The sequence below is a fragment of the Rhinopithecus roxellana genome, chromosome 12 (genome assembly GCF_007565055.1).
Source record: "Rhinopithecus roxellana isolate Shanxi Qingling chromosome 12, ASM756505v1, whole genome shotgun sequence".
Lineage (NCBI taxonomy): Eukaryota > Metazoa > Chordata > Mammalia > Primates > Cercopithecidae > Rhinopithecus > Rhinopithecus roxellana.
The window spans coordinates 83,888,309-83,959,277 of record NC_044560.1 but is presented as its reverse complement, the minus strand read 5'-3'; the positions used below and the strand labels follow the sequence as shown (position 1 = coordinate 83,959,277).

The following is a 70,969-nucleotide window of genomic DNA, read 5'->3' as shown; positions in this document are numbered from 1 at the left end:
GCCTCCCAAAGTGCTGGGATTACAGGCATGAGCCACCGTGCCCAGCCACCTTATGCATTTTAAATGATTTCATTCTCCCAGGGCCCTAAGAGACAGATACTATTATTCTCACTTTAAGGTTCAAAAACTGAGGCATAAAAAAATTAAATAACTTGCATAACTTGGTAAATGGCGGGCCTGACTGTACTCTGACTGGCGCACTTCAGGGCCTGTGCTTTTAGTTACTGTGCTGGGTAGGATCTCATCGTTGTCACAGTAATAATGATATGCTAATGAACATTTGTCGAACTCATATTCCATACCATGTTTTGCTCTGTGGGCTGCAGATTGTTACCTTGGGTTTAACCAGGTTCTAATCAGGTTGGCAAGGACACTGTCCACCTGGGAGACCAGCCTCAGAGCCCACAGTCCAATAGAGACGCTACTCCAGGTCTTGCTGTGTCTGAACTGCCCGTAGGGAAGTGGCCTGGCTACCTCCCCAAATTGCTGATGTCATGACCTTTGGCAGGGGCAGCCAGAGCCTCGTGCTGCCTTTGGCTGAGAGCCGAGCCAGAGGGGCTGAGCCAGAGTGGAGTAAGCAGCTGCATGGGTGGGCCCCTGGGGCCTCCAGACACCCTGGCTCAATGCCTGGACACTGTTCAAGGCTGCTGCAGCCAGAGCTGGGGACCAAGCACCAGGACCCGTGAGTTCCAGGCCCAACTTCATGGCTGATGTGCTGCGGGACCTTGGGCAAATCCCTACCCCTTCATTGGCCTCAGTTTCCTGGAAGGCAGTTGAATAAAATTGCTCCTGTCCGTGACCTTCCTCCCTCATATCATCTATGACAGGCTGGACATTTGGGATACCACAAAGTAGTCCCTCCTGCATAGAATCCAGGCCCCAGGTTATTTAGGATCTCTCCTTGGTACCAAGCCCTGCTGGGCACTGGGGCCACAGAGAGGAGCTGAGCTGATCCCTGCCTTGAAGTAGCTCCCAGCTGGTTGTCAGGGGATGATAGGGGGCGGGTGGAGCGAGACAGACAGGAAAACCAGCCATCAACCCAGTGTGATAAGTACTGCACTGCATAGAGAGAAGGAAATGCTGCATTGCATACAGAGAAGGAAGTACTGCACTGCGTAGCCAGAAGGATGCCCAAGGAGCTGCAGGGTTCCATGGAGAGAGCAACTGCCTGCCTGTACTGTCCTGGATGGCTTCCCTATAGGAAGGACATGGAGCTACTGCATCTTCCAGGTAGAGAAGGGGATATACATTCCTATTGAGGGAACAACCTGCACAATGGTCTGGAGACAGAAAAGACCAGGTGCATTGAGGAAAGGGTGAGCTCCACGTTGCAGATGGTGGGGAGAGTGTGTGAGTGCAAGGAGATGGGGCTACAGGGCATTTGGGAGGCAGCAGGGTCTGGATTGAGTACCAAGTTCCTGAGCCACAGCTCAAGGCTCCAAGGCTACAAGGAGCAGAGCCCACACACAGGCTTCACAGGCACGGGGGAGGGCCTTGAGCCTCTGGAGTCCCAGCTTGGTAACACTGTTCCTCCTGCTGCTTGCATTTCCCCGTGTCTCATACTTCCTCCCTTTCCTGGAGGCCAAAGGCCACCCTGTGCCTTCCTGTTCAGGGCCCTCTGCCCCCTTCCAACCTCAGCTAAAGTTCTTCACAGGGTAGCCCATGCATTCCAAATGCCTCATACTTGTGGGTCTCATCGTCTACCTTCTGGGTTTCTCCAGCAGCCTAGCGAGGCAGTCGAGACTGAAAGAACTTATAGGTGATACAGAAACAGGGAGCACCTATGGGCCAGGCCCCATGTTGGCCTCTGGAGCACAGGCCAGACAAAATTCTCGCTGGGAGCCCTCAGTCTAGCTGGGAAGACAGATGCTAAAGATGTGATCACACCAATAAGCTAACCTCCCTGCACAGACAGGGAAGGTATCCCTGAGTTGCAGTTTGAACATGAGGTTCTAGAGGACCGGCTTCCTGAAGCAGCACAGAAAGAGTGTTACCAAGTATGAGATGACTTGTTTCAGGTCATCTGGCCAGTAAGGGAGGTCTGGGGCCAAAACTCTGATCTGTCTGACTCAAGGCCCACTAATTTGCAGTTCCCTCCCACTGGTATTTTTCTCCTATTATTCAAATGTCAACAGCAAAGAATTTTCATATCTTTAATATTGCTGGATCCTCTGTGAGATAGGGCCCACTCTCCCTAGTCAGAGGCATACAGACCTGGGAAGTCTAAGTGATTCATCCGTGGTCACAACAAGGTCAGAACTAGGATGAGAACACACATCTCTGGGCTCTAGGATAACCTGGTGAGATCATGGAGGAAAATTGTTGCTGTCTTTCCCAGCTTTGCCCTGAGCCAGGCTACCCCTGAATGACAGACACACGTTCCCAGTTATTTCCCAGGGACTTTCCTGGAAAAAAACTTCCTGGAGGAATACCATAGTGGCCTGAGAGATATGTTCGACTTGGGAGCAACCCTGTTCTGATCCCGAGGGTGCCCAGGGTCCCCAGAACTCACAGCAGACATTCAGAGCAAATTATGGTATTTCTGCACTTGAGATTGCAAACAGAACTGCTTTTGGATGAAATGGAGCATGAGCCCCATTCCAGGCAAGCAGTGCAGGCCCCTCTAATCTCTCTAAGGGATGTGGGTGCCACCATCACAGACCTGTAAGCTATGGGAAGCTCCAAGCCCTTGAACACTGCATTCTGAAGCCCTGAAGTGGGAGGGGGTATCTTTGGGCCCTAAGAGGGTCTTGATCCCATTCAAGAGCTTTTGTGGTACTGGGAGGGCCTCTAGGCCCTTAGGGAAAAGACTTGGGTTCTGGTGACGAGTTTTTAGAGGACCTGGGAGGGGGTTCTAACAATAACAGATCACTTGTCAGCAAGCTGGGAGCAGTTGAAGTGTTTGAATATATTTAGGGTCATATATTTGCCATGTCTATAGTTTCTTCAGTCCCTTTCACTCCCAGAGCACCCACACTTTGATTATCTTATACATTCCACTTTGACCCTCAGAGCTGCCTTTTATGGAGCTAAAAACAATTCAAGAGATGGAAGATAGAAATGAAAATTGCAGGACGGGCATGGTGGCTCACGCTTGTAATCTCAGCACTTTGAGAGGCCAGGGCGGGAGGATTGCTTGAGCCCAAGAGATCAAGACCAGCCTGGGCAGCATAGTGGGACCTTATCTCTACAAAAAAGTAAAAAATCAGCCAGGTGTGGTGCCATATATCTGTAGTCCTAGCTACTTGAGAGGCTGAGGTGGGAGGATTGCTTGAGCCCTGAAAGTCAAGGTTGCAATGAGCCGAGATTGTGCCACTGCACTCCAGCCTGGGTGACAGAGCAAGACCCTGTCTCAAAAAAATAAAAAAGAAGAAGGCCGTCTGCGGTGGTTCACACCTGTAATCCCAGCACTTTGGGGGGCCAAGGTGGGTGGATCACTTGAGGTCAGGAGTTCGAGACCAGCCTGGCCAACATGGTGAAACGCCATCTCTACTAAAAATACAAAAATTAGCCAGGTGTGGGGGTACATGCCTGTAATCCCAGCTACTTGGGAGGCTGAGGCAGGAGAATCGCTTGAACTTGGGACACAGAGGTTGCAGTGAGCCAAGATCGCGCCACTGCTCTCCAGCCCGGGTGACAGAGCAAGACCCTGTTCCAAAAAAAAAAAAAGAAGGAAAAGGAGGAAGAAATGAAGAGTAGAAGGAAGAAGGAAGGAAGGGAAGAAGAAGAAAGAGGAGGAAGAGAGAAGAAAAGGAAAAGAAGAAATGAGTGGTGCCTAAGGCCCCACAGAGAGATACACATCTGAAATCAGATCCAGCCCTTTCCTGCTTACCCTAGACCTGACCCTTTCCTGTCGCCTCCATCTGCCATTGCACCATCCGCCAACCTGCAGGTCCCAACCTCCTGCTGAGCTGGAAAACTTAGATACCAAAGAACTAACGCCCACTCCCCACTGGACATCTCCTTTCTGAAAAAGCCCTGGCCAGGAAGGCCTGGGGGCTTTAATCTTGGCTCTGTCTCCTTCCCAGAGTTGCAGTGAGTTTCAGTGAGATCAAGGATCTTAAAAGTGCTCCAGAACCTGAAAAATGTTGAAAGAACACGAGGAAGGGGAAACTACCACTCTATTGTTTTATATAGAGATGAGTGATTTGGAGCCAGGCCTTCCAAGGGGTCACAGTTTGGAGGGAGGCAGACATACAGACCCCAAGTCCTAATGTGACATGGATAATGCAATAGCCAAAGGATGTGCAAGGCATTGTGAGGGCACAGACAGCTCCTAGGGGAGTCAGGGAAAGCCTTGAGAAGAGCACACGTTGGAGATGGGTCCTGAGGACATGTGAAAGTTTACCAGGTAGACGAAAGAGAATATGTGTATTTCAAGGGAGGGAACAGCTTGTACAAAGTCATGGAGGCTGGAAAGGGAATGGTGTCCAGTGAGAGTGTCCAGTCAGTGATGGACAAAATCAGTTTTGGCAAGGTGGGCCAGGGCGGAGCAGAGCATGGCCTTGAAATACTTGCAAAGAAGATTTAGAGTTCTTTTCGGTAAATAATGGTAATTATTCTTATAAAAAAAAAAAAAAGAAAAAAGAAGTCTCACTCTGTTGCCCAGGCTGGAGTGCAGTCGGCTCACTGCAATCTCTGCCTCCCAGGTTCAAGCGATTCTCCTGCCTCAGCCTCCTGAGTAGCTGGGATTACATGCGGGTGCTACCACGCCCAGCTAATTTTTGTATTTTTAGTAGAAACGGGGTTTCACCATGTTGGTCAGGCTGGTCTTGAACTCCTGACCTTGTGATCCACCCGCCTCAGCCTCCCAAAGTGCTGAGATTATAGGCATGAGCCACCGCACCCGGCCAATAATGGGAATTCTGAAGCAGGGAAGTGGTCCTTGTGCTAGAAATTATTACTTCCTTTTTTTTTTTTTTTTTTTTTTTTTTTTGAGACAGAGTCTCGCTCTGTCGCCCAGGCTGTAGTGCAGTGGCCAGATCTCAGCTCACTGCAAGCTCTGCCTCCCGGGTTTACGCCATTCTCCTATCTCAGCCTCCCGAGTAGCTGGGACTACAGGTGCCCGCCACCTCGCCCAGCTAGTTTTTTGTATTTTTTAGTAGAGACGGGGTGTCACTGTGTTAGCCAGGATAGTCTCAATCTCCTGACCTCGTGATCCGCCCGTCTCGGCCTCCCAAAGTGCTGGGATTACAGGCTTGAGCCACCGCGCCCGGCCTCCTATTTCCATTTTTTACAGATTTCAAAACAGAGACTCAGAAGGAGCAGCAAATTGCCCAAGGCCTCTCTACTAGGCAGGGAAACAGAACCAATAGGCTCTATATGTATCACGCTAGGCTAGCAAGTCCCAAGATCTGCAGAGTGAGTCTGCAAGCTGGAGACCCAGGAGAGTGGTTTAGTTCCAGTCCAAGTCCAAAGTTATCTGGGTATCCCATGGTGCAGCCGGACTGACACCATCAAATTGTGAAATGGCTAAAACTAACCATTACAGCTAAAAAGTGGCATAGCTGGGGCTCAAACCCCATTCTATCTGACTAGAAAACCCTTTGCCGCAGAAGCCACTGGGCAGAGACCCAGGCTTCTTCTGTCCTAGCCTGGACTCCAGGGTTGTGCCAGCTAGAGAGAAGCAGCCAGTCACCAGCCAGGTTAGGCTATGGGCCTGTCAGATAACCCAGCAGGGCTTGAGGAAGGAGCTAACCAGTGGCCTCTGTTTTAGGTGGAACTCCACAAAAGGCTTTATACCTTCTTGGGAGGACAGGTGAGGGCAAGGAGGTTGGGGCTTCAAAGGAGCTGCCCTGCAGAAACTCTTTTCACTTTTCCTGTTCAAAACACCTTAGTGCTCATCACCCCATTTCACCTCAGCAACTCTGAGAGTGGGGCGGGGGAAAATACCCATTGGACAGATGGAGAAACCAAGATGCAGAGAGGTGAAAGTGAAGTGACTTGCCCAAGGTCACAGCTGAGAAGCAGAATCACAGGGCCCAGGACCCTGGAAACTCACATTCCTCCTGTTCTACAGAGAAAGAAGGAGAGACCTAAAGAGGAATGTCCCAGCCAGGCACAGTGGCTCATGCCTATTAATCCCAGCACTTTGGGAGGCTGAGGTGAGGTGGGCAGATGACTTGAGTCCAGGAGTTCAAGACCAGCCTGGGCAATAGGGCAAAACTCCATCTCTACAAAAACAAAAATTGCTGGACGTGGTGGCGCATGCGTGTGGTCCCAGCTACTCGGGAAGCACAGGTTGGAGGATTGCTTGAGCCCGGGAGATGGAGGCTATAGTGAGCTATGATCATGCCACTGTACTCCAGCCTGGATGACAGAGCAAGACCTTGTCTCAAACAAACAACAACCACGAAAAAAGAAATGTCCCCATTCTGCTGATGAGGAAGTGGAAACACAGAAGGTTGGGTCTCCTTCAAGCCGCTCAGTGAAAAGTGATCAAGCCCTCAATTGTCCCGGGTGTTTTCTTCATTCCTCCGCAGAACTTGGCCTTTCTACTGTCCAACAGCCCAGAGTTTACAAAATACTTGGCATGGCCACAGTATCTTGGGTTCAAGGTTATGCCACTGCCAAACCAGATACAACTTCACTCAAATCCAGTACCAAGGTCCAAAGAGGGGAAAGGACATCCCATGTCACCAGCAAATCAGGAGCTAACTCCAAAGGCTGTTTTCCTGGCCCATCCCTTTCAGTAGTGGAATAGAGACTTGGCTGGTGGGACCAGCCTCCAGATGACCCTAGTAATTGCTTGCGGGGAGGGAGGTTCTGAGGCCTAGAAATGGCAAGTGGTCTGAGGTTTCACGTTAAAACCTGTTTCTGCTCTAGCCCAGCAGTCGGTGAACACCAGGTACTTTCTGATGGTGATTGAGGTTTCTGCAGGGCTGCATTATCTGCTCCACATCCCACCATGAGAACACACCAGGAGTGGGGGCTTTCCACCCAGATCCCCAAGAAGTTGCTCCATCATTCTGTCTCACCACAACCATTTCCTTCTCTAAAAACTCCCTTCCCTGCAAGCCCTGAGACCAGCCAGGCTCTCACCACAGAGTACATGCAGACTTGCTTCTTCAGCTGTGGCCACACCAGGCTCAGGAATGTCCCAGGAGGCCCTCCTATCTCTGCTGCTGCCACAAGCTGAGGGCGTGTCGGGGACTGGCCTCAGTAAAGGTTGGGCCTGGAGCTACCGCCTCTCTGAGAGTAAGAGTAATGCTCCCAACCCCTGCAAAGCAGTTTACATCCAACAGCTCACTTAATCCTCACAGCTGTCTTGTGGGGATGGAAATAGTCATTATCAATGGCCATTTTACAGAAAAGGAAACTGAAGACAGGGAAGTAACTTAGGGTGACACAGCTTTTCAGCCTGACTCTGAGCTGTCTGCTTCTCTTAAGGGGCTGCTCGGTGGACTCAAAAACACTATTGAGTATCAGGTTTTGGTTTTTGTTCTGCTATCAGAAAATTTTTTGAAGATGTCTGGGAAATAGGTAAGACTTTTTTTTTTTTTTTTTTTTTTTGAGACGGAGTCTCGCTCTGTCGCCCAGGCTGGAGTGCAGTGGCCGGATCTCAGCTCACTGCAAGCTCCACCTCCGGGGTTTATGCCATTCTCCTGCCTCAGCCTCCCGAGTAGCTGGGACTACAGGCGCCCGCCACCTCGCCCGGCTAGTTTTTTTGTATTTTTTTAGTAGAGACGGGGTTTCACCGGGTTAGCCAGGATGGTCTCGATCTCCTGACCTCGTGATCCACCCGTCTCGGCCTCCCAAAGTGCTGGGATTACAGGCTTGAGCCACCGCGCCCGGCCAGGTAAGACTTCTAATGATGCTAAAGCAGGAAGAGTCCCCCAGGATGGGGAAACTGAGGCAGCGGGGAGGAGACATGTCTTAGCTAAAGTTGCACAGCAGGTGAACTGGCTGGTGCTGGACCCAGCGGCAGGAAGTACCCGCTAAGCTTGGACCTGGATTCATAGGCCGGCCAGCCAGGCTGCCGCCCTTTATCCCTAAGGCCTCTGTTTCTCTGCTGTGTAGGCCAGGCCCTCCTGGAGGTCACGCCTCAGTCATCAGTGATGGGGTGACAGACTGTGGGAGCCGGAGTGCAGCTGCAGTAGGAAACCAGCTTGGTTGCATCAGTACTCGGGTTCCAGCCCTGCCTAGTTAGGCAAGGGCACCCCCCCACCTTTGCTACAAGTTTCCCACCACTCCAGCCCCACCCTGCCCCCTCCCTTCACCCCTGACCCAAGATGGCTCTGCCCCTAGCGATGCTCTCACTATGAGGGGCAGAGCCTCTCATCCCAGCCTGTGCCAGGCAGGAGCCCTGATCCCACACGTGGCAGGACCCACCTTGGGAGGTGGAGGATTCTCTCTCTGGGAGAAAGGATTCTGCTGGTGGATGACACCTGCTATTACTGACTCATTCATGCATTCAGTCTCTTCTAAGTTTATTCATTCCATCAACATTTTTTTTTTTTTTTTTTTTTTTTTTTTGAGGCTGAGTTGTTGTCTGTCGCTAAGCTGGAGTGCAGTGGCACAATCCTGGCTTACTGCAACCTCTGACTCCCTGGTTCAAGTGATTCTCCTGCCTCATCCTCCCAAGTAGCTAGGATTACAGGCATATGCCACCACGTCCAGCTAATTTTTGTATTTTTACTAGAGCCAGGGTTTCACCATGTTGGCCAGGATGGTCTCGATCTGACCTCGTGATTCGCCCACCTCGGCCTCCCATCAACACGTTCCTTTTGTTTTTTGAGATGGAGTCTGGGAGGTGAAGGATTCTATCCCTAGGAGAAAGAGGATTCTGCTGGGGGATGATATCTGCTCTTACTGACTCATTCATGCATTCAATCTCTTCTAAGTTTATTCATTCCATCAACATATTCTTTTTGTTTGTTTGTTTTTTGAGATGGAGTCTGGCTCTCTTGCCCAGGTTAGAGTGCAGTAGCATTATCTCGGCTCACTGCAGCCTCCGCCTCGAGGGTTCAAGCGATTCTCCTGCCTCAGCCTCCCAAGTAGCTGGAATTACAGACACGCACCACCACGCCCAGCTAATATTTTTTTCTTTTTTCTTTTTTTTTTTTTTTTTGTATTTTTAGTAGAGACAGGGTTTTGCTATGTTGTATAGGCTGGTCTCAAATGCCTGACCTCAGGTGATCCACCCACTTCAGCCTCCTAAAGGGCTGGGATTACAGGCACGAGTCACAACACCCGGCCTCCATCGCAAATTCTTATCCAGCCCCTTCTAACCTGACAGCCACACTGGGTCATGCCTTCTGCTGGACCCTGGGGACACAGAAATGAATAAGGTGGACATGGTCCTGCCCTGGAGGAGTTTAGAGGGTAGAGGGGCACTGTGTCATGTGTCTGATGCTATAACACAAAGATAGACATGGGACAGCAGCAAGACAGACAGGGAGTGTGATGTATGGGAGCAGCAAGGCAGGGAAAGATACAAAGGGAGACAGCATCTGCCTTGGAGGAAGAAGGGAGCAGTCGTTGGCCAGATGAAGAGTTAATAGTAACAACCCCAATACAAACTCTGCAGGCATTTACTATGTGCCAGAAGCTTTATTCTCATTAATTTTTTTCTTTCTCTTTTTCTTTTTCTTTTTTTTTTTTTTTTTGAGATGAACTCTCACTCTATCACCCAGGCTGGAGTGCAGTGGCACGACCTCCACTCAGTGCATCCTCCGCCTCCCAAGTTCAAGTGATTCTCTTGCCTCAGCCTCCTGAGTAGCTGAGATTACAGGCATGCGCCCCCATGCCCAGCTAATTTTTGTATTTTTAGTAGAGACAGGGTTTCACCGTGTTGGCCAGGCTGGTCTCGAACTCCTGACCTCGGCTGATCCTCTCACCTCAGCCTCCCAAAGTGCTGGGATTACAGACATGAGCCACCTCACCTGGCCCTCATTTATTTCCATCTTTACAACAAACCTGGGAAGCAGATATTATCAGCCCCCTTTTACAGATGAGGAAATTGAGGCTCCAAGAGGTTAAATGAATTTCCAAAGTGGTATTACTCAAAAGCACAAAAGCCAGAATTTGAACCAGGTTTGTCTATCTCCAAATTCAGTGCTAAATTTAGACCTAGAGTTAAGTTAAAAAATACAGGATGGTAACTGCAAAGGACTGGAGGCTATATCCAAAAGATTAACAATGGTAGTCTCTGGGGGGATGAGTTTACATTGTTATGCATTGATGTACATTTGAATTATGAGACAAGAGATGTCCATATATGCTGGAATTCACAATGATTCCTATGGTACATTAGTTTCATTTTCTCTGATTCTTTTCTTTACCCCAGAAATGGAAATTGCTTAAGTGGGTTTTTTTTTTTTTCTTGAATACAAAAATATAGGATCCTTTTTTTGAAAGTCAGATGTCAATTTTAGGATGACCATTACTAGTGAGATTTTTTTCCCCGTTGTGTTTTCCTAACTTACTATATCAAGCATGTCTTTCATAATTTGAAAGTAATGTTATTTTTAAGAAATGAATTGCACACATCAAGGACTGGAGTGACCCAGCCGACGCAAGTGCCTGCAGTTCCTGAGAAGAAGGCTTGGGGGTTTTGGGTGACCTCAGACCAGAGTGAGTCACCCGGGTGAAGTGGCTGCCAAAACACCAGGCAAGCAAGTAGAAACACGGTCCCAGATTTGAGAAGGAAACCTCCCCTTCTCCTCAGGGCTGATCAAGCTTCATTTGAGGCTCAGACATAGAGGAGAGCTACCCTAAAGCTGAAGAGAGACCTAAGCACAGCTGAGGGACCTTGGAGAACAGGCCTTTAGGGGAAGGTCTTTACAGTGCATACGCAGTTGGCATGCCTGTATGAACAGGCTTGACCAGGGGGTTTACCCTGCCCAGATACATAGTGAGCTACCTATTACTGGAAGTACACAAGGAAAGACCAGAAGACTACCTTATATTAAAGGGCAGCTGTGTGGGTGATAGACTGCATAAGCAGACAACCCAAAGATTAAGACAGACAGCATTTGTAGGACATGAGGGGGAAAAGATAGATAACCAACTTAACATCTCAGAGGGAATATGCTAGAACTGTCAATAGTAAGCAATAGTGGTGACAGAATCATTTGTTGAGTACCAATTGGGTACTAGGCATATTACATAGATAGCAGTGGTTTTCAAACTTGAACTACACCAGAATTTCCTGGAGGGTGTGTTGTAACACAGATTGCTGGGCCCCATGCCCAGGATTTCTGATTTAGTATGTCAGAAGTGCGGCTACTTCACAGGTGATGTTAATGCAGCTGGTCTGGAGACTACACTTTGATATACATGATCTTATTTATTTGTCACAGCCACCTTATAATGGAGGTTCTGTTATCCCTGTTTTCCAGGTCAAAAAAAAAAAAAAATCATCTGAGGCTTCTCAGAGTTAAAATTACTATTTGTAGCTAGTAAGTGGCAGAACCAAGATCTTTGAATCCAGATTTTTTTTTTAAGCAGGCTTAATTCATTTTATTTTTTCTTGTGTAAAACCTCTGTTGACCAGGGGCAGTGATTCACACCTGTAATCTTAGCACTTTGGGAGGCCGAGGCATACGGATCACTTGAGCCCAGGAATTCCAGACCAGCCTGGACAACATGGCAAACCCTGTCTCTACAAAAAACACACAAAAAATTAGCTGGGGACGGTGGTGCATGCCTGTAGTCCCAGCTACTAGGGTTGGGGAGTGGCTGAGGCAGGAGGATTGTTTGAGCCCTGGAGGTCGTGCCACTGCACTCCAGCCCGGGCAACCCTGTCTCAAAAAACAAAACAAAACTCTATCTTGTATACATAGCTGGAACCTGGGTCCTCCGCACAGAGACTCTGGTCTGGATCTTGATGAGATGGTCAGTGAACTCCTGATAGGGAGACTTGATAGGGAGACTTGATGAATATGGTGTCTCTCCAGAGGTTGGGGGTCAGATAGCTATAATTCTTGGAGACGGCATCAAAGGTGGCCTTGGCGAAGTTGCCAGGTGGCAGTGCAGCTTTGGGTTATGCTATGCCCATGATTTCTCAGCTTTTTTTTTTTTTTGAGATGGAGTCTCTGTTGCCCAGGCTGTAGTGCAGTGGCGCCATCTTGGCTCACGGCAACTTCTGCCCCCCGGGTAGCTGGGACTACAGGCGCATGCCACCACACCCAGCTAATTTGTTGTATTTTTAGTAGAGACAGGGTTTCACTATGTCGGCCAGGCTGGTCTCAAACTCCTGACCTTGTGATCCGCCCGCCTCGGCCTCCCAAAGTGCTGGGATTACAGGCATGAGCCACCGTGTCCAGTCGATTTCTCAGCTCTTAACAGCTCCAGGGTGCTCATGTTGTGGGCTCTCTGCTGGGGCAGTACTTTTTCTTTCTGTTACGATGGAATACACCTGGCTGAGGTGTAGCACTGGTCAATACTAGCCATCAGCAGCATCTTGGGCACAGGGACCAAGGTGACGCCATTGCCTCAGTGGAGCAGGGATAAGGCACACCAGCACAGAGCCACAGCAGCCTGTCACCTTGCAAGGGATGGTGTGGGGGCTAACTGATCTTATTCCCCCAGTGGCTTCTCTGCACAGGGACAATGGAGAGCCTGACCAGGGTCATGGCCTCTCGGATGGCAGTGGCTACCTCCTCAGAGCACTTAACACCCAGACCAATGTGGCCACTGTAGTCCCCATTGGCAACACACACCTTGAGCCTGGTATGCTGGTCAGCCGCAGGTCTGTTTTTGCACAGGCGTGGTCTTCAAAACCTCATCCTTGAAAGATGCCCCCAGGAAAATGTCAATGATCTCAGACTCCTCGATGGGCAGGGAGAAGAGCTAGATCTCCTCCAGGGACTTGATCTTCATGTCCTTGTCCAGGTAGCCCAACTTGGTGACAGACATCCATTCCTTGTCTTCACCCTTGCCTCTGCAAGCTCCATGGCCCAGACCCTGACCCCAGCTACTACCCCAAGGCCCCAACACCACTGCCAAAGCCTCCATGGAAACCACTATGACCTCCCATTCCTGGGCCCCCAGGGCGTCTGAGTCCACTCTGTGTACCAGTCATCTGCCATTTGGTGTTTTCTCAGGGAAGAAGTTGAACCCAGATCTTTCTGACTCTGAAGTTCATGTTTAACTAAAACAGTTCCTGGCCGGGCGCGGTGGCTCAAGCCTGTAATCCCAGCACTTTGGGAGGCCGAGATGGGCGGATCACGAGGTCAGGAGATTGAGACCATCCTGGCTAACACGGTGAAACCCCGTCTCTACTAAAAATACAAAAAAACTAGCCGGGTGAGGTGGCGGGCGCCTGTAGTCCCAGCTACTCCGGAGGCTGAGGCAGGAGAATGGCGTAAACTCGCGGGCAGAGCTTGCAGTGAGCTGAGATCTGGCCACTGCACTCCAGCCCAGGCGACAGAGCAAGACTCCGTCTCACAAAAAAAAAAAACAAAAAAAAAACAAAACAGTTCCTTTTCTCAATTAATAAATAGAAATAAAGATTCTAGGCAGGGCACAGTGGCTCATGCCTGTAATCCCAGCACTTTGGGAGGCCAAGCTGGGCGGATCACCTGAGGTCAGGAGTTCAAGACAAGCCCGTCCAACATCGTAAAACCCTGTCTCTGCTAAAAATACAAAAAATTAGCCAGGCGTGTACCTGTAGTCCCAGCTACTCGGGAGGCTGAGGCAGGAGAATCACTTCAACCTGGGAGGTGGAGGTTGCAGTGAGCTGAGATCACGCCACTGCGCTCCAGCCTGGGCGACACAGTAAGGCTCTGTCTCCAGAAAAAAAAAAAAAAGATTTGAATTGTTTAATAACAATAACACATGCAAGTTATTTCTTCAAGATATAAGAACAAATTTTGATCCCTGGAAGAGGTTGGAGCAGGAGTGACCAGTATCGGGGGAAAGAGAAACAGCAATGCCCTGAGTGTTGGGGAGCTTAGTGATTCAGCTCCTACCCCCGTATGTTGGGAGAGCTTTGGGTTATGCTATGCCCATGATTGCTCAGCTCTTACAGCTCCAGGGTACTCAGGTTGTGGGCTCTCTGCTGGGGCAGTACTTTTTCTTTCTGTTACGATGCAATTCACCAAACATGTATTGAGCATCTTGCTCAACAAAGCAAAATATGATATCCTGCGGTAGGCTGAGTAATGACCACCTAAAGATATCAGGTCCTAATCCCCAGAACCTGTGAAGGTTACCTTGGATGGTAAAGAGATTTTGCAGATATGACTACATTAAGGATCTTAAAATGGAGAGATCATCCTGGATGATTATCCTAGTGGGCCTGATGTAATCACAAGGGTCCTTATAAGAGAGAAGATAATGTATGAAGATAGAACAAAGAGAGATTTAAAGATGCTGTGTTGCAGGCTTTGAAGATGGAAGAGGGGACCACCAGCCAAGGAGTGCAGCCCAAGAAGCTGAAAAAGTTATGAAAACCAATTCTCCCCTAGAGCCTCCAAAAGGAATGCAGCCCTGCTGACACCTTGATTTTAGCCTCCATAAGAACCATTTTGGACTTCTGACTTGCAGAACTGTAAGACAATAAAATCGTCTTGTTTTAAGCCACAAATTTGTGGTAATTTGTGAAACTGATACAGATGTAATTGCCAAAATATTATAGAAAACTGGCTCCGGTTTTCACATAGTGTGCAGTGAATAAACACATACAAATCCACATTCACCTTCACTCTGCCTCTGGCCTGGTGTATTTGGAGGAGCAGGTGCACAGTGGTGCATATGTGGCTTCTTGTCTTGAAAAGTGAGAGCACCTGTAGCCACCTAGACCCACACAAACCACTCTGGTCTTATTTTCACAAGTAAGCATGTTTGATTTGTTCCTTCAGTAAACATTTACTGAGTACCTGCTTTGTGTCCAGCATGGTGCTAGGTGTGGCTACAGTGAGATGAGCCAAATAAGTTATCATGGGACTTTGGGTCTGTGGAGAGATGTGTGTGTAGAAATTCAGTACTCTTTCATATTTATAATTATAATGAGGGTGTCTCTGAACAGGGTTCAGTTTTAAAGTCAGCAGTCAGGTAGAAAAGACATACCCAAAACTACATTTAAAGCTCTTAGGGCTGGGGGCAGTGATGCACACCTGTAATCCCAGCATTTTGAGAGGCCGAGGTGGGCAGATCACCTGGAGTCAGGAGTTCAAGACCAGCGTGGTCAACACAGTGAAACCCTGTCTCTATTAAAAATACAAAAATTAGCTGGGCATGGTGATGGGCGCTTGTAATCCCAGCTACTCGGGAGGCTGAGGCAGGAGAATTCCTTGAACCTGGGAAGCGGAGGTTGCAGTGAGCCAAGATCATGCCATTGCACTCCTGCCTGGGCAACAGAGCGAGACTGTCTCAAAAAATAAAATAAAATAAAGACCTTAAATTACCTGTACTGCACAATAATTCTTTTGTGTGCTCAATGAGAATTGGTTTTCATAACTTTTCCAGCTTCTTGGGCTGCATTCCTGGGCTAGTTGTCCCCTCTTCCATCTTCAAATTCTTTTGTATGCTAAAATAAGTAACTAAAGGAAAGGCTGTCTTGAGATACTTGGACATTGAAGCCTCTCTGCCTTTAAGAAAATGACCCCATCTCTAGGGATGCATTGAGGTTGAGCAGAGAATTCAGGAGTGTTCCTGGTATCTGCAGGGGTGACTCCAGTTTGTTACTGTATTCAGCATCTATCAGCTTAGCGCATGCTAAAAGATGACTTTGGTTTTGTGAGGATAATACCAAATTCTGGGGTGGCATCTTTGGAGGTCAGTGGTTGGAGGATAAGTTGTAAAGCTGGTGTTAGTTAAATGTGCCTCTGATATGAGTCCACAGGGCAAACCGAGGTCAGTGCTCTTACAGAAAAGAGCAGGGGCCATGAGAATCTACAGTGGGGCAAGCTTAGGGGTTCACAGAGGCCTTCCCAGAGGAAGTGACCTCAAACTAACACTTAAAGACAGGTAGTCATTAGCTAGGCGAGGCAGTTGAGGACATTCTGGACATACATATTACCTCCGCCAGTAGCTGGAGTTGCAGCTTCATCTGTAGGACCAAAAGAGTGACACCCACAGGCCCCTTACTGCCTAGAGGAATGCTGGGACTCTGCCCTAACCTCAAGAACCTCTGTGAGATCCTTGTCTTGTGAACTTCATGCACTGTTTGACTGCCTAGGAAATGCTATGGATTTCTTAAAATGAGATTTCTGATTTATCTGCTGCTTCTGCCTGGGGTACTTTTTGTTTTCTGGAATAGTGTGGTGAGCCTTTGAGCAGAGTGGTCCTAGAATCTGCTCTAGCATTAACTTGTTACATGACTTTGGGCCAGTCACTTCTTCCCTCTGGGCCTTGATTTGTCCATCTGTAAAGTTGGGAGCAGGTGGAACTCTTCCAGCTCTGATGCTGTCTGGTGGGACTGTGAGGAAGCAGTGACCTGTAGTGGTTCAACCCCAGGCTGCGGCCCTGAGTGGGAGTCTTGCCTGCACCGTTTACTGGGACCTTGGGCAAATCAATTCCTCTCTCTGAGGCTCCATTTCCTCATCTGTACAATAGGACCTTCATTCCTATCCCCCTGGATTATATGAGGATTAAATGAGATTACAGACATAAAACATTTGAGGCTGTGCCAGGCCCAGCAAATGGCAGCTGCTGTCATATTTTGTAATGGATGTGAAACAGAAAATGTTAACTCTTCTGATTGCTGCGAAACACACCACCCTCAGGGTTTACCATCAGTGCAATCCCTGCAAACTGTCAGAAGGTCCTCTGATGGGTGTCCAGGGAAACACCCAAAGCTGGGTAGCTTCACTTCAGCAGGAACTGAGGAAACTCCCCATGGGGAAAAGTTGGCGGAGTAGGTGGTGACTATGCTAATTTGTGGGTGTGAAGATAATTCCTAGACTCTGAGCTGCAAGGTTGAGCCTGGGATGGAGTCTGGGTGGCCTGAATTAGCTCAGGGTGGGAAAGGAAATGTCCCTTGCCCCTAGCTAGTAACCAGAGTCAGGATAGCCTAGGGCAGGATGGAAGGGAGAACTGAGTCTTCCCTCACCCATGACCTGCCCCGGTCCTCTGCCTGTGCCATACTATCACTCTAATTCTGACCACCTGGTGCCTGTTCGTCTTGTCACTTGTAAGTCTGACTGCTCTTTACATAAAAGATGGGAAATGAAGGCTCAGAGAAAGGCAGGGACTTGCCCAAGACCACACAGCAAATCAGAACCAAAATCTAGGTCTCCAGGCCTCAGATCCAGCTATCTCTGTCAGCATCAGACAGCCTCCTTGATTCTGGCAAGAGAGTGAATGGCTGGTTGTTGCCTGGCAACCACAGCCCCCCCAGATGTTTTCTATCTCCACATTTTCATGAGAATCAGGCCATTCAGCGATAGCTGGGCTCAGACCTCAGAGAGAAAATGTCTCTGGTCTTAGGGGCAGTAGGGACAGGACTCCTCATGTTGAAGCACTTACCTAGGCAAGGCCTATGTTCCCCTCCAGGTTCTAGAACTCTCCCAGGCTGCCCCGACCCATTTCTCTTTCTTGCTTAGGGACCACATTCACACGATTTCCTCGCTTCCAGCTGAACTGAGCTGTGCTTTGTCATCACTGACAGCAAGTGCTGGAGGAGAAAATCCTGCTGGGGCCTTTAATCACATTGAAAGAGCAATTTAGGAGTCACCCTGGGCCTGAACCCTGGTTTTGCCAGTCATTGGCTACATGACCTTGATCAAGTTACTCCACCTCTCTGAGCTGGTTCCTTCATCTGTAAAATGGGGTTAATGTCTGCCTCTCAGGTCTGTGTAAAGAGTTAATGAAATAATGAATGGAGGCCCGGCGCAGTGGCTCATGCCTGTAATCCCAACACTTTGGGAGGCCGAGGTGGGTGGATCACAAGGTCAGGAGATCGAGACCATCCTGGCTAATATGGTGAAACCCCATCTCTACTAAAACTACAAAAAATTAGCCGGGTGTGGTGGCGGGCACCTATAGTCCCAGCTGCACAGGAGGCTGAGGCAGGAGAAGAGCGTGAACCTGGGAGGCGGAGCTTGCAGTGAGCCAAGATTGCGCCACTGCACTCCAGCCTGGGTGACAGAGCAAGACTCCATCTCAAAAAAATAAAATAAAATAAAAATAAAATAAAATGTAAGGTATCAGGCATAGAAATAGGTATTCCGGGGCACGCATGGTGGCTCACACTTGCAATCTCAGCACTTTGGGAGGCCGAGGCAGGCGGATTATCTGAAGTCAGGAGTTCAAGACCAGCCTGGCCAAGACGGTGAAACCCCGTCTCTACTAAAAATACAAAAATTAGCCGGACATGATGTCAGGTGCCTGTAATCCCAGCTACTTGGGAGGCTGAGGCAGGAGAATCGCTTGAACTTGGGAGGTGGAGGTTGCAGTGAGCTGAGATCACGCCATTGCACTCCAACCTGGGTGACAGAGCCAGACTGCATCTCAAAAAGAAAAAAAGAAAAAGAAATAGGTATTCAGTATTAATATCTGTATCATTCAACTTTCTCAATTGCAAGCAGTAAGATTCCACTAAAGGTTGTCTAGCAGAAAAAGGCCAGAGGATCAGGCTGGGGGGCTACACAGCAAGAACAGTAACCCCAGAATGTCACTTCAGTGAAGACCCTAGGGCCACCCCCAGTTGCCAACACACAGCACAGATGTGGCAGCACACATTAGGGATGTTCTGTAGCCTCACCATAGCACCCCTTGCCCTTCTCTCTGCCCTTTTAGGATCTGGTACAGGAGGAAGGAAGTGGTCTCCTCACGCTCATGGCTAGACTGCATAGAGAAAACACATACATAAGCACTATACCCCTGGTGCTGTTTACACTGCTTACAACCCTCCCTTAGAGAATGATACTACTGTTTTGCCAGTTGATAGATATGATGCACAGAGAGGTTTTTCTTAACTTGCCTGAGATCACACAACTAGTAAACAGTAGAACCAGAACTGGAACCCATGCAGTTTAACTCTGTTGCTAATGTCCTGAACTAGAACTCTCAGGGTAACCAGAGCTACCCTGAGAAATAGTAGTCTACATTATGGAAAGATTCTGTCATAACTGTGACTAGACGGATGGATGGATGGATGGATGGATGGATGGATGGATGGATGGTTTACTCATTAATTCAACTTTAAGTGCTTTCCATGTCCCAGGCTCTGTGGTCAACACCGAGTAAAACTAACGTGTTCTCTGACTTTAAGGAACTTAGGGCTGGTGGAGGAAATGAACAAGAAATAAGCAAACACTCAAGTAAATTAAATACTTGGAAATTATGAGAAGAGCAAGGAAGGAAGCACAGAACAAGGTCTGAGAAAGAATGACTGGGGCAACATTGTGGGTAGGGAGGACTCTTTCCCTGGCCACTGTTCAGCCATACTAGCCTCCTGGCTGCTCTTTGTTTTTTTGTTGTTTGTTTGTTGTTGTTGTTGTCTTTGAGACAAAGTCTTGCTCTATCGCCAGGGTAGAGTGCAGTGACACGATCTCCGCTCTCTGTAGTCTCCGCCTCCGCCTCCGCCTCCCAGGTTCAAGCGATTTTCCTGCCTCAGCCTCCTGAGTAGCTGGGACTACAGGGGCGTGCCACCACACCCAGCTAATTTTTGTATTTTTAGTAGAGATGGGTTTCACCATGTTGGCCAGGATGGTCTTGAACTCCTGACCTTGTGATCCGCCCACTTCGGCCTCCCAAAGTGCTGGGATTACAGGCGTGAGCCACCGCACCTGGCACTGGCTACTCTTTGAAACCACCAAGCACACTTGGGGCTTTTACTTTGGCGGTTCCTTCTGCTTAATAAGGGTTTCCCCAGTTACCTGCATGGCTAACCTCACCTCTCTTTTGTATGCATAGCACCTTCTCAGCAAGACTTTCCTTGACACCACTATTTAATAACTCATCCTGCCTCTTGCCTGCACTGATGCTGCATCAGCACTCCCTGTCTCCTCCCTGCTCTACTGTATCTTTCCCTTACCACTTTTTTTTTTTTTTTTTGAGACAGAGTCTCGCTCTGTCACCCAAGGTGGAGTGCAGTGGCCCGATCTCAGCTCACTGCTGCAAGCTCCGCCTCCCGGGTTTACGCCATTCTCCTGCCTCAGCCTCCCAAGTAGCTGGGACTACAGGCGCCCCCGCCACCTCGCCCGCCTAGTTTTTTTTTTGTATTTTTTAGTTTTTTGTATTTTTTAGTAGAGATGGGGTTTCACCGTGTTAGCCAGGATGGTCTCGATCCCTGACCTTGTGATCCGCCCGTCTCAGCCTCCCAAAGTGCTGGGATTACAGGCTTGAGCCACCGCGCCCGGCCCCCCTTACCACTTTCTAACACAATTTATTTATACTTATTTATAATTTATTATATTTATTATGTTTACAATTTGCTTTACCTTGTAGAATGTAAACATCACAAGAGAGCAGGGATCTTTGTTCTGTTCACTGAAACGTGGCACATAGTAAGTGCTCAAAAGTATTTATTGACTGAATGTAAATAATGTCCCTGTTGTCACAGCTGGAAAGTGGCATTTCTGTGATTTGTATCTAGTGTTATTTGGCTCCAAAGCTATAGAACCTTATTACTAGGGCTGTTCCGGGGCTCAAATGGGTTCACGTGTCAGCCACTTAGCACAGTGCCTGGTTGGAAGATTAATGTGCTATAAACATGAAATAATAGTAGTCGTCATTATTAATTATTGAGAGGCCCCTCCCTCTTGGGCTCATTTTTCTAAATTTCATAATAGTACAGCCGGCTCTTTGGGGTAAGACATCAAACCTGACTTGACAGACACACTGACATGACCCTCAGGAAGGAAAAATGCAGCTGTGCCATCCCCGGTAGCCTGGAGCCCTGCCCCAGCAGGACCCAGTCCTCTATGTGGCCCAGCCTACTTCATAACTGAGCTGAAACTGTTCACCCACAGGGATTGCAAACAACACAGACTTCCTGTATTTTGAGAAAGGGGAAGTCCAACCAGTGATTTACCTTGAGTCATTTGTTTCGAGAAGGAAGCCTCAGCAGTTGGCAGAAAGTAGCGGAAGGAGGAGGGCTGCCCAAGGCGAGAAGGGAGACCCGGATTCTAGAAGGAATGCCACTATTTCTCAGCTGACCACACTGAGCAGGTCCCCTCTCTGGCCTTAATTTTCTAATCTGGAAAATGAGACAATGATCTTTACCTCACTGACTTATTTAGGCAGTGCTAATATCGATGAGTGCCTGTGTGTGAAGAGCTGGAAATACAAGAATGCATCAGCATCTTGCAACTGGAAGGGCAAAGTTCAGAGCTTAAAAATTTACAAACTATGAAGTCATTCAGATCTGGATTCAAATCCTGCCTCCGTCACTTTCTAGCTGTGTGTCCCTGGGCAAATAACGGAACGAACCTTTCTGAGTCTCAGGATCTTTGGTTTCCTCAGCTGTGAAATAATGTTTCTCCTAAACTGATTTTGAGGATTAACTGAGATATGCATATCAATGGCTATGAAGGAACAAGGAATTGGGCTCAGAGAAATCCTTCAGGTTGCCCAGCCTGGGCGACGTAGTGAGACCCTGTCTCTAATTAAAACATATATGGCCGGGCGCGGTGGCTCAAGCCTGTAATCCCAGCACTTTGGGAGGCCGAGACGGGCGGATCACGAGGTCAGGAGATCGAGACCATCCTGGCTAACACGGTGAAACCCCGTCTCTACTAAAAAATACAAAAAACTAGCCAGGCGAGGTGGTGGGCGCCTGTAGTCCCAGCTACTCTGGAGGCTGAGGCAGGAGAATGGCGTAAACCCAGGAGGCGGAGCTTGCAGTGAGCTGCGATCCGGCCACTGCACTCCAGCCTGGGTGACAGAGCGAGACTCCGTCTCAAAAAAAAAAAAAAAAAAATCCTTCAGGAATGGTGACTCTTGTTTTTAATCCTGAATGAGCTCTCACTTCTTCTCTGTGTGCTGCCAGTGCCCAGGACAAACCCCTGCTGAGAGTATTTCTTTTTTTTTTTTTTTTTGAGACAGAGTCTCCCTCTGTCACCCAAGGTGGAGTACAGTGGTGCGACCTCGGCTCACTGCAACCTCCACCTCTTGGGTTCAAGCGATCCTTCTGCCTCAGCCTCCCGAGTAGCTGGAATTACAGGCACCTACCACCATGCCTGGCTAACTTTTCCCCCCGACTGAGGTGTTCCTGAGTTTATTTGAGGCACACCCGGGAGAGCACCCTGTACCTAGAAGAAGGTGTTGGGTCTCCTGGTGAAGCATGGCTTCTGCTGATGGCACAGCACCCAGTGGGGCGGCAGGAACTTGATCTTGGAGTCGTGGAATTGCTTGACAGCCGGCCGCCGGCACTTGCTGGCCGTGATCTCCTCCACCTTCATGATCTGGATGAAGTGGGCCCAGGCGTGGTACTGGGCGCCCATGTCTCGGCAGCACTGGTGACAGCGCCCGTGGTGGTTGTCCCAGTATTCCCAGTACATGTTGTGGGTGCTGCTCCGGGAGTCATAGCGCAGCCAGATGCTGAAGTTCTTTACCCGCAGTGGGTACTTCTCAAACACCTGCCCACAGTTGACAGTCTCCCCTGAAGACTTCTTCATCTTCTGTAACTGAGATAGGAAGTACCAGAAGTGGAACTTGGCAACTACATGATTAGGCGCAAAGATTTGCATGTGGTAGAGGGGTGGCGTTTGGCCTTTGGGGGTAGGCAGGCAGCGACCCACCACCTTGTACTCACGTTGTGTGCCCGAGGCCTTCAGGGCTTTCTTTCCACCTTCGCCACCACCTGCAAAAGGAAAAGGCTAATTTTTGTATTTTTAGTAGAGACGGCGTTTCACCATCTTTCCCACTCCTGACCTAAAGTGATCTGCCCACCTTGGCCTTCAAAAGTGCTGGGATTACAGGCATGAGCCACTGCACCCGGCCTTCTTCTGAGTATTTAATAGAAATACCTCCATCTGTGGGACCACAAATAATTATTAATATAGATAATAATTTTATGTATTTATTTTTACTTATTAAAAAACTTAATAAATTCATGGCAGAAAACAACAAGCCAATAAGTAAAAATAAGAAAATAGAGATTACATATAACTTCATCACCTAGAGATAATCACTATTAACAGTTGGGTTAACTCTCCTGGATTTCTTTTTTTTTTTTTTTTTTTTTGAGACGGAGTCTCGCTCTGCCGCCCAGGCTGGAGTGCAGTGGCCGGATCTCAGCTCACTGCAAGCTCCGCCTCCCAGGTTTACGCCATTCTCCTGCCTCAGCCTCCCGAGTAGCTGGGACTACAGGCGCCCGCCACGTCGCCCGGCTAGTTTTTTTGTATTTTTTAGTAGAGACGGGGTTTCACCGGGTTAGCCAGGATGGTCTCGATCTCCTGACCTCGTGATCCGCCCGTCTCGGCCTCCCAAAGTGCTGGGATTACAGGCTTGAGCCACTGCGCCCGGCCCTGGATTTCTTTTTAATGCATATGTAACAAGATGTTAAATGCTCCCCTTCCCGAGTCCAAGTGATCTCATTGTTCAGTTCCCACCTATGAGTGAGAACATGCGGTGTTTGGTTTTCTCTTCTTGTGATAGTTTGCTAAGAATGATGGTTTCCAGCTGCATCCATGTCCCTACAAAGGACGCAAACTCATCCTTTTTTATGGCTGCATAGTATTCCATGGTGTATATGTGCCACATTTTCTTAATCCAGTCTGTCACAGATGGACATTTGGGTTGATTCCAAGTCTTTGCTATTGTGAATAGTGCCGCAATAAACATACGTGTGCATGTGTCTTTGTAGTAGAATAATTGATAGTCCTTTGGGTATATACCCAGTAGTGGGATGGCTGGGTCATATGGTACATCTAGTTCTAGACTCTTGAGGAATTGCCATACTGTTTTCCATAACACTGGGCCTATCATGGGGAGGGGGGAGGAGGGAGGGATTGCATTGGGGAGTTATACATGATATAAATGATGAATTGATGGGTGCTGACGAGTTGATGGGTGCAGCACACCAACATGGCATAAGTATACATATGTAACAAACCTGCACGTTATGCTGCACATGTACCCTAGAACTTAAAGTATAATAATAAAAAAATAATAATAATAATAACATCAGAGAGATAAGAAATGGTATAGTTTGGATATTTGTCCCCACCCTAATCTCATGTTGAATTTTAATCCCCAGTGCTGGAGCTCTGCCCCCCCACCAGGTGTCTGGGTCACAGGGATGGATCCCTCATGACTTGGTGCTGTCTTTGCGATAGTGAGTTGTCACAAGATCTGGTCATTTAAAAGTGTGTGGCACCCACCCCCTGCCACTCTCTCTCTTGCTGTTGCTTTCACCGTATGAAGTGCCTGCTCCGGCTTTGCCTTCTGCCAAGAGTGAAAGCTTCCTGAGGCCTCCTCAGAAGCAGATGCAGGCACTATTCGTACTGTACAGCCTGCAGAACCATAAGCCAATTAAACTTCTTTTCTTATAAAAAAAAAAAAAAAAGATGTTAAATGCAAGTTTCCTGTCATTTTGGCTTTGGGGCAGAGGCAGGGACTACTACATCCAGGCATGCTGAAGGAAGGAGAAACCAGTTCTACCAGCATTAATCCCATCACCCCCAGAGTGTGTGTGTGTGTGTGTGTGTGTGTGTGTGTGTGTGTGAGAGAGAGAGAGAGAGAGAGAGAGAGAAGACAGAAGAGAGAAGAGGGCTAGTTGAAAGAGATTTATTTTAGAGGCAATTATGTTTTTTTGTTTTGTTTTTGAGTCAGGGTCTCACTCTGTCACCCAGACTGGAGTGTGGTAGCGCAATCACTGCTCACTGCAACCTTGAATTCCTGGGCTCAAGTGATCCTTCCACCTAGCCTCTAAAGTAGCTAGGACTACAGGCACCTGTTACCACGCCCAGTTAGCTTTTTTCACTTTTTTGTAGAGATGGGGGTCTTACTATGTTGCCCAGGCTGGTCTCGAACTCCTGGCCTCAAGCAATCATCCCCGCAAGGCCTCCCAAAGTGCTGGGATTACAGGCATGAGCCACTGCAGCAGGCCTCTTTTGGACCAAATTGTTGATTGCTTTATGTTCCCCACTACATCACCTGCCTCCACCCCCAGACAGGAGGGGTGAGGGGAACTTGTGAAGGGAGCCATTTGGAAAGTGTGAGATGTGCCTCGGGGGTCTTGTAGACCAAGGAGAAAAGCAAGTCTAAAGCAATGGCCCACTCCTCTATCACCCGCACTACTCTGCCCGCAACAGAGAGAGTTTATCATGCTGAAATGTAAATATCCATTGAGTTATCTACCTCCCCAGCTAAACCAGAAACCAGAGTCTGGGGCTTGTATCTCTTGGCCCCTGCAAAAGGCCTCTTACTTAATTGATGCTTGATAAATGTTCTGAAGAATGAAGCAAACACTGAAAAAACTGTGGAGTAGAAAATGGAAAGAACAAGGATTTAGAATCACACAGATCGGAGTTCAAATCCTGCCTCTGCCACTTTCTAGCTGTGTTCCCTTGGGGAAGTCATATCGTCTCTCTAACCTTATATTTCTCACTTGTAATATGAGGGTAATTTGAGTGTCTGCTTTGCAGAGTTTTGAATGAAATGAGATCAAGCACTGGTACATAGGTGTTCCATCAATGAAGAATGAATGAAGATATGGTAGTTTTGGGAACACTGCAAACTGGCTAGGTCTTCTGAGAATTTCCTGTCTGAGCTGATACAGTTCTGGGATTTCTAGATCCTGGTTTCCTTCCCTGCTCCTTCTGCAGTTATCATCGTCCTCATCATCTTTATAGAAGCAGCAACAGCTGCCATTTGTATGGCAATTTATAGAAATTCCATGGCCTGGTCTCATTTAAATATTGCAATAACCCTGTGAGATGTATATTATAATCCCCATTTCACAGATAAGGGAACTGAGACCCAGAATGACTTGCCCAAGGGCACAAAGATCTGAGACTCGAGGGTACCTCTATTAGCTTTCCTAAAGGGATTTATTTCACATGTATGCAGCACCCACTGGTATTCTGGGCATTTGCAATTAGCAGCTCCTGTCCCCTTATATGGTAGTGGAGAGGACAGACGACCAAATCAAAACATCATCTATATCTCTTCGTGGTAAGATGGTAAGTGCTGTCATTGAGTGGGCAGAAACACCAAACAAGATGACAATTTCTGCTGAGGGCAGTTGTCTGGAGAGCAGATCCAATCCACTGTTTGCTATCTCTGGCCTTGGGTAAGTCACTTCACCTATCTGGGCCTTAATTTCTTCTGCCAAATGGGAGTTATAATAATAGTACTTCCCTCATAAGTCACTGTGGGGGGCCGAGTGAGGTGACTCACGCCTGTAATCCCAGCACTTTGGGAGGCCAAGGCAGGCAGATCACCTGAGGTTAGGAGTTCAAGACCAGCCTGGCAACATGGTGAAACCCCGTCTCTACAAAAATACAAAAATGAGCTGGACATAATGGCGGGTGCCTGTAATCCCAGCTGCTTGGGAGGCTGAGACGGAAGAATCACTTGAATGCAGGAGGCGGAGGTTGCAGTGAGCTGAGATTGAGCCACTGCACTCCAGCCTGGGCAACAGAGTGAGACTCTGTCTCAAAAAAAAAAAAAAATCACTGTGAGGGTAACAGATAAAATGTATGTAGCATTTAACACAGTGTTTTGCACAAGCAAGTGTATACAACTTTTTTTTTTTTTTTTTTTCTGAGACACAGTCTCACTCTATTGCCCAGGCTGGAGTGCAGTGGTACAATTTCGGCTCACTGCAACCTCTGCCTTCTGGAGGTTCAAGTGATTCTCCTGCCTCAGCCTCCCAAGCAGCTGGGATTACAGGTGCCCACCACCATGCCTAGCTAATTTTTGTATTTTCAGTAGACGTGGGGTTTTGCCATATTGGCCAGGCTGGTGTCAAACTCTTGATCCACCCACCTCTGCCTCCCAAAGTGCTGGGATTACAGGTGTGAGCCACTGCGCCCAGCCACTTCTCAGTTTACGTCTCAATAAACCCATCATCTGTTGAAAATATTGTAAGCAGAAAACGCATTTGATAAACCTGACCTACCAAACATCATAGCTTAGCTTAGCCTAACTTAAACATGCTCAGAACACTTGCACTAGCCTTCAGTTTGGCAAAATTATATAACACAAAGCCTATTTTTAAGTAATGTGTTGAATATCTCGTGTAATATATTGAAAACTGCACTGAAAGTGAAAAACAGAATGGTTGGGTACTGAAAGTATGGTTTCTAGGCCAGGCGTGGTGGCTGACACCTATAATCCCAGCACTTTGGGAAGCCAAGGCATGCAGATCTTGAAGTCAGGAGTTCGAGACCAGCCTGGCCTATGGTGAAACCCCATCTCTACTAAAAATACAAAAATTAGCCAGGCGTGGTGGCGCCCACCTGTAGTCCCAGCTATTTGGGAGGCTGAGGCAGGAGAATTGCTTGAACCCGGGAGGCGGAGGTTGCAGTGAGCTGAGATCGTGACACTCACTGTCACTCAGTGTCACTTTGTTGCACTCCAGCCTGGGCAACAAAGCAAGACTCTGTCTCAAAAAAAAAAAAAAAAAAAAAGTATGGTTTCTACTGAATGCATATTGCTTTCACACTATTGTAAAGTCAAGAAATCATAAGGTGGGGACTGTACTCAGTTAATAGTAGTTGGTCTTTTATTAATGTAACCTGGATGTCAGCCAGGGGCCTTCTGACCCCTTGAAACCTTCAAAGGATGGACCCAAGCACCCATTACAAAACCCCTTTCCAGGATTACTGCAAATTCCTGAGAGACTTTGTTTCTCCTGCTCCAATTCCTACTTCAGCCTGTACTATCTTTGGTCAGCACTATACCAAAACAGATGTAAAAGTTAGTCCCTTCAGCTGTTTCCACCAACACCCCAGTCAGGGCAGCCTCCATGAATATAGAAGATCTTTCTTGAATATTTCCAGGGATAGGAGACAGAGACAGTCACATCATAGCTATACACCTCAGGGTGAACAAAAACAAAAACAACTCTCGGTTTCCAAAACAGCCTTTTCTACTTTCCTCCATAGCGCCCAGCCTCAGCCACAAGCCAGCTCTTGTCTCCTGGTAAAGGACATTTGCCTTTGGCTATTCATTCCACTCTCTCTTCCTAAGGACCTCTCAGATTTCTCTTCCAGGCATTATCGCATTGTGTGAAGCCTCAGGGTTAGGGGGTTGGTTTTCTCTCCTATCTCCCCATCACCACCATCATCAAGTGAAAGCTTTACAGGGCTCCTCTTTGGCCTTCATGTAGTCCCCACAAGGATAGCAGGAAACATTTGCTGTCATTCTGGCCCTCTCTGGCTTCCTGCTGCCCACCCCTCCCCAGAGCCCTCGGGTCCTGCCCATGTCCCAAATCCAGTCCTCCAGATTCTGGTAGAATCTCTGAGCCCTCAGTAGCTTCTCAGTGTATGTATGACCTCTTGTTTAAAACATCCAGAGCCATTGGGGAACAGATCCAAATCTAAGTTATCTTCTTTTTTTTTTTTTTTTTTTTTTTTTTGAGATGGAGTCTCACTCTGTCACCCAGGCTGGAGTGCAATGGCATGGTCTTGGCTCACTGCAACCTCTGCTTCCCGGGTTCAAGCGATTCTCCTGTCTCAGCCTCCCAAGTAGCTGGGACTACTACAGGCACGTGCCACCACACCTGGTTATTTTTTGTATTTTTAGTAGAGATTGGGTTTCACTATGTTGGCCAGGCTGGTGTCAAACTCCTGACCTCGTGATCCGCCCGCCTCGGCCTCCCAAAGTGCTGGGATTACAGGCGTGAGCCACCGTGCCTGGCCTCCTCTTCTTCGTTGCCCCCAGAACAGCTGCCTCTCAGACATTCAAGACCACACCTTTACCCTAGTTTTCCAAAGTATTTTCCTAACAAAAGCCATCCTCTTCTCTAAGGGTGGAGGTCATGCGCTGAGGGTTTATGACATGCATCTGGCTCACAGGGGTGTTTTTAAAAAGTCAAATCAACATTTAAAAATTGATGGATTACACATAAAAGTCCAGATTTGTGACTTGTCTTATAAATTCAGAAAATCTGGCATCATAAGACCCACATTTCTCTCAAGGAGCATATTGGCCTAAATGAAGAGCTGCCCTTTCGACAGGTTTTTCCTTTGTTTTTTCTTTCTAAATACTGTACTTCATGCTATAAGACAGGTTTTTCTTATGCCCCTGATGCACCAGCGTATTTCTGTCTCCTGCTTGACTCCTGCAGGCTTTCACCTTTGTGACTTTTGCTAAGCGGCATTTTAGTGCCAGTTTCTACCCTCTGTTGCTTTATTATAATTAAGTAGGGTCTAGGAATTCGCTAGGCTCACAAGGCGGGAAAGGGGATCCTACAGCAAGAGCAGTCACAAGTATACAAGTGATGGCTATCCCTGGAAGGGCCAGGGGTCCAGAGGGATGGGGTCTCCCGTGTAAGGAGGCGGTGGGACTGGTGAGGGTGAAGGTGAGTCTTGGTTATGAAAGCTCCAAATGCTCTCTCATCGGGCACGGGGAGCCAGCGTGGGGTTTAAGGCAGGGCGACACACCATGAGCTGTACGTATGAGAAAGGTGGCTGGGAAGCTCGCGGGGCAGAATCTATTGAAACCCTCCCATCCCCCGCTGTATCTGCTGGAAGCCCAGTGAGAGACAGGGGCAGTGGTCCGAGGAAGGCTGCCTCCGGATGAGTGGCAAAGGCGGTGGGAACGGCTGGGAGGACTGCAAGGGAGGGATTTCGGAGGCAGCCTTGTCAAAGAGTGGGTATGCTTGACCTTGACGGAAAACACTGCGGGAGCTGCGGCAGCAACTCGCTCGCCTCCGCTCCGCTCCCGTCCCCTGCGCCGCTGCGGACTGCGGCGGAATCCCGGCCCCTCGCCGGGCGCCCTCCCGCGCGGATGCGGCACGCGAGGGGCGGGGACGGGATGGCGAGGGTGGCCGGGTGGCGGGGATACCGGTCTTCCCTGGAAGGCCAGGGAGGGAAGGGGAGGCTGGTCACATGGCACTGCCACCGGGCGCAGCCGGATTGGCGGGTTGCGCAGCCAAGCAAGCCAACGCTGCTTGGATTTCCAGGCTGAGCGGCCCCCTCCCCTCGTTCGAGCGCCGGAGGAAAGCGCTGGCCCTGCCCCGGGCAAGGGAAGACGCGAGCCGTGCTCGTTCCGCAGTGTGAAACGTACGGTATCGCCGCAGTCCTAGGGAGGTCTGATTATTGGGAGCTTGGGACGTCTGATTATTGTGTGGGAGCAATTGTCTGATTATCGTCTGATTATTGTCTTGGGAGGTCTGATTATTATCTGGGAGGTCTGATTATTGTCTCCATGAACACCTCTCGTCCCCCTTCCCTTCTCTGCTTTTCTCCTGCCTTCCCACACCTGCCCCTCTTTCTACCCTACCTACCTGGAGGCCAGCTTTATTTGCAGGTTTCCATTATTTGCTCTAATTTTTCAGCTTTGAGTAAATCGACCTGCTGGAGGTGGCAAAGATTAAAAGAGAAATCCCACAGATGCCTCAAGTCCCACACATCCAGCCCCACCTATCTCCCCAAAATGCTCTTCTCTGTTTCAAGCAAAAACCTGAGAACCATCTCCATCTCGCTGTCCCCAATCAAATCTATGAACAAAACCTATTAAATTTACCTCCAAAATATTTCTTACACCTCACACCAAGTGTTTTTCCTTCTTACCATTTATCCTGATTTGTAACTGTATGTTTATTTGTATGGTTGTTTTTGTAAGAGTTTTTTTCCCACTGGATTATAAGCTCCATGTCAGCAGGGACCTTATCTGTTTTGCTCATTGCTGTATCACCAACACTGTCAGGCACACAGTAGGTACTCAATAAATGTTAATTGATTGATTGAATGAATGAATCCATGTATAACAAGTCCTGGGGAGGGGCACAGATTTTAAGATAAAACACACAGTATCTATCTCTAAGAAGTCACCTATCCAATGGGTTTGGTGTCATGAAGCCTGTAGTCCCAGCTACTTGGAAGACTGAGGCAGGAGGACTGCTCGAGCGCAGGAGTTTGAAGTTGTATCATACTATGATTTTGCCTGTGAATGGCCACTACACTCCAGCCTGGGCAACATAGCATGACCCTGTCTACAAACAAAACAAAAAAAGAAGTCATCCATCCAACAAACATGTCCTGAGGTCTTTGCTACACAAGGCCCTGGACAGAGACCAGTGCATGCAATGAGTAAGAATCCATTTCTACCTTCCCTCTTTGTCTTAAGAGTTCACATGTTACTAACCCAGACAAGACCCTGTGGTATTGGAGGTGCCAAGGGTGGAGTCGGAGTCCAGGATTTAGAATCTGATGAGCTGACTGTATGACCACAAGTCTTCTCTCTCTGAGGCTCCATCTTCTCATCTTGAAAACGGGATAGCAATACCAAGCTCACAGGGCTGTTGAGAGCAATGAATTAGATAAATGAAAGCACCAACTGTGGGTTTTACAGCGATGTCAGGTGTAGGTGGGTGATCATATCTTCCAGTTTGCCTGGAACAGATCGATTGACACCTGTTAAACCAGCGCAAATTAATAGCATTCCCTTTCTTCCTTCCAAATGTCCTGCTTTGGACCGTAAAGTATGTGGATACCCTAGTAATACATGTAACTCTAGAGTTATCTACACTGTCCCCTGGGGACACAAAGGATGGAGGGAGGTGGGTCTGACTGTAGAAAGGTGGATGGTAACCATGGAAATGAGCCTGAAATATGCAAAGGATTACACCAAGTGAAGAGGGATAAGAAGGGCATAAACAGCAGAGGGACCAGCATTTGCAAAGAAGCAAGGCTTAACAATCCTGGGCATATTTAGTTAGATAACATAAAGAAGGCAAAATGTCTTGAGTCCAGGAGGCATGCAAGAAGATGAGGCTTTCTGCAGTGGGAACTGGAGAAAGTTTTTGAGTAGGGGTAGACATGAGCCAATGGCTTCACAAAAGAGACCAATTGAGGGGCTGGGGTCAAAATTGAAGCAGAAGAGATAATGAGGCTTGAACAGGGCAGTGCATGTAAGCCCAGGGAGAAAGGGTGAGATTCCATAAGCATTTTGGAGATAAAACAGATAGGACTTCGATGTGAGCATCAGAGGACAGGTCAGAGGCAGGAAGACTTCCAGATGGATAAAGAGGCCACTCCCTGAGGCAGGCGGAGAGAAGACAGGCCAGGAGACCCAGAAAATAGGAGGTGACCCAGATCAGGCTGACTAGGCACAGAAGCTCATGATCCAGAGGGAAAAATGGAGATCACATCAGGTAGAGGTGACTCCTGAGGCCAGAGGAAGGAGCTAGGAGCCTCAATATTCATGTGACATCTAATTAAAATTAGCTTTCAAAGCAACCTTGAAGTCAGGCGCTGTGGCTCACACCTGTAATCCCAGCACTTTGGGAGGCTGGGGCAGGTAGATCACCTGAGATCAGGAGTTTGAGATGAAGCTGGTCAATATGGTGAAACCACATCTCTACTAAAAATACAAAAATTAGCTGGGTGTGGTGGCACACACCTGTAGTCCCAGCTACTTGGGAAGCTGAGGCAGGAGAATTCCTTGAACCTGGGAGACAAGAGGTTGCAGAGAGCTGAGATCACGCCATTGCACTCCGTCAAAAGCGAAAAAGTGAAACTCCATCTCAAAAAAAAAAAAAAAAAAAAAAAAAGGCTGGGCGTGGTGGCTCACACCTGTAATCCCAGCACTTTGGGAGGCAGAGGTGGGCAGATCACTTGAGGTCAGGAGTTCAAAACCAGCCTGGCCAACATAGCGAAACCCCATCTCTACTAAAATACAAAAAACAATCAGCCAGGCATGGTGATGAGCGCCTGTAGTCCCAGCTATTCTGGAGGCTGAGGCATGAGAATCGCTTGAACCCCGGAGGCAGAGGTTGCAGTCAGCTGAGATCACGCCATTGCACTCCAGCCTGGGTGACAGAGTAAGACTCTGTTTCAAAAAAAGAAATGGTCAGGTGCGGTGGCTCTTGCCTATAATCCCAGCACTTTGGGAGGCCAAGGCGGGTGGATCACAAGGTCAGGAGATTGAGACCATACTGGCTAACACGGTGAAACCCCATCTCTACTAAAAAAAAAAAAAAAACACACAAAAAAAATTAGCCGGGCACGGTGGCAGGTGCCTGTAGTCCCAGCTACTCGGGAGGCTGAGGCAGGAGAATGGCATGAACCCAGGAGGCAGAGCTTGTAGTGAGCCAAGATCATACCACTGCACTCCAGCCTGGGCAACAGAGCGAGACCCTGTTTCAAAAAAAAAAACACCTTGAAAAACACAAGAGAAAGCTCAAAAGTAGAAAAGTAGAGCCTCAAGTAAGAAAAAAAGCAGGTTTTGTAGTCCAATTTCATTGTATGTATGGCTCTCCTTGATTTAAACTGTCCCATAATACCTCATAGACTAAAGGCTGAGCTCCTCGGCCTGGCACTCAAGGCTTCCTGTAGCTGGGTCTCAGCCTATCTCTGGTGAACATTTCATATTTCATCTACTCATGTTTGGCCCCTCCCTCCTTCCTTATGAAAGAGTAGCTCCTTCCTTTTGGAGATTTGCTCCTCCCTTTGATCCAGCCGTATGGTTCAGGTACGGCCTATCAATCATAGCATTCCATCCCCCATGACCACAGATGTGAGTGAGTATGCAGCCAAATCTCATCAATCAGACTTGTTCTGAAGAATTTTGAGAATCTGGAACAAAGTGAAGATAATTACTCCTCTCTGGTGAGGAAGCTAGGACACGTAAGCTAGGGATTTTACAGTTCCAGCAAGAGAGAAAAGTAGACTGAAAAAATAAAGTGAGGAGAAGAGGGAGTTAATGCTTAATGGCTATGGAATTCCAAGCTGGGAAAACGAAAAAGTTCTGGAGATGGATGGTGGTGATGGTTGCACAATAATATGAATTGATTTAATGTTACCAAACTGTACACTTAAAATTGGTTTAAATGGTAGATGTATATAAAATATACATTGGTTAAAATGTATATTTTACCACACACACAAAGAGAAGCTAGTATGCAGAGAAGCAAAGATGAATGATGGAGTGCAGGATCTGGGGGCTTTCCTGGGTGCAGTTGCTGTGGTACATAGGGTTCAAAATGTTATAGAAGCCAAAAACCACTCCTTTGGCCTAGCCTCATTCAAGTTAGGCTTCTGGTTATTGCATCCAATGGAGCCATAATACAGAACCTTTCCATTTTCTTTTTTGGTTTTTTCTTTTCTTTTTTTTTTTTTTTTTTTTTTTTTGGAGACGCAGTCTAACGCTGTCGCCTAGGCTTAGAGTGCAGTGGCACGATCTTGGCTCACTGCATCCTCTGCCTCCTAGGTTCAAGTGATTCTCGTGCCTTGGCCTCCCAAGTAGCTGGGACTACAGGTGAGTGCTACCACGCCTGGCTAATTTTTGTATTTTTAGTAGAGACAGGGTTTTTGCATGTTGGCCAGGCTGGTCTCGAACCTCCCGACCTCAAGCGATCTGCCCACCTCAGCCTCCCAAAGTGCTGGGATTATGGCGTGAGCCACTGTGCCTGGCCAGAACCTTTCCATTTTCATTTCTCGCTCATGTCCTTTCAAACATTCTCTTCTCCTGTCAACTCTGCTGCTCATACTTCCTCAGACTTAGCCTGTGTTTATACACACTATGCCTTTCCTCCCTGGTCCCCACGCTTGGAATGTCCTTTCCCCTTCTTATGACTTTGTCAACTCATCATGTTCATCATTTGAGATCCAGCTCAAAGGGCTCCTCCTCAAGAAAGCCATCCCTGACCACCCTAAGCAGAGCTTGCCATGCCCTCTGTTGGTCTGTCATAGCTTTTTTGTATTTGTCCTCATCACCTGGTATCTCAGTAATCTGCCATCTTGTCTGCAACCCCCAGTAGATTATGTTTTTCATATCCATGACCCTGGTAGCTGGCAAAGAGCCTAGCACAAAGTAAGTATAATAAATCTTTACTGAATGAGTGTACAGATGAGTGAGAATCTTTTTCTCCCTCATGCCATCTCTGAGTCACTACTCAGTTTCTATCAAGAAGAGACACATAAGGAAACGTGGGAGGAATTGTTTTAGTCCCTTTATTCAAGGGTGATAGTCTCAGGAAAGAAGAAAACCCAATCGAATTGGGGCCATTGCAAAGTCTAGTGGCATTTAAGAGAGGTGATTTCCCCCAAAGCACTGATGGTGGCAGCTTTGAACTGAGGCCGAATTTGTTTGGAAGCCAGAGCCAAGACAAGCAAACATTTGGTAGTGTTGAGCCTTCCAGCAAGCTGAGATTCTGACAGCTGTTTCTGTCAGCTGCACAATGAGAAGCATCTAAAACGCATCTGGGTCTACCTGGAATTGGGGGGTCCCCATATCTTTTAGCACAATCTGACCCAAGAAACAAGGCAGCCTTCTCTCCCACCTTCCATTCCCACCATATATACCTCCTCTAAGGGGGCTCTGCAATTGATTAGGACCTTGCACACTGAGAACAGAGTCAAATATGACTATAGAGAACTGTGGCAGAGATGATACTACTGCTTACTAAATGGCTTACAGTTTCTTCCTACATTTCCCAGCTTCCCTTGCAGTTTGTTTTTGTTTGTTTGTTTGTCAGAGTTTTGCTCTGTTGCCCAGGCTGGAGTGCAGTGGTGTAATCTCTGCTCACTGCAACCTCCACCTCCCGGGTTCAAGCAATTCTCCTGGCTCAGCCTCCTGAATAGCTGGGATTACAGGCGCCCCTACCATGCCCAGCTAACTTTTGTATTTTTAGAGATGGGGTTTCACAATGTTGGCCAGGCTGTTCTCGAACTCCTGACCTCAGGTGATCGGCCCGCCTCGGCCTCCCGAAGTGCTGGGATTACAGGCGTAAGCCACCGTGCCCAGCCTCCAGCTGTCTTTTTGAGGCAATACTGAAAGCTTTGCATTGAGATGGTGGAGCCCAAGACAGAAGTAGTCTGGATCTCTGAGTTACCCAGGGGAGTTGAGGACAGCTACCCTGGAGAGTGCCTTAACCCATAGCCAGCTTTGCATGAGTGGAAAAGATATACCATTGTTGTGTTATGCCATTGAGATATTTGGCTCGTTTGTTACCATAGCCAAGTCTACCCTATTCTGCCAGATAAATATAGACACTAATTGTTGTTTTAGCCATCCAGCATCAATCCTCCTTCCTATTTGAGGATTAAACTCTCCCCCTCCTTTAGGACTATTTGGTGTTGCCCAATCCAGTGGTCACATCTCTGTTTTTATCTTTCTTGATTTCTCAGCAGCATTTGTCACAATTGACCACTCCCTTCTGGGAACATATTATGTTGGTGTCTGTGACATCATGCCTGCTTAATTTTTCTTTTATGTCACTGGCCCCTGCTTTTCAGTTTTCTTTGTTGGCTCCCCTTCTTGTTTTATGTCAAAAGTTTGAAGTTCTGGAGACCTGGTTTTAAATATCACAGCTGGTTTCTACCTTTTGAGACGGTGTCTTTTTGTGTCACCCAGGCTGAAGCGCAGTGGCACAATCACAGCTCACTGCAGTCTCAACCTCCCAGGCTCAAGCATTCCTCCCACCTCAGTCTCCCAAATAGCGGGGACTACAAGCACACTCCATCACACCCAGGTAATTTTTCTATTTTTTGTAGAGATGGGGTTTTGCCATGTTGCTCAGGCTGGCCTCAAACTCCTGGGCTTAAGAGATTCACCTGCCTAGGCCTCCCAAAGCGTTGTAATTACAGTTGTGAGCCACAGCGCCTGGCCCATCTTACCATTCCTTATTAATAACAGAACAGTCATTGTTAGCTGGGCACACTGTACCCAGTTAAGAGAATGTTTCCCAGGCTCCCTTGCAGCTGAGTACGGCCATGTAAATATGTTTTGGCCAATGAGATGTGAGCAAAAATGTGCGGGACTTCCAAAGCAGTCTTCTTTTTTTTTCTTTTTTTTTTTTTTTTGAGACAGAGTCTCGTTCTGTTGCCCAGGTTGGACAGGCTGGAGTGCAGTGTTTGATCTTGTCTCACTTCAACCTCCGCCTCCCAGGTTCACACCATTCTCCTGCCTCGGCCTCCTGAGAAGCTGGGACTACAGGCACCCGCCACCACGCCCGGCTAATTTTTTGTATTTTTAGTAGAGAGGGGATTTCACCATGTTAGCCAGGATGGTCTCGATCTCCTGACCTTGTGATCTGCCTGCCTCGGCCTCCCAAACTGCTGGGATTACAGGCATGAGCGTGAGCCACTGTGCCTGGCCCCAAGGCAGTCTTCTTAAAAGGAAAAGGATGCATCTTTCTTCCCTTTTTCCTTCCCACTGTTTGGAATATGGACCATAGTGAGGTGACCTTAACATTGGAAGCCAAATACTGAGGATGGCTGAACAGCCCTGAACTGCCTACTTTTGGACTTAAATTTCATGGAAAGAGAGAAATTTCTGGCTGGGTGCAGTGGTTCATGCCTGTAATCCCAGCACTTTGAGAGGCTAAGGCAGGAGGATCACTTGAGCCCAGGAGTTCGAGACCAGCCTGAGCAACACGGGGAGGCCTCATCTCCATGAAAAAAATAAAAACAATAGGCAGGCCTGGTGGCGCACCTGTGCTCCCAGCTACTCTGGAGGCTGGGGTAAGAGGATTGCTTAAGCTTGGGAGGTTGAGGCTGCAGTGAGCTGTGATCACGCCACTGCACTCCAACCTGGGTGACAGAGCAAAACTGTCTCAGGAGGAAAAAAAAAAAGGATAAATTTCAATCGTAAGCTATTTTTTTCTTTTGTTATTTGCAACTGAATGTAATCCTGATACATTCCTGTTGTTGAATCTGTTTGCCTGCCTCCCACTAGGAAGCCGAAGGGTCCAGATCCTCCCCCAGTCAGAGGAATGGGGAACTAGAAAAAGAAAGTCAAAGGCACTGCCAGGCAAGAAAACGCTGGGTCTCCTTCCACAAGTTTGGTTAGGTAAGCAAGATACCAGGAGGATTGAATGGTAAGTGAGCCTAGAAATAGATTATTATATACATAGAGTTTATTAAATACATAGAGAACACTGAATGCTAGACTAAGAAATTTGAACTTTATTCTGTAAATCCCTTGCAATAGGGGACCTTGTCTGTTTCATTTAGTAATGCCTCGCACTTTGCAGAAGCTCAATGAATGAATATATTATTTATTAATTAATGCTGTCTGCTTAATAAACAGAAATGTTGGAAGGTGGACCAGCTGGGAGTCACCATCTGAACAACCCCTGTGTACTTTTTATAAATAATGTACCTGAACCATCATTTACTGGAAGTGGCAATCAACCTGTGAGGAACGGAAAACCAAAAAGTCCACCTTGGGTGTCGAGGTGATGGAATTGGGGGCGGAGACGAGGGAGAGCAGTGGCGAGCTTCGCTCACAGTCTCCGCAACATGGCGGCCCTGGAACCACCTGACCGGCAGGAGGCGGAGCTCCGCCCCAGCTCGCCCGGCCCCACCCCGTTCGGCCCAGCCCAGCGCACCCCTCGACCGGGGCGCGAGGGTTGTGAGGTGTTTGAGCGAAGCGCCTGCGCAGGGCAGCGGCGCGCGGGGCGGAGGCTTTATAACCACTTCGTCGTTGCTGCTCGGCTTCTATCTCCGGGAGGGCGGCTGAGGCGGTGGCGGCGGCGGCCGGGCGCTGGCTGAGGGGCACTGAGGCGGGAGCTGTGGCGGCGCTGGGCGTCCCTGGCCCCTCGGCCTCTGCGGGCCATGGGCTCCGAAAAGGACTCCGAGTCGCCGCGCTCCACATCCCTACATGCGGCCGCGCCCGACCCCAAGTGCCGCAACAGCGGCCGGCGCCGGCGCCTCACCTTCCACAGCGTCTTCTCCGCCTCGGCCCGCGGTCGCCGCTCCCGGGCCAAGCCGCAGGCCGAGCCGCCGCCCCCGGCTGCGCCGCCGCCGCCCGCCCCGGCCCCTGCCGCGGCCCAGGCCCCGCCGCCCGAGGCGCTGCCCGCCGAGCCGGACGCCGAGGCCGAGGTGGAGGCCGCGGCGGCGGCGGCGGCGGAGCCCGGGTTCGACGATGAGGAGGCGGCGGAGGGCGGCGGCCCAGGCGCGGAGGAGGTGGAGTGCCCGCTGTGCCTGGTGCGGCTGCCGCCCGAGCTGGCCCCGCGCCTCCTCAGCTGTCCGCACCGCTCGTGCCGGGACTGCCTCCGCCACTACCTGCGCCTGGAGATAAGCGAGAGCAGGGTGCCCATCAGCTGCCCCGAGTGCAGCGAGCGACTCAACCCTCACGACATCCGCTTGCTGCTCGCCGACCCGCCGCTTATGCACAAGTACGAGGAGTTCATGCTGCGTCGCTACCTGGCCTCGGACCCCGACTGCCGCTGGTGCCCGGCCCCGGACTGCGGGTGAGCGCGGCGGCGTGGCGCGGGGGGCGGCGGGCTGCGGCCGAGGGGCGTGGCTGGGGCAGCGGGGACCCCGCGTGGGGCTGGCCTCCAGGGGCGGTCCTCGGCGCTGCGTGTGTGTCCCAAGCAGGGAAACCAGCAAGGCGGCAGCTTCGGCGGGGTGGTAACTGGTAACTAACCATCAGGCAAGCTCAGACTAGTGGGGTGAACGCACCCGACACCCCGCCCCCTGCCCCAGGGCTCGAGGTGGCTGCTGAGCCTTCGGTGAGGGGAAGGGAGCTGTCCATCAAGTTAGGAGACCGGGAGAGGCGGTTTTTTTGTTGGGGGAATGCCCTCTGTCCAGAGGTGGGGGCAGTATCTCTATTTTTTTCGGGGGGGGGGCGCGGGTAGACGGAGTCTCGCTCTTTTGCCCAGGCTGGAGTGCAATGGCGCGATCTCGGCTCATGGCAACCTTCGCCTCCCAGGTTCAAGCGATTCTCCTGCCTCAGCCTCCCGAGTAGCTGGGATTATAGGCGCCCGCCACCACGCCCAGCTAATTTCTTTGTATTTTTAGTAGAGATGGGGTTTCACCATGTTGGCCAGGCTGGTCTCGAACTGCTGACCTCAGGTGATCTGCCTGCCTTGGCCTCCCAAAGTGTTGGGATTACAGGCTGAGCCACTGCGCCCGGCCAAGGTGGGGAGTATCTCTCAGTAAGAGCGCGGAAGGGATATTTGGCCAAGGAGGGAATGAGAATATTCTGAGGGGGGCAGCGTCGGAGGGGTGTGTCCACTTGGCTAGGGGCAGACTTAGCAGCATTGCAGAAGAAGGCGTGTTCTCCCAGAAAGTTGGGATGGAGGTGACCAGGGAATAGGCTCTGGGGTACCCTGAGCACTGTGTGTTCTGTGCCACGTTATTGGGAGGCACTCTGTCCTTCTTTACTGCCTTGGGTAGGGTGAGGGATGGACAGACGTGTTCTTTGTCCAGAGACTCAATGGGGCACTGAGAAGAAGAATGTCCAGAGGTTGGTGTGGTAGGATAAATTATGTTTCTGAACCCCTTTGATCTTGAGTTCTTGATGACAGTCTTTTTAATGCACCATGTATGCTGAATTTTAAAGGGCAGTGAATTAAAATATGCAATATCTGCAGAGACATAATACACCAGATTTTCCTATCTGAAGCATTCAGTGGAGACCCTCCTCGCCCTCCCCTCCTTTAGAAGTCTAACTGATTGTTACTGTCAGTATATCCCATGAATGGTTGCACACAGGAAGAGGGGCTCATTTAAGTAGTTGGGAGTCAGACAGCCATTACCTGCTCTGTGACCTTGGGCAGATAATTTTATTCTTGTGTGTCGTGTTTTGGCAACAAAAAGATGCTAGGGACTCCTTGCAGTGTGTAAATGTAACGCTAGTAAAAAGTTGTGTGATCTTTAGCTTCAAAGGAGTTAAGGACTTTTAATTGTAGCCTATATATCCAGGTTGTTTTGAGATATCCATGATCCTGCTGGTTGTCTCCTTTCAAAAGGAGCTGTCTTAGAGTGTCTAGAAGGGTAAGAGTTAACTTCTGTTTTTAATTCTGCCAAACTTGTTTAGAAATGGGTGTGTTATTTAACCTCACTGAGATGGGGTTTCTAAATTACTTTGAAGTGTTGTGGTCAAAGGAATAGTGTTTATGGTGGCTAACTTTCACTTTCAGTTAATAAGTATCAGGAAGGACCTTTTAGGTTCATGGAACTGTTTATGTCTGGTGATCTTACTGGCCCTCTGCGGTTAATTTATATGATATTAAAGTTTTACAGATACTGTTGATCTGTTTTTTTAACCAAACGAATATTAAGAGAACATAGGCCAGGCACGGTGGCTCACGCCTGTAGTCCTAGCACTCTGGGAGACCAAGGCAGGTGGATCACCTGAGGTCAGGAGCTCGAGACCAGCCTGGCCAACATAGTGAAATCCTGTCTCTACTAAAAATACAAAAATTAGCCGGGGTGGTGGTGCACACCTGTAGTCCCAGCTGCCCAGGAGGCTGAGGCAGAATCACTTGAACCCAGGAGGCAGAGGTTGCAGTGAGCCGAGATCAGACCACTGTACTCCAGCCTGGGTGACAGAGAGAGATTCCGTCTCAAAAAAAAAAAAAAAAAAAAAAAACCGCATAGTTAATTTTGGACTCGTACATTAATTCCTTTCTGAGATGTTTCCTTGAGTTCTAAGAAATGTGGCAGATCATCTTTCTGGAAAAGGTCCCCTTTTTTTAATTTTTCTAAAGTCAGTTTCTGTCTTTGCTCACATCAATAAAAATGCACAGAAAATAATTTTCAAGCTTGGTGACAACTCTCAACTAGTTGGAAGTTATTAAAAAATTAGGCCATTTCTTTTTTTTTTTTTTTTTTTTGAGACGGAGTCTCGCTCTGTCGCCCGGGCTGGAGTGCAGTGGCCGGATCTCAGCTCACTGCAAGCTCCGCCTCCCGGGTTCACGCCATTCTCCTGCCTCAGCCTCCCGGGTAGCTGGGACTACAGGCGCCCACCACCTCGCCCGGCTAGTTTTTTGTATTTTTTAGTAGAGACGGGGTTTCACCATGTTAGCCAGGATGGTCTCGCTCTCCTGACCTCGTGATCCGCCCATCTCGGCCTCCCAAAGTGCTGGGATTACAGGCTTGAGCCACCGCGCCCGGCGGCCATTTCTTATTTTAGTCAAGTATTATGTTAGTATCCTCCAGATTTTATTTCTTAATTAGTTAAAAGAATGATAATCATATGTATAGTCATATACATAAGCTATGTATTTTTAAATATGTATCATCTACAGACTTAAGGTGGAGTTTGGGGAAAGAAAGAAAGCTGGCCTCTCAATACCTGTGCACCAGGCATATATAATTTAATTTGATCCTCACAACCTTGTGAGATAGGTTTGATATAGTTTTACAAATGAGGAAACTAAAGTTTAAGGAAATTGAATGACTTGTTCAGGGTCATGTAACTATTAAGTGGTGAAACCAGGCTTAGAACAGGGGTCTTAATTCCAACCAAGGCCAATGTTCCTTCCACTCAGCCCCTGTTTTAAAAAGCATTGGCTTATCAACATAGCCCCATTATTGAGGATGCTGCTGCTTGGGTGCATTTCATTAAGTGTAGCCGGAGGACAACACTGAGAAAGCCAAAGATACTAGAGTCTAGTTTCCTTTCTGATTCCTGTTGTTAACAGCCTCCTACCTACCTTATTTGTCTTATCTGAAATAGGCCTAATTCTTTCCTGACTTGAGAGATTTAATTAATGTTTACACAGTGTTTTGAGATCTTCAGTTGAAAGTGGTTACAGGGAGTAACTTTAAAATTCTGTTAGTTGCCAAATAGATGCCTGAGTTCTCCCTTGGGATGTAGCTAGTTGCTTTGCATCTTTTTTTTGGGGGGGGGACAGGGTTTCACTCTGTCACCCAAGCTGGAATGCAGCAGTGGTGCAATCACGGCTCACTGCAGCCTCAACCTCCTGGGCTCAGGTGATCCTCCTGCCTCAGCATCTCAAGTAGCTGGGACCACAGGTGCATGCCACCAAGCCCAGCTAATTATTATTATTATTATTATTTGTGGAGACAGAGTCTCCCTATGTTGCCCAGGCTGATCTTGAACTCCTGGGCTCAAGCTGTTTTCCCGCCTTGGCCTCCCGAAGTGCTGGGATTATTGCTGCCTCTTTTTAATGCCAGGAAAAAAATTAGCTTCTGTGTTCTTACCGGATGTCATAGTTCCCTTGTTTTGTTTTGAACAGTGTTGTTTTGTTTTGTTTTAGAGACGGAGTCTCAACTCTGTGCCCAGGCTGGAGTGCAGTGGCATGATCGTGGCTTACTACAACCTCAAACTCCTTGGCTAAAGCAGTGCTCACTCCCACCTTAGTCTCCTGAGTAACTGGGATTTATAGGCATGAACCACTGCACCCAGCTCCTTTGTTTTACTTTTTAAACAAATTGTTCTATTCTTCTGGGGCTGGTAAAGGTCAGGATAAACACTAGAAGAGAAGTCCAAGTCCCAGTCACCTCCTATTCCCATACTTGACCATCTTTACTGCCCACAGATAAGGTTCTTGCCAGCCAAATTGATCAGGTCTCCCCTCTGCCTTGTTTGTGTGTGCATTTGGTAGGGTGAGGGGGGCATGTGAGCAATCTTACAGGTTCTATTCATTAGTTTTACTGTAATTACTTATAATAACAAGAACACCATGCGTTCAGAGATTCATGGTTTGTTTACAGAATATTTGTAGGATAGAGCAAATTTGGATTTTTCTTTTCTTATACTCAAATATGATTTTATTTTATTCATAAATAAGGGAACCAATTTCGGTGGGAAAACATTCACATTATGATTTCTTTTTTTTTTTTTTTTTCTGAGACGGAGTCTCACTCTGTTGCCCAGGCTGGAGTGCAGTGGCGCCGTCTCCGCTCACTGCAAGCTCCACCTCCCGGGTTCGTGCCATTTTCCTGCCTCAGCCTCCCAAGTAGCTGGGACTACAGGTGCCTGCCATCACACCTGGCTAATTTTTTTATTTTTATTTTTTTATATTTTTAGTAGAGATGGGGTTTCACTTTATTAGCCAGGATGGTCTCTATCTCCTGACCTCGTGATCTGCCCACTTTGGCCTCTCAAAGTGCTGGGATTACAGGCGTGAGCCACTGTACCAGGCCTCGCATTATTATTTAATATACTAAGAACAATATGGCCTAGTATAATCTTTTTTTTTTTTTTTTTTTTTTTTTTTTTTTTTTTTTTTTTGAGACGGAGTCTCGCTCTGTCACCCAGGCTGGAGTGCAGTGGCCAGATCTCAGCTCACTGCAAGCTCCGCCTCCCGGGTTCACGCCTTTCTCCTGCCTCAGCCTCCCGAGTAGCTGGGACTACAGGCGCCGCCACCTCGCCCAGCTAGCTTTTTGTATTTTTAGTAGAGACGGGGTTTCACCGCGTTAGCCAGAGATGGTCTCGATCTCCTGACCTCGTGATCCACCCGTCTCGGCCTCCCAAAGTGCTGGGATTACAGGCTTGAGCCACCACGCCCGGCCAGGCCTAGTATAATCTTAAAACAAGCTGTCAAATGAGATAAAATTAGTTCAAAATACAAATAACTGATTTTTTATAGTTCTTTATAATCTTCAGACTATAATCTCATTCAGACATAATTTCATTTTAGTCTCATCCAGGTAGATATTGACAAATGCATTTTATTTTTTTTTTTTTTTTTTTTTTTTTTTTTTTTTTTTTTTTTGAGACGGAGTCTCGCTCTGTCGCCCGGGCTGGAGTGCAGTGGCCGGATCTCAGCTCACTGCAAGCTCCGCCTCCCGGGTTTACGCCATTCTCCTGCCTCAGCCTCCCGAGTAGCTGGGACTACAGGCGCCCGCCACCTCACCCGGCTAGTTTTTTGTATTTTTTAGTAGAGACGGGGTTTCACCATGTTAGCCAGGATGGTCTCGATCTTCTGACCTCGTGATCCGCCCGTCTCGGCCTCCCAAAGCGCTGGGATTACAGGCTTGAGCCACCGCGCCCGGCCGACAAATGCATTTTATAAACGAGAAACCAGTTCAGAGAAGTTTAAATATGGGGCCTGGTGTTTCATTGCTAATAATTGATGTAGTTGATCTTTTACCCTTTTGAGTCTCTGCCCAAGTATGTCTCTTCAGAAACCCCCAAACCATGTAACTGTAATGTTTTCCTCTCAAGTGTCCTGTTGCTAATCTTAAAACCCTTTCAGAATCTCTAGGAGACTGCCAGGTGAGCAAAGTAGGCAACAGAAAATTTCCTGGTATACAGGGGCAGATCTTCTGTACAGATGAATAAGAAGGGATAAGGCTGTCTAGACCTAAATTCTTTTTTTTTTTTTAAGACAGAGTTTTACTCTCGTTGCCTAGGCTGGAGTGCAATGGTATGATCTCAGCTCACCACAACCTCCGCCTCCCAGGTTCAAGCGATTCTCTTGCCTCAACCTCCCTAGTAGCTGGAATTATAGGCATGTGCCACCACACCCGGCCAAGTTTGTATTTTTAGTAAAGACAGGGTTTCTCCATGTTGGTCAGGCTGGTCTCGAACTCCCGACCTCAGGTGATCCACCCACCTCGGCCTCCCAAAGTGCTGGGATTACCGGTGTGAGCCACCGCGCCTGGCCGACCTAAATTCTTTGTGCAGGTCCACCACTCCGGCCTTTCATTGCTGCCTCTGTCCCCTGCAGAATCCTTCCTCCCACCTGATCCCAGGAAATAGTATCAGCTATTGGCTTTTCCAGACAGCTAGACTGGACCATTCCATAAACAGGAAGCTTTTGTTCATCCCTAGCACAATTATTAGGGAAGAGCAAGCAAGCTCTTTGAACAAGACAAATTTCAGTCGATGAAGGAGGATTTTTGCTTTCTGAAGCCTCCCTGAACCTCTTCTCTTGATTTGGCTCCATACCTCGTGTTCCACAACTTTTCCCTGCATTCCCCAACTCCACATCACCCCCTCCTCTTGTGCACGTACACCATCCTCCATCCAGCCCAATACATCTGTCTCAGATTTGCTTAAGTACTTGTACTAAAGGAGAACATCTGTATCGCTCCTCTGCTTAAAACTATTCATTGACTACCTAACCTGTAAGATGACTTCTCATTATGTCTTTGAGAACTTATTTGATCTATCCTTATCATTTAAGCTCCTTTACAGTCTCCAACCATCTTTTTTTTTTTTTTTTTTTTTTTGAGACGGAGTCTCGCTCTGTGGCCCGGGCTGGAGTGCAGTGGCCGGATCTCAGCTCACTGCAAGCTCCGCCTTCCGGGTTCACTCCATTCTCCTGCCTCAGCCTCCCGAGTAGCTGGGACTACAGGCGCCCGCCACCTCGCCCGGCTAGCTTTTTTTTTGTATTTTTTAGTAGAGACGAGGTTTCACCGTGTTAGCCAGGATGGTCTCGGTCTCCTGACCTCGTGATCCGCGCGTCTTGGCCTCCCAAAGTGCTGGGATTACAGGCTTGAGCCACCGCGCCCGGCCTTTTTATTTATTTATTTATTTTTTGAGACAGAGTCTCACTCTGTTGCCCAGGCAGGCTGGAAAGCAGTGGCACGATCTCAGCTCACTGCAAACTCTGCCTCCCGGGTTCATGCCATTCTCCTGCCTCAGCGTCCCGAGTAGCTGGGACTACAGGCACCTGCCACCATGCCTGGCTAATTTTTTGTATTTTTAGTAGAGACGGGGTTTCACCGTGTTAGCCAGGATGGTCTCGATCTCCTGACCTCGTGATCCACCCCGCTCAGCCTCCAAAAGTGCTGGGATTACAGGCGTGAGCCACCACGCCCTGCCATCTCCAACTATCTTTTAATTTTATTCTCTATTTTTCACTCACATCACTATTTCCTAAGGTGTGTTATAGGCATTACTTAAAAGAAAAATGTTTTGTAAGGAAATAAGCTTGGAAAATATTGGGTTAAACAAAATAAAACAAGTTTATGAGTTTTTTAAATCTTTAAGAATCTTAAATCTTTTTTTTTTTTTTTTTTTTTTTCGAGACGGAGTCTCGCTCTGTCACCCTGGCTGGAGTGCAGTGGCCGGATCTCAGCTCACTGCAAGCTCCGCCTCCCAGGTTTACGCCATTCTCCTGCCTCAGCCTCCCAAGTAGCTGGGACTACAGGCGCCCGCCACCTCGCCCGGCTAGTTTTTTTGTATTTTTTAGTAGAGACGGGGTTTCACCGTGTTAGCCAGGATGGTCCCGATCTCCTGACCTCGTGATCCGCCCGTCTCGGCCTCCCAAAGTGCCGGGATTACAGGCTTGAGCCACCGCGCCCGGCCAAGAATCTTTAATCTTTAAACATGCTAATATGCTAATATGTAGTATAAATCTTTAATATAATTTAGAGCACCAGGAAACAGGTTTTTGTTTTTTCTGTAGCATCTTTAAGGCTTAACTCAAACTTTCCCTAAAGTTACCATGCTGGTCTGCCTTTGGTTAGTGTCCTTATTTAACCATAAACCTTATGCTCTGAATAGATTGAGAGCTCATGCCTCTAGACTAGGATATCTATATTCCAACCATTTCTTTTTTTTTTTTTTTTTTTTTTTTTTTTTTTTTTTTTTTTTTTTTTTTTGAGGCAGAGTCTCACTCTGTCGCCGGGGCTGGAGTGCAGTGGCCGGATCTCAGCTCACTGCAAGCTCCGCCTCCCGGGTTTAGGCCATTCTCCTGCCTCAGCCTCCCGAGTAGCTGGGACTACAGGCGCCCGCCACTTCGCCCGGCTAGTTTTTTGTATTTTTAGTAGAGACGGGGTTTCACCGTGTTAGCCAGGATGGTCTCGATCTCCTGACCTCGTGATCCGCCCGTCTCGGCCTCCCAAAGTGCTGGGATTACAGGCTTGAGCCACCGCGCCCGGCCTATTCCAACCATTTCTACAACTCTGTGTACAAAGTCTTTCAATTAGGTTCTAGAAGAGTGTGGTACATAGGTGAATTTTGATGAGAAAGATAAGAAATATAAGCAGCATAGTTCTCAGAGGAGGAATAGAGATGAGAGAGGTAAGCAAGAATGGGATAGACAGGTGATCATTCAGTTCAACAGACAACTTTTTTTTTGAGATGGAGTCTCGCTCTGTCGTCCAGGCTGGAGTGCAGTTGCGCCGTCTCAACTCACTGCAACCTCCGCCTCTCAGGTTCAAGCAATTCTCCTGCCTCAGCCTCCCGAGTATCTGGGATTACAGGCACGTGCCACAATGCCCAACTAATTTTTATATTTTTAGTAGAGACAGGGTTTCACCATGTTGGCCAGGCTGGTCTTGAATTTTTGACTTCAAGTGATCCACCTGCCTCTGCCTCCCAAAGTGTTGGGATTACAGGCGTGAGCCACCACACCAGGCTTCAACAGATATTTTTGGAATGATACAATGTTGAACCCTGGGTGAGTACTGGGTATTACAAAAAGAACTTAGACATGGTCTTCTTGATAGGAAATTTCACCTGGTAGAGGAGATAGATGATTGATACATAGATAGGTAGAGAATTATACAAATGTCGGTGATAAATACTAAAGAAAATACAGGTGTTCTTAGATAGATGAAAGAACAGTAGATTTTGCATGATGGTTTCAAGAAAGACTTCACAGAGGAGCAGGCATGGTGGTGTGCACCTGTGGTCCCAGCTACTCAGGAGGCTGAGGTGGGAGGATTAGTTGAGCCCAGGAGTTCGAGACCAGCCTGGGTAATAGCAAGACCCCATACCTGGGAAGTGACTAGAGATCAACCTGAAAACGTGGACTGGATTCAGGTTGATAGGCCTGTGTGAGCTGTGGAAATAAGTTTTGGGTTGAAGCACTTTTTTTTTCTTTTCTTTTTTTCTTTGAAGGATTTTAAGCAAAAGAGTATAACCTTCTAGAATGGAATTTGGATGGAGTGGGGAATAGGGAGACCAGATAAGGAGGCTCTTGGAGTTGTCTAGCCTAGAGATGGGTCTTAAATGGGCAAGAAAAATGAAGATGTTAAGGGTGCAGTTCATTGTGACAACTTGGCGCATGTCTACCACCCTGATGCCTACTAGGGGTCTATTTGTAAATGGGTAACCTAGTTATGTTGCATGACTTGGGGATGGAAATTACAGATATAATATAGGAACACATTTCTTTAACCACCGAAGTCTGTTGGAGCATAATCAAATTTATACTAATGGAAATCTTTTTTTCCAGGGCTGAAGCTAAGTAATGCTGTGGTCTAGCTTGTCACTTTATGATGTTTCTGAAGATTTAGGAAATTAATAAAATGAGGAAAAGTTGTATGAGCTTAAGCAGCGGGGGCTGCGGGGTGGGAGGGGGGGCGGTCTGTAGTCTCTCTTTCTTTTTTATTCTTTTTTATTTTTTTGAGTTAGGGTCTAACTCTGTAACTCTGTTGCCTGTGCTGGAGTGCAGTAGTGCGATTTCAGCTCAGTGGAACCTCAACCTCCTAGACTCGGGTGATCCTCCCACCTCAGCCTCCTAAGTAGCTGGGACTACAGGCATGTGCCATGACATGCCACCATATCCCACCACACTCGGCTTTTTGTTGTTGTTGTTATTTGAAGAGAGAGTCTCACTCTGTCACCCAGGCTGGAGCGCAGTGGCGCAATTTCGGCTTACAGCAACCTCTGCCTCCTGGATTCAAGCGGTTCTCCTGCCTCAGCCTCCTGAGTAGCTGGGGGTAGCTGGGACTACAAGTGCATGCCACTACACCCAGCTAGTTTTTTTTTTGTATTTTTAGTAGAGATGGGGTTTCGTCACATTGGCCAGGCTGGTCTCGAACTCCTGACCTCAGGTGATTCACCCACCTTGGCCTCCCAAAGTGCTGGGATTACAAGCATGAGCCACCATGCCCAGCCTAATTTTTGTATCTTTCATAGAGATGGGATTTCACCATGTTGCCCTGGCTGGTCTTGAACTCTCAGGTTCAAGTGATCCTCCTGCCTTTGCCTGACAAAGTTCTGGGGTTATAAGCATGAGCCACTGCACCTAGCTGTGTCTGTATTCTTCACAGCATGTAATTTTCTACACCTTTCTTTTAGTTTCTAATTAGCAAACCTGAATGGTTGGTTAAGCTAAAAGAGCAGAGTAAGAGAGATGCACCAGCATGGAAGAGAAGGAACAAGGTGGACAGGGCAGATTGGGTCTCAAGGATGAGGTTTTTCTTTTCTTTTCTTTTATCTTTTCTTTCTTTCTTTTTTTTTTTTTTTTTTTTTTTGAAACAGGGTCTAGCTCTATCTCCCAGGCTAGAGTGCAGTGGCGCAATCTCGGCTCACTGCAAGCTCCACCTCCTGGGCTGAAGCCATCCTCCCACCTCAGCCTCCTGTGTAGCTGGGACTACAGACATGCACCACCATGCCTAGCTGATTTTTTTCTTTTTTTTTTTTGGTAGAGATGGCGTTTTGCCATGTTGCCCAGACTGGTCTTGAACTCCTGAGCTCAAGCAATCCACCCACCTTGGCGTCCCAAAGTGCTGGGATTACAGGTGTGGTCCACCATGCCCAGGCAAGGTTTTTTTTTCAACTATTCGAGAAGAAGATTACTCTATTCAGAACTTAAGAGTTTACCACTAAAGTTGGTTTATATGAAATTTTAGGATTAGGTTACAGTACCTGGTGTATAATAAGCCAATAGATACATGGATACATTAAAAAGATTGCTTTAGAGCAGAGTGATGGCCTAGGAGAAGACCTAGAATGCCCTGGGAAAGTCAAACAACCAAAACAAGAGAAGGTCTCTGTCATTCATGCAATACAGTTATTTTGAGCGTGAATCTCAGTGTACTAGACTGAGATTAAAAAGTGGATGATGGGCCGGGCGCGGTGGCTCAAGCCTGTAATCCCAGCACTTTGGGAGGCCGAGACGGGCGGATCACGAGGTCAGGAGATCGAGACCATCCTGGCTAACACGGTGAAACCCCGTCTCTACTAAAAATACAAAAACTAGCCGGGCGAGATGGCAGGCGCCTGTAGTCCCAGCTACTCGGGAGGCTGAGGCAGGAGAATGGCGTAAACCCGGGAGGCGGAGCTTGCAGTGAGCTGAGATCTGGCCACTGCACTCCAGTCCGGGCGACAGAGCGAGACTCCGCCTCAAAAAAATAAATAAATAAATAAATAAATAAATAAATAAAAAGTGGATGATATGTCTCCTTAAGTCCAGTGTTGGGAGGCAAGCATATAAACAGATAGTTACAATATAATGTGATAAGTGTTATAAAATAATTGTGCACACCCACGAAGTAGGCAACCAGCTGCCTAGAGAGGTTAAGTGTATTTTACAGAGAAGATGACACTTGAGTTGGTTCTTAAATGGGTACTTGTCAGGGCAAGAAGTAAGGACAAGGCATTTCTAGGTAGAAGGAATAGAGTATGTAAAAGCCAGGAAGTAGGACATAGTGTGCAATGTTTTTACACCATACATCTTTCAGGACAAGGTCTCACGTGCAGTTTTAGAACTTGTTTAGCTGCGTTTGAATGTGACAAGTACCTATACCTCCATTTGGTGGAATAGAAGTTAAGGTTTGGAGATTTTTTTTTTTTTTTGAGACGGAATTTCCCTCATGTTGCCCAGGCCGGAGTAAAATGGTATGATTTTGGCTCACTGCAACCTTCACCTCCCAGGTTCAAGCAATTCTTCTGCCTCAGCCTCCCGAGTAGCTGGATTACAGGCTTGCGCCACCACGCCTGACTAATTTTTGTAGTTTTAGTTGAGACAGGGTTTCGCCATGTTGGCCAGGCTGGTCTTGAACTCCTGACCTCAGGTGATCCACCTGCCTCGGCCTCCCAAAGTGCTGGGATTACAGGCGTGAGTGACTGTGCCAGGCCGGTTTAGAGATTTTAATAGCTCCGTGTCATGCAGTATGAGTCACAAGCAAGAGCTCAGACCAGGTACCCAAAAACAGGAATGCCAAATCTCATGCCCTGAGTAATTCTGTGTCGTAGTAATAGATTGCTGTGGATTCATGAGTATTTGGGGTTATTTTACTTCCTTGGCACCAAATTAAACACTCAAAATTGACATTGTCAATCCTATCCAATACTCTTTTTAAGAAAAAAAAAAAAAGTGGGCCAGGCGCGGTAGCTTGTGCTTGTAATCCCAGCACTTTGGGAGGCTGAGGCAGGTGGATCACTTGAAGGCCAGGAGTTCAAGACCAGCCTGGCCAACATGGTGAAACCCCATCTGTACTAAAAATACAAAAAAATTAGCCGGACATGGTGGTGGGCGCCTGTAGCCCAGCTACTTGGGAGGCTGAGGCAGGAGAATCTCTTGAACCCAGGAGACAGAGGTTGCCATAAGCCAAAATTGCGCCATTGCACTCCAGCCTGGGTAACAAAAGTGAAACTCCGTCTCAAAAAAAAAAAAAAAGTTGGGGGCTGGGGGAATGTTAATAAACATTTACTTCTGCCATATAAGGTAGGAATGGATGATGAAGTATTCAAGACTCCCTACTGGCTGTCCACTTAATTTGTATCTTTAGAAGTTGACTTAATGCTTTTCTGAGGTCATCCAGTAACTTTCCCATTTAATGCAAAATAACAAGCTAGTCACTGTCTTGAGGAGACAGTTGTTTATCTTTAGTAGTTATTTTGCAGCTAGGTGGGGTAAATTTGCTCAGAACTCCTACAGGATATGAATCATTTGCATTCATAGGTTGACCTATTCTCACTTTGTTCTTTCTGAGTTTTAATACAGCCTGTATTATATAACATAGAGGATACATTGTCATTTGTATTTTCAGTGTCATTCTCAAATCAATTTGCAGAATCTATGATAAACGTGAGAACTCGAGTTGCTATAATTAACATCTCATGTACATTCAAATAAACAAGCAAACTGAAGAATAAATCCCAGAAAATGTTATTAGCTTTTTGCACAAGCTATTTGAGGTCTTCGAATATTGCGGGAGAGTGTGGAATGCAGGACAGAGTGCAGATGGTAACACAGAAACCTGCAGTTACTGTTCTTTTTTAAAAATGTGTGTGATAGACCAAGCTTGGTGGCTCACGTCTGTAATCCCAGTGCTTTGGGAGACTAAGGTGGGAGGGTTGCTTGAAGACAGGAGTTCCAGACCAGCCTGGGCAACATAGCAAGACCAACCCTGTCTCTACAGAAGAAAAAAAAAAATGAAAAAGTTAGCTGGACATGGTGGTATGCACTGCTACTTGGGGGACTGAGGTAGGATCACTTGAGCCCAGGAGTTTCAGGTTGCGGTGAGCTATCATTATACCACTGTCTAGAAGCTGGGCGACAGAGTGAGATCTTGTCTCCTAAAAAAAAAAAAAAAAAAAAAAAATTGTGCAATGAACTTTCATAACTTTCAGTTTATTTATTATTTTTTTCAGACAGAATCTCACTCTGTCACCCAGGCTGGAGTGCAGTGGCACATACGTGGCTCACTGGAGCCTCAACCTCCCAGCCTCAAGCAATCCTCCCACCTCAGCCTCCCAAGTAGCTGTGACTGCAGGTATGTGTCACCATGCCTGGCTGATTTTTTTTTTTAGAGAAAAGGTCTTGTTGCTGTGTTTCCCAGGCTGGTCTCAAAATCCTGGCCTCAAGCGATCTTCTTGCCTCAGCCTTCCAAAGTGCTGAGATTACAGGCATGAACCACCTCACCTGGCTAAAATTTTATTTTATACAAGTATTATATTTTCTTATTAGAGTAATCTGAGCATTTAATTGACATATTTGGAATTAATCAGAAAGGCTAATAGTTATATAAATACATTGGATTGTTTGTGTGAGACTAATTCTTGGTAAATCAACATGAACTACAAGAAATGGTCAATGTTAGTGCTGATAAATTCTGAATCTTTACATGAAGAATATATGTCACAGCTGAGTGCAGTGGCTTACGCCTGTAATCCCAACACTTTGAGAGTCCAAGACAGGCAAATCACTAGAGGTCAGGAATTCAAGACCAACCTTGCCAACATGGTGAAGCCCCGTCTTTACTTAAAAAAAAAAAAAAAAAACTAGCCAGGCGTGGCGGTGGGTGCCTGTAATTCCGGCTACTCGGGAGGCTGAGGCAGGAGAATCACTTGAACTTGGGAGGAGGAGATTGCAGGGAGCTGAGATCACGCCACTGCGCTCCATCCTAGGCGACACAGCGAGACTCCGTCTCAAAAAAAAAAAAAAAAGAATATGTGTCAGAAGAGAGAAAGGGAGGTATGGCATTAATGCTGTATTAATTTATAAGATAGAGGCATGGTATTCTTGGATTCTGGAGCCTATCAAGACATTCAAGGTATCGATTTGAATTGAAAAAGTATGGAGGCCGGGCGCGGTGGCTCAAGCCTGTAATCCCAGCACTTTGGGAGGCCGAGACGGGCAGATCACGAGGTCAGGAGATCGAGACCATCCTGGGTAACCCGGTGAAACCCCGTCTCTACTAAAAAATACAAAAAAAACTAGCGGGGCGAGGTGGCGGGCGCCTACAGTCCCAGCTACTCGGGAGGCTGAGGCAGGAGAATGGCGTGAACCCGAAAGGCGGAGCTTGCAGTGAGCTGAGATCCGGCCACTGGCACTCCAGTTTGGGCTACAGAGCGAGACTCCGTCTCAAAAAAAAAAAAAAAAAAAAAAAGAAAAAAGGAAAAGTATGGAAAGATAAAATGAACTTTCAAGAGGGATGCTGATCATAAGTCCATTTAGGGTTATTGTCTCTGTGACTATGACTTCACTGTGGAACTTAAGAATGAAAAAGGCTGGGCATGGTGGCTCACGCCTGTAATCCTAGCACTTTGGGAGGCTGAGGAGGGCGGATCACAAGGTCAAGAGATTGAGACCAGCTGAGTGTGGTGGCTCACGCCTGTAATCCCAGCACTTTGGGAGGCCGAGGCAGGCAGATCATGAGGTCAGGAGATCGAGACCATCCTGGCTAACACGGTGAAACCCTGTCTCTACTAAAAATGTAAAAAATTAGCCAGGCACGGTGGCGGGCGTCTGTAGTCCCAGCTACTCAGGAGGCTGAGGCAGGAGAATGGCGTGAACCCAGGAGGCAGAGCTTGCAGTGAGCCGAGATAGAGCCACTGCAGTCCGATCTGGGTGAAAGAGCGAGACTTCTGTCTCAAAATAAATAAATAAATAAATAAATAAATAAATAAATAAATAAATAAATAAATAAAAGAGATCGAGACCATCCTGGCCAACATGGTGAAACCCTGTCTCTACTAAAAATACAAAAATTAGCTGCACGTGGTGGTGTGTGCCTGTAGTCCCAGCCACTCAGGAAACTGAGGCAGGAGAATCTCTTGAACCCAGGAGGCGGAGGTTGCAGTGAGCCGAGTGGCACCACTGCACTCCAGCCTGGCAACAGAGCAAGACTCTCAAAAAAAAAGAAAAAAAAGAAAAAGAATGAAAAGGTAGCATGGTGGCTCATGCCTGTAATTCCAGCGCTTTGGGAGGCCGAGGCAGGCTGATTGCTTGAGCCCGGAAGTTTGTGACCAGCCTGGGCACAGGGCGAAACCCCATCTCTAAGGAAATTACAAAAATTAGCCAAATGTAGTGGTGCACACCTATAGTCCCAGCTACTCTGGAGGCTGAGACAAGAGAATTGCTTGAGCCTGGGATGTGGAGGTTGCAGTGAGCCAAAATTGTGCCACTGCATTCCAGCCTGGGTGACAGAGCGAGACCCCATCTCAAAGAAAAAAAAAAAAAAGAATTAAAAAATAAACTTTCGTTTTTGCCATAGCTCTTTATTTCACTAATGTTCTGTTCCTTCATACAAACGAATACTAATCTCTCTAAATATAGCAAACTATCAAAAGGAAATAGTTTTGTACCCTGTTATTTATGAAACTTACTATGACAAACTACTCCTAAAGCAGCTTCAGCTATGATTGAATAAATGCTAGAAATCCAGGATAAATATGATACACCACCTCCACTTTTTAAAGGAAATAAATGATTTGTGTTTTTGGAATCTCAAGAAATTTACAGCTGGGCGTGGTGGCTCACTCCTGTAATCCCAGCACTTTGGGAGGCCAAGGCAGGTGGATCACCTGAGGTCAGGAGTTTGAGACCAGCCTGGCCAACATGGCGAAACTCCGTCTCTACTAAAAATACAAAAAAAATTAGCCGGGTGTGGTGGCTTGCACCTGTAATCCCAGCTACTAGGAAGTCTGAGGCAGGAGAATTGCTTGAACCTGGGAGATGGAGGTTGCAGTAAGCCAAGATTACACCACTGCACTCCAGCCTGGGTGACAGAGCACGACTCTGTCTCAAAAAAAAAAAAAAAAAAAAAAAAGAAAAGAAAGAAAGAAATTTACTTTCTCACATGGGATATATTTTACAGTTGGTCAAATGTGCTTGTATGTGTATGTGTATTCTTTTCTCTGTATCATATGTGATAGTGGGGTAGTGCCAAACATTGTTAACTCTGATGAATAATGTCTCTTTTGGTTAGATCATTCTTACCTTACTGGTATCTCTTACTGTTTCCTTACCTAGTTATGCTGTTATTGCCTATGGCTGTGCCAGCTGCCCGAAGCTAACTTGTGAGAGGGAAGGTTGCCAGACTGAGTTCTGCTACCACTGCAAGCAGATATGGCATCCAAATCAGACATGCGATATGGCCCGTCAACAGAGGGCCCAGACTTTACGAGTTCGGACCAAACACACTTCAGGTCTAAGTTATGGGCAAGAATCTGGACCAGGTATAAGTTGGCATTATCTCATTGTCTCTTTATTTGGTATTTCATGATGTGAGCCCAAAGCTGAAAGAGATTATCTTGTCGTATAATATAACCCAAGTGCTCCAAAGGATCAGAGAGCAGAAAATATCATTTGGTAATACTTTCAATATTATAAAAGAGATAGCACTTCCCTCTCTGACCATTATAGGTTATCTAACCCATATAAAATTGAAATGCAACAAAATTGAATTATGTAGTTCCTACTTTCTTAGTAATATGTCTCAGATTGGAGAGCAATTAGTTCGTTTTGTTTTGCTAGGGGCTTTTTCAACTTTCATTGTGAACAGAAAGACATTTAATTAGTATTAAACCTGTACTGTTTGCCTTCAAGCTGACTTACGTGCCTCACTGCCTTTGGAAGTAGAGTACAGATTGAAGAAAAGGAAATAATATTAGTATAGATTAATGATTAACCTTAAAAGAAGGAATGTCACACATTCAACTCCAACCTTGACCAGTCAGAGTAAACCTATTTTAAAATGTCAGTGGATTTATTGCTTTGTACTTTTATTTTACTGATGTCATTTGGGAGAGGCTAGTAGGAAAGATTTTGCCATTCACTTTTTCCTGGCACAGCATAATTTCCTAAATTGTCATTTTATTAGGATAGTTCATAACTTGCTCTGAAAATTACCAGGTGTATATGCTACATAGCATACCCAGTTGTTTTTAGGTTTTGAATTTGAAAGTATCATGGGATGGGATTGTGGGCTATGTTAACAGCAAATCACAGTGATACATGTTGAACCTGAAAAATAAATTTCCTGAACTAAAGTTTGTAAAAATGTGAAGCTAATTCCAGGCTGCAGGCTATTCTTTCTGTAGGATTCTTCTTTTAAATCTGCCAGCCTATCGACTGGTAGAAATTTCATTTTTCTTGGAAACATCTTTCTCCCTCAGGAAGTCTCCTTGCTAGAATGTGATTCAAGTGCTGTGTAAGATGCCAGTTGTTGGGATAGGCAGCTCAATGAGAGATAGGATTTGTTTTATGAAAATTCCTGAGGTCTAGACATAGCCAACCTTCCAGTAAAGTGGGTTGTATAATTTGGAGTGTTCAGTGAAGAGTTCTTGACTGCTGCCTCATTTCTTATATATACTCCTAGGAATAATTAAATCAAACTGGATTTAACTAGGGGTGTTTTTCTACCCATTCTTCGTCCCACACTCATAGCAGATGACATCAAGCCATGCCCACGATGCAGTGCTTACATTATCAAGATGAATGATGGAAGCTGTAATCACATGACCTGTGCAGTGTGTGGCTGTGAATTCTGCTGGCTTTGTATGAAAGAGATCTCAGACTTGCATTACCTCAGGTAAGATGGGAAATGCATCCATTCCTTTCGTAGTCTTATTCTTTACTGATTTAGGGAAAAGGATGTCAAAAAGACACAGCCCTTCTCTCATTACAGATTAAGGAAGCTGTGAAAAGTTCTTCTGATATGCTCCTTTTATATTTTCACCAGCTACTATTCTAGTTCTACCTTTCTTTGCTTTTATACATGCCATATTCCAGGTAGTCTGGACTTGCTTTTCCCCTTTGCTGTCTTGCCTCCATACTTGTTCATGTTCTTTCCTTTGCCTAGAATGCTTTCTGCCTACCTTCCAGTATCCTCCTTTTATCTCAACTTGTTCAGTTCTTGTCTTTTAAGAGCCACTTAAATGCCATTTCATCCATGATGCCTCTCCTTTTTCTGCCTCATTCTTTGACTTTCTTTTATCTTTTGTCATAAATATCATCAGTACTTTATACTTCATGTACATGTCTTATCTTACTAAACTGTAAATATCTTGAGGCTAGAGTTGTGACCTTTTTACAGTTTTTTGCATTTAGTGAGTTCCCAAGGAATTCATTGAGTGAATTTTTCTTTTTTTTTCCTTTTTAGCGACAGAGTTTCACTCTGTCACCCAGGCTGGAGTGCAGTGGCTAGATCTTGATTCACTGCAACCTCTGCCTCCTGGGTTCAAGTGATTCTCCTGCCTCAGCCTCCCAAGTAGCTGGGATTATAGGCACCTGCCTCCACACCTAGCTAATTTGTGTATTTTTCGTGGAGGCGGGGTTTCACCATGTTAGCCAGTCTGGTCTCGAACTCGAACCTCAGGTGGTCCGCCCGCCTCGGCCTCCCAAAGTGCTGGGATTACAAGTGTGAGCCACCGCGCCCAGCCTCATTGAGTGAATATTAAAATATTGTTGTGGAGGAGTTAATATTTACAAGCAAAATGTTTGCTAATATTTACAGAAAAAAATGTGTTAATATTTACAAACATTCATCATGTAAATGAAACACAACACCTTCATTTCCAGTTTTTCAAACATTTGAGTACTTACTGTGTACTAGTCATTGGGAACATAGGGGTGAATAAGACATGATCCCTAATTTCAAAATTGCTTATCCCTTCTAATAGAGAAGATAGCACAAAGAAAATGGGCAAAAATGATTGGGCACAGAAGGGCTGAATGTAAAAGTAGCCAAACTCAGAATACCAAACTGATACAAAGGTTATGATGAGGCATTTTTATATCCTCTCCCAGGAACATGGTTTGCAGTATCTATTAGTTGTGATAGGACATATGCCAAGAAAACTACACAAATCAGAGTGTTCATTAGCTGAAGGGTGCAGTGTGTCTGGATGGGATGTCAAGTTCATAAGGCTATGCAGCATCCCAAGTATTGTCAGTCATGGAAGCTAGATCAGTTTTGGTGGGTTAGGGAAGACAGAATTCAGCAGAGAAGAATGGAAAAGGAGTTTCAAGTCTGGAAGCCTGTCTTTACAACAACCACCAAAAAAGTTAAAGAGCCCAGAGCTCTAATAGTCTGGCCTTGTCCTTTGCTCTCCCTTGTGTAATATACTCATTTCCCGTAAACTTTTCTGTTAATCACTCTTATTGAAAAGAAGGCTATTGCTGTTATCAAGCCCTCTGATAATAATAGCTACATTTGTAATGTTGACATTAACTTCAGTCTGTTTCCCCTGCAGCCCCTCTGGCTGTACATTCTGGGGCAAGAAGCCATGGAGCCGTAAGAAGAAAATTCTTTGGCAGCTGGGCACGTTGATTGGTGCTCCAGTGGGGATTTCTCTCATTGCTGGCATTGCCATTCCTGCCATGGTCATTGGCATTCCTGTTTATGTTGGAAGGAAGGTAAGAAAGACATGCTGGTTTCTGTGCTTGTTTCAACTTTAGGTTCCTTGGTAAAGGTTTGAGGGAAATGGGAAGGAGCTGTGTTTCAGAGCTGCCTGAAAACCAGCTGGTTCTTACATAAAAATAACCTTCCTTTCTTAAATTGATTTTCATAAACCCCCATGAGATCTGAAAGTTCTGATTAACATCCTGAGCCTGGCTTGTCTCAGTGACTTAAAGGTAGAATGCTGGGCTGGGCATGGTGGCTCACGTTTGTAATACATGGCCTAGCACTTTGGGAGGCCAAGACAGGTAGATCGGTTGAGCCCAGGTGTTTGAGACCAGCCTGGGCAATATGGCAAACCCATCTCTGCCCAAAAAAAATAGAAAAATTAGCTAGGTATGGTGGCATGTGCCTATAGTCCCAGCTACTAGGGAGGCTGAGGTGGGAGGATTGCTTGAACCCAGGGAGGTAGAGGTTGCAGTGAGCCAAGATCGCACCACTGCACTCCAGCCTGTGTGACAGACTCCAAAAGAAAAAAAAGAAGAAGAAGGTAAAATGCTTACTTCATTCCCCTGAGTTATTTTGTCTCTTTTTGGTTTGACTTTGTCTGTATTGCTTTATATCTTCCAGGTCTGAGTTAGGTTAAAATTTGAGAAAGATGGCCGGGCGCGGTGGCTCAAGCCTGTAATCCCAGCACTTTGGGAGGCCGAGACGGACGGATCACGAGGTCAGGAGATCGAGACCATCCTGGCTAACACGGTGAAACCCCGTCTCTACTAAAAAATACAAAAAACTAGCCGGGCGAGGTGGCGGCGCCTGTAGTCCCAGCTACTCGGGAGGCTGAGGCAGGAGAATGGCGTGAACCCGGGAGGCGGAGCTTGCAGTGAGCTGAGATCCGGCCACAGCACTCCAGCCTGGGTGACAGAGCGAGACTCCGTCTCAAAAAAAAAAAAAAAAAAAAAAAAAAATTTGAGAAAGATGCCTATTTGGGATAGAGGATATGTTTTAATATATAGATAACTTACAAATGAACAGTCATCTGTCCTTTTTTTCTCTGGCAAAAGATTGATGTCCTAACCTGCTGACCTGGATTTTCTTTTTTTATTCTTAGATTCACAGCAGGTATGAGGGAAGGAAAACCTCCAAACACAAGAGGAATTTGGCTATCACTGGAGGAGTGACTTTGTCTGTCATTGCATCCCCAGTTATTGCTGCAGTTAGTGTTGGTAAGCTGGTCAGGACCACACACCTCTTCTCTCTCAGCTTTCTGACCATAGCAGTTTAGCCAGATAGCCAGATGTTTCTCAAAGACTCCTACATTTTATGCCAACCCACCTTGATAGTTAATTCTATTAGGCACCATGATTATGATTATTTTTAAGTTTTTCAGCCACACCAAATTATCAGATTTGTGATCTTTTGTTCTTAAGTTAATGCCTAGAACTGCATTTGGCACATAGAAAAGGTTGAATAAACTTATTTTAAGCCCTAGTTTTCACCTTTCATCTTCCTTCTCTACTTGCCATGAAATCCACAAAACAAAATTACTTTTGTTTTGATTTGTTTAATGCTTCACATTACTTTGGGAGGCATAAGAGTTTGTTTTAAAATAATAGTAGTGTAACATTTAATGTGGCTCTTCATGTGCCAGGAGTGGTTCTGAGAATTTTGCATATATTAATTTATTTAATCCTCACCATCCTCACAAAAGGAAGCACAATTTTAAAAGAAAGGTGCAGTAATTGGCCGGGTGCAGTGGCTCACGCCTGTAATCCCAGTGCTTTGGGAGGCCGAGGTGGGCATATCACGAGGTCAGGAGATTGAGACCATCCTGGCTAACATAGTGAAACCCTGTCTCTACTAAAAATACAAAAAATTAGCCGGGTGTGGTGGTGGGCGCCTGTAGTCCCAGCTGCTCGGGAGGCTGAGGCAGGAGAATGGCCTGAACCTAGGAGGCAGAGCTTGCAGTGAGCCGAGATCGCGCCACTGCACTCCAGCCTGGGAGACAGAGCGAGACGCTGTCTCAAAAACAAAAAAAAAAAAAGAAAGGTACAGTAATTTTCCCAAGGTCACTTAGCTGGGACATGAATCAAGTTAATCTGCCTTCAGATCCTGTGCTCTTAACAGGTAAGTCATTCTACCTCACACAGCAGTAAGATTTTGGAATTAACATCTTGAGGAGATCCTAAACTCCAAGCAGTAGTCACTTATTTAATATTTGATTCTTGATTGGGTTAGCATTTCAGCAGTGATTAGAAGAGGGGAAAATGAAAGCAACATATATTTACTGTGCAAGGCACAGTACATAACATTCTCATTTGATTATTGACAACCCTGGAAGATAGGTCCAAGGTTATACAGCTAGTAAATGGAGCCAAGAATCTAATCCAGACCTTTCTGATTTCTAGCCTGATCATCATTCTGTTACAACAGGCAACCTTTTTGGGATAGCCATTTTCTGTCTTTTTTTCTTTATAAAGTAGTTTGTCCGTGCCTAGACTGGGAAGAAGAATTCAGGGCACTTGCAACCTAATAGCCAGCTGACATGTTTCCTTCTCTTCCCCCAGGTATTGGTGTCCCCATTATGCTGGCATATGTCTATGGGGTTGTGCCCATTTCTCTTTGTCGTGGAGGTGGCTGTGGAGTTAGCACAGCCAACGGAAAAGGAGTGAAAATTGAATTTGATGAAGATGATGGTCCAATCACAGGTAAAAAGCAGGATGTTTATTGTCATTTGAATTTATGATATACAAGATAAAAATCAGTAAAATTCAGCACATTTTACAGGGAGATTGTCATTGGATTACTTTGGATAATGAGCTTTGTAGGGGGTAAAGTATTTTTAGCTTTTCATTTCTTTGTTCCAAAGTTATTAGGTTAATTCCCCTGGTACTTGCCTCTGTGTGGCAGGTACAAACTAGTAGGAGTCCAAGTAACTCCAAGTAGGCTGGTAGTAGTAGTGGTTATAATAACGTCTTTGTATCTGCACAGTACTTGATAATTTTCAGAGTATTTTACACAATTATCTCACTTGCTTTTTACAACAAACAGCTCTCTGACTAGGGAGGGTGGGGCTATTATCCCCATTTAAATGGAAATTTCTTTTTTTTTTTTCTGAGACAGAGTCTCTGTCACCCAGGCTGGAGTACGGTGACACGATCTCTGTTCACTGCAACCTCCGCCTCCCAGGTTCAAGCGATTGTTCTGCCCCAGCCTCCCAAGTCGCTGGGACTATAGGCATGTGCCACCACGCCTGGCCAATTTTTTTTTTTAGTAGAGACGGGGTTTGGGGTTTCACCGTGTTAAGCCAGGATAGTCTGAATCTCCTGACCCCATGATCCGCCCACATTGGCCTCCCGAAGTGCTGGATTACAGGCGTGAGCCACCACACCTGGCCTAAATGGGAATTTCTTTAAGCTTTTGTCTCACTATCTGTTAAGAGCTTCACAGAGCTGAGACTAGAGCAAGTCTTCTGACTTTTACTTTAATGTGGTTTCTGCTTACCGTAGTAACTAACGTAGGGCACAGAGATCCCCAAAGGTTCTTCTAGCTTTCTACTGGAAGCTTCCTATTAAAATCAGCACATGACCCAAACATATTTTTTAAATCTTCACATTTGGTTACATGGAAGCAACAGTGTAGTGGAAAGAATAGTGGACTTGGAATCAGAGTTATAGTTTCGTGTAACTGCCATGGCCTTGGACAAGTCATTTAGTTTTAAATTTTAGTTTTCTCATCTAAAATTGAGGCTACTAATGCCTAGTTACTTGGAGGATTAAATATGAACATATGTTAAAACACTCAATATGTGGCAACTGCACACAGTACCTGTTCATTAAGTGAATACATTAGTACTCTGAAAAGTCATTGCAGGAAAATGCCCACTGTTTGGATGCTCTGCTGTCTTGATTTGAGATGTTTGGTTCTATCCCCAGTGGCAGATGCTTGGCGAGCCCTCAAGAATCCCAGCATTGGTGAAAGCAGCATTGAAGGCCTGACTAGTGTATTGAGCACTAGTGGAAGCCCTACAGATGGACTCAGTGTTATGCAAGGTCCTTACAGCGAAACAGCCAGCTTTGCAGCCCTCTCAGGGGGCACGCTAAGTGGCGGCATTCTCTCCAGTGGCAAGGGAAAATACAGCAGGTAAACAAATAGATAACTTCTGACAGAAATGGTTAGAATTATAAGAAGTAACGCATTGAGCCATTTCTCTGTGCCAGGCTTGTGCCATATATCATCTTATTTTGATTTCATTGTCGATGGTTTTTGTTTTGTTTTGTTTTTACTTTTTTTTTTTTAAAGACGGAGTCTCGCCCTGTCGCCCAGGCTGGAGTGCCATGGCGCGATCTCAGCTCACCTCAAGCTCCGCCTCCTGGGTTCAAGCGATTCTCCTGCCTCAGCCTCCTGAGTAGCTGGGATTACAGGCGCCCGCCACCACGCCCAGCTAATTTTTTGTATTTTTAGTAGAGACGGGGTTTCACTATCTTGGCCAGGCTGGTCTTGAACTCCTGACCTCATGATCCACCAGCCTCTGCCTCCCAAAGCACTGGAATTACAGGCGTGAGCCACCGCACTCAGCCTTTTTTTTTACTTTTGCAAATAGGAAACAAGCTTCGAAGAAAAGGTTACGTCAGTTATGCAAAGTTCAGTGTTCTTTCCATTGCACCATGGCTGCCTCTATATAAAGAATAATCCTGACTTCAGATTCTCCCTTGACTGCCTGAGGCTGGCTGACTGCTTCAGGAAGGGAGAGTAGGCATTTTTATAGAATTCCTAAAGCTGTGGTCTTCATTAGGCTTGTCATTGACTTTCAGTAGCGTTTATGCTGTATCATGGCTTATTTGTTTTATTTTATTTTTTGAGATGGAGTCTTGCTGTGTCGCTGGAGTGCAGTGGCGCGATCTTGGCTCACTGCAGCCTCCACCTCCTGGGTTCAAGTGATTGTCCTGCCTCAGCTTCCCGAGAGGCTGGGACTACAGGCACGTACCACCATGCCCGGCCAATTTTTGTATTTTTAGTAGAGACAGGGTTTCACCTTGTTGGCCAGGCTGGTCTCAAGCTCCTGACCTTGTGATCCACCTGCCTCAGCCTCCCAAAGTACTGAGATTACAAGCGTGAGCTAGTGTGCCCAGCCCATTGTGGTTTATTGATAGTGGGCTTTGGGGGTATTTTTTTGTTTTTTTTCTCACTCTGTAATCCAGGCTGGAGTGCAGTGGCATAATCATGGCTCACTGCAGCCTCAACCTCCTGGACTCAAACAATCCTACCACTTCAGCCTCCTGAGTAGCTAGGACTACAAGTGCACACACCACACCCAGCTAACGTTTTAAATTTTTTGTGGAGATGGGGTCTTGCTCTGTTGCCCAGGCTGGTTTTGAACTCCAGGCCTCAAGCCATCCTCCCAACTCGGCTTCCCAAAGTGCTAGGATTATAGGCATGAACCATTGCCCCCAGCTGGTTTATTGATATTGCAATCCTTATTACCTTTCTGTTTCCATTTGCTAGATAAGGAAAATCAATTCTATGTACTTGTGTTGAAAATATGTAAAGCTTTGTAACTAAAAAGATTGTGACTTGCTTGGTTATTTCACTAGTTAGGCAGACCAGAGTATATATTTTCAGAGGAGCATAACATGTTGCCTGAGAAGCAGTTAGTTGAATGCAATGGAGAAGAAAGGCCTGGTGGGGGTAAAGGTAGAACAAAGCAGGATAGGAAGAGGAAGATGGTTGCCTTCAGCTATCTGAAGGACCTTCAACTGTGAAAAGGATTAGACTTCTGTGCCTCATACCAAAAGGTAGATTATAGTCATGTATATTTATGACTTGGCAGAAGCTAAAGGGAAACTAATTTTTGTTCAGTATAGTGAATATAGGGAAAAGCAACATGAAAGCCCAAAGAGGAAAAAGGCTACCTTAGTAGATACTGAGCTGCCTATCCCTGGAAATGTTTACAGTGAGACCAGATGGCCATTTGGCTATAAGAAGGATTCAAGCAACAGATGGCAGGTGGACTGGATCTCACACCTGAATGCCTGTCAGTCACCTGGGAGCCTCTTAAAAATAGACTTCAGGGCCCCATCCCAGAATTAATAATTTAGAATTTCCTGGAGTGGCACCTAGGGGGTGATCTGTGTTTTGAAAAAGCTCCCCAGGTAATTCTAGCACAGCCGTTGGATGAACCAGCATCTGAGAACCATGTAAGTAGGAGGCCTTTCTGAAAGACTCTTCCAACTCAGAGTGATTCTGTGGCAGACCTGAAACTAGACCCCAGGTCTCTGACACTATGCACTTTCCATGCATTCCCTCATTTCCCTGGGTCTTGGCACATTTTTGAAGGGCACCTGAGGCTGGAGCAGCAGAGCAAAGGCTCAGGCAGTAGGATGGAAGCTGCTTGAATGTGCAGCTGCAGGCTGCTACTGACCCGTCTGTGCATCTCATGACTCTGGTTGTCTCTTGTCAGGGGATCCCGCCCCCACATGCTGGCATATTCACTGCTGTGCTTTCTTAAAACCAACACCCCTTGTAAATAAGCAGACAGACATAATTGGAGACTGACTTGCTGAAACCGCAGCTTAGCTAGTCCAGCTGTTCTAGTTCTGTGAAAGCCTTTATTTTATAGGAAATGAATGAGTCAGATGGGTTTGACTGTGAAACCCATTATGAGGAAATACTTAAGTGTGCAACAAAGTGGTGTTGGAGCCAAGAAAGGAAATAGTTATGGGCTCTGAGATACTACTGGGAAAGTTTGCTGCTCTAAGAGGAGGGAAGAGGTTGGCTCCTATATGTCCTTCAGTCTCATTCCTTGGAGGTAATCTGATTGTTACATGTTTGATTTGCTATTATGTGCTGTTACATGTTTGATTTGCTATTATGTGCAAGGCAGGAAAGGTGAAGTATGAATGAGTTGTGGTTTCTCCTTTTGTGGAGTTAACAGAGGAGTGAGAGATGCATAATAATGAGTAGGCAGGGCCTGCGCATGCCTGTAATCCCAGCACCTTTTTTAGGTGGGCGATCACCTGAGGTTAGGAGTTCAAGACCAGCCCGGCCAACATGGTAAAACCCCATCTCTACTAAAAATACAAAAATTAGCTGGGAGTGGTGGTGGGAACCTGTAATCCCAGCTACTTGGGAGGCTGAGGCAGGAGAATCAGTTGAACCTGGGAGGCAGAGGTTGCAGTGAGCTGAGGTCGTGCCACTGCACTCCAGCCTGGGTGACAGAGTGAGACTCCCTCTAAAAAAAATAATAATAAGTAGGCAGGTGCTATGGGAGTACTTAGCAAGAAGTGAATGGTTTGCTGGGATAATGAGGGGAAGTGATGTTTCCTTTGTTGTTAAGGACTGAGTATAAGTTTGGTAGAGAAAGGAAATGTCTAGAGAGATGGAATAGCATGTGCAAAGTCATGGAAGTATAAAATGTATAGGTATTTAAAGAAAGAAAAAATTCAGAGTGACTATGATTTCGGATCTATGGGGAGTAATAGAACTGGACAGAGAGCTTCCTGACAGATCAGGAAGATCTTAAATGCCTGTTGGCAGTAGGGAGCCAAGAGTTAGAGAATTGTTAGAGTGATTGGTTCTTTATTCACACTGGCACTGTTCTAGAGGTTGTTTGACTTGGACTTAAGGGCTACTGAAGAGGGAGCCCAATCGTAGTCATCCAGGCAGGAGATGATGAAAACCTGAAGTTAAGCAGTAGCTGTGGGGACAGAAAGGAGGGGACGATTTCAATAGATATTTAAGAGAAAAAATGTATGGGCATCTGTTTGCTCTGTTTGACAATTGGCGATCAGACAACCATAGTTTGCAAGAGAGTAATGGAAGAGACGTGTGCCAGGAAGCAGACTGTCTTGGAATACTCAGGTCTCATATTAACTTGAACGTCCCCTCTTTACACAGGTTAGAAGTTCAAGCCGATGTCCAAAAGGAAATTTTCCCCAAAGACACAGCCAGTCTTGGTGCAATTAGTGACAACGCAAGCACTCGTGCTATGGCCGGTTCCATAATCAGTTCCTACAACCCACAGGACAGGTATGTGAACAGTCAGATGTCCAGGAGAGGTTGCATTTTTTGGTTGGGTACTAGGTCTTCAGAAGTTCAATGCCTCATGTTAGAGTTCTGTGTACCATTTCGTGGGATATATAGTGTAACCTGTGAATTCATTTGAGCAAGTTCTTGGTACTAGAGTGTTTGGCATCTCTTGATTCTTCTTGTTAGTACTTGATTTTTAGAGCTTTCTTTCTTCCTTTTATATATTTTTTTCATTCTTTTTTTTTTTTTTTTTTTTTTTTTTGTCTTTTTTGGCTATTGCAACAGCGTATAATTACATGGAACTTAAAGAGCTAGATTGGGGTTCATTGATGTCTTCGAGTCTAGGGTTTCTGCTTGCCCTTTGCTTGATAGGGTTCCCATAGCTGCTTTCTCTTTCATTTTGAGAAACTAGTGTATCTGGGATGGTGTGATTGTGGTACTCCCACTGGTAGGTATTCTGGCTTCTTCTACTTGTGGCATGGTAGTAAAAAACTTTTACTTTTCTATTTTGAGTAAGCTAGCGTGGGGCTCTGACCCTTAGCTGAATTTTGGCAGCTCTTTCTATATGTTAAAAGAGATTGGCTGAGATATATGTGTGTGTGCATCTGAGCACACGTGTGCATGTATTGTTAAATCAGCAAAAAGGACATAATTACTCTTCTCCATGTAATTTATTTTTATTTTTTTAGAGACAGGGACTTGCTCTGTCAACCAGGCTGTAGTGCAGTGGCACAATCATAGCTCACTGCAGCCTTGAACTCCTGGGCTCAAGTGATCTTCCAACTCAGCCTCCCAAGTAGCTGGGACTACAGGATGTGCCTCCATGCCCAGTTAATGTTTTTTTATTTTAGAAACAGGGTCTGACTTTGTTGCCCCAGCTGGTCTCAAACTCCTGGACTCAGGCGATCCTCCCACCTTGACCTCCCAAAGCACTGGGGTTATAGGCATGAGCCACCGCATCCAGCCTCCATCTCATTTGAGTGTTAGATTAAAATGTTATTTTTGTTAAAAGTGAGCTCTAGCTCACTGTTTACCTATCTTTTTGAAATTCCTAATCCTGAACCCACAAACTGCTTTTACCAACAGGTTTAGCATGACCCATGCATGACTCAGCAAAGTGGATTTTGTCTCCACAGAGAATGCAACAATATGGAAATCCAAGTGGACATTGAAGCCAAACCAAGCCACTATCAGCTGGTGAGTGGAAGCAGCACGGAGGACTCGCTCCATGTTCATGCTCAGATGGCAGAGAATGAAGAAGAAGGTAGTGGTGGCGGAGGCGGTGAAGAGGATCCCCCCTGCAGACACCAAAGCTGTGAACAGAAAGACTGCCTGGCCAGCAAACCTTGGGACATCAGCCTGGCCCAGCCTGAAAGCATCCGCAGTGACCTAGAGAGCTCTGATACACAGTCAGACGATGTGCCAGACATCACCTCAGATGAGTGTGGCTCCCCCCGCTCCCATACTGCAGCCTGCCCCTCGACCCCCAGAGCCCAAGGTGCACCGAGCCCAAGTGCCCATATGAACCTCTCTGCCCTAGCCGAGGGACAAACTGTCTTGAAGCCAGAAGGTGGAGAAGCCAGAGTATGAAGTGGAATGTATGCTCCTGTTCTGAGAAGCACACTTGTAACTGCATCTTTTGGATTTTTTTTTTTTTTTTCCAAGGGGTAGGGATTTATGTATTTTATTTCAGAGATTCTCTGGTCACAGGTTTTCACCCAGGGAAATTCTGAGAAATTCACAATTTCTTACCAGATAAAACATGAAAAGTTTGCCATTAGTCCCCCCCCCCCCTTTTTAGTTTTAATTTATTGGTTAAACTGATGGCAGCAATCGGTGAGGTGTGTCAAAGAGTGTACATATGTATGTGTGTATATTGAATGCTAAACATATTACTGAAAGACACATTTTAATAAAGATTTCTGTCATAATTCAACTTAACTCATTTTCCTTGGCTTGGATAGTCCCACAGAGCCAAGTGTTTGATTGAAGCAGAGCACCGTCTTTGACAGTCTCTAGACCTGAATTTTTCTAATCCCAGGGAAGAAGGATTGTATTCAAATCCAACCACAGTAGTCATCTATAAACCTGACTCCTAGCATGACAGGAAGCAAAGCTAGGCTTGTTTTGGACTTTGTAGTCAGACTGAAGAATTATTAGCTTAGTCAGCTGAATAGGGAAGCAGTAGATTAAAACTAACCTTGCTTGCCCTCTAGAGGCAACTGTGCAATTTACTCTTAAAGCTTTACCCTTTTCTTCATTATAGTCACTATTAGTCATATACTTCAGAGAAGGGAAGGAGTGGCAGTCCCAGGTAGCTCTTAAGAGAATTCTCAGTGGCTAGGCACGGTAGCTCACGCCTGTAATCCCAGCACTCTGGGAGGCCAAGGCAGGTGGATCATTTGAGGTCAGGTGTTTGAGACCTGCCTGGCCAACATGGTGAAACTACGCCTCTGCTAAAAGTACAAAAATTAGCCAGGTAGTAGTTGTGCATGCCTGTAATCCCAGCTACTCAGGAGGCTGTGGCAGGAGAATCGCTTGAGCCTGGGGAGGCAGAGGTTGCAGGGAGCTGAGATCCCTGCAACTCCAGACTGGGTGACGGAGACCCTGTCTCATAAAAAAAGAGTTCTCAGTGAATGTTGCATGGTTACAAGTTGGAGAACAGAATATTCTGTTACTGGAGGAAGAAATATACTGATGCATATAATCACAAAGCAGTGACATACGTGTTTGCTGTGCTCTCAGGTATACCACTCCATGTTCTAAAAAACTTTCTCAGGTTTTCTAATCTAGTTTAAATAAAAGGGACTAAGGAATGTGAGATTTATAATGAAAGGAGGGGATATGCCCTCAAAATCTCTAAACGTATTTATCTGATCTTACAAATTTGTCAAAATTGAGCTAAGTTTGTACTACGAGGAGTTTTGGCTCTGTAAATAATGTCCTGGCCAGGCACAGTGGCTCACGCCTGTAATCCCAGCACTGTGGGAGGCCGAGGCAGGCAGATTACCTGAGGTCAGGAGTTCGAGACCAGCCTGATCAACATGGTGAAACCCCCATTTCTACTAAAAATACAAAAGTTAGCCAGGCCTGGTGGCATGTGTCTAACTCCAGCCACTCGGGAGGTTGAGGCAGGAAAATCGCTTGAACCTGGGAGGTGCTGGTTGCAGTGAGCTGAGATCACCTACTGCACTGCAGCCTGGGCGGCAGAGGGAGACTCTATCTCAAAAATAAAATAAAATAAAAAAATAATGAGCCAGGGGCAGTGGCTCATGTGGGCAATCCCAGCACTTTGGGAGGCTGAGGCGGGTGAATCACAAGGTTAGGAGATCAAGACCATCCTGGCCAACATGGTGAAACCCTGTCTCTACTAAAAATACAAAAATAAGCTGGGCATGGTGGCAGGTGCCTGTAGTCCAGCTACTCAGGAGGCTGAGGCAGGAGAATCACTTAAACTCAGGAGGCAGAGGTTG

The 70,969-nt window shown here is 46.7% G+C and overlaps 1 protein-coding gene and 1 pseudogene across 5 annotated transcripts; one reads left to right on the top strand and one right to left on the bottom strand.

The window, feature by feature from the left end:
* Positions 1-21,983: 21,983 nt before the first annotated feature.
* LOC104668575 lies at positions 21,984-35,244 on the bottom strand (annotated as a pseudogene).
* Positions 35,245-38,101: 2,857 nt separating this feature from the next.
* On the top strand, positions 38,102-69,432 carry RNF19B (ring finger protein 19B). 5 transcript variants are annotated; one of them, XM_030912762.1, is made up of 9 exons: positions 38,102-39,208; positions 56,099-56,304; positions 57,518-57,659; positions 59,323-59,485; positions 60,580-60,694; positions 62,036-62,176; positions 63,404-63,611; positions 67,365-67,496; positions 68,633-69,432. In XM_030912762.1, the coding sequence occupies exons 1-9, from the start codon at positions 38,571-38,573 to the stop codon at positions 69,084-69,086; spliced, it is 2,199 nt and encodes a 732-aa protein (XP_030768622.1). In that variant the 5' UTR covers positions 38,102-38,570; the 3' UTR covers positions 69,087-69,432. The 5 variants fall into 5 exon arrangements, with proteins under 5 accessions (XP_030768622.1, XP_030768625.1, XP_030768621.1 ...); XM_030912765.1 differs by having other exon boundaries at positions 68,583-69,432; XM_030912761.1 differs by having other exon boundaries at positions 57,515-57,659.
* Positions 69,433-70,969: the final 1,537 nt, after the last annotated feature.

Bases quoted from the DNA above. Each gene is read 5' to 3' on its own strand.
- RNF19B (XM_030912761.1), top strand. From the start codon at position 38,571: ATGGGCTCCGAAAAGGACTCCGAGTCGCCGCGCTCCACATCCCTACAT. The intron at 59,486-60,579 runs GTAAGAAAGACA...TTTTATTCTTAG, and splicing joins CTGTTTATGTTGGAAGGAAG to ATTCACAGCAGGTATGAGGG. The intron at 63,612-67,364 runs GTAAACAAATAG...CTCTTTACACAG, and splicing joins GGCAAGGGAAAATACAGCAG to GTTAGAAGTTCAAGCCGATG.